Source organism: Schistocerca piceifrons, chromosome 4 (assembly GCF_021461385.2).
Source record: "Schistocerca piceifrons isolate TAMUIC-IGC-003096 chromosome 4, iqSchPice1.1, whole genome shotgun sequence".
NCBI classification, from domain to species: Eukaryota; Metazoa; Arthropoda; class Insecta; order Orthoptera; family Acrididae; genus Schistocerca; species Schistocerca piceifrons.
Genome location: NC_060141.1, coordinates 782,290,732 through 782,362,820, shown reverse-complemented (window position 1 = coordinate 782,362,820; position 72,089 = coordinate 782,290,732). Strand labels below are relative to the sequence as shown.

Here is a 72,089-nt window from a genome sequence, read left to right as displayed (position 1 = left end):
CAGTTGACGGACTTTGAGCGAGGGCGTATAGTGGGCATGCGGGAGGCCGGGTGGACGTACCGCCGAATTGCTCAACACGTGGGGCGTGAGGTCTCCACAGTACATCGATGTTGTCGCCTGTGGTCGGCGGAGGGTGCTCGTGCCCGTCGACCTGGGACCGGACCGCAGCGACGCACGGATGCACGTCAAGACCGTAGGATCCTACGCAGTGCCGTAGGGGACCGCACCGCCACTTCCCAGCAAATTAGGGACATTGTTGCTCCTGGGGTATCGGCGAGGACCATTCGCAACCGTCTCCATGAAGCTGGGCTACGGTCCCGCACACCGTTAGGCCGTCTTCCGCTCACGCCCCAACATCGTGCAGCCCGCCTCCAGTGGTGTCGCGACAGGCGTGAATGGAGGGACGAATGGAGACGTGTCGTCTTCAGCGATGAGAGTCGCTTCTGCCTTGGTGCCAATGATGGTCGTATGCGTGTTTGGCGCCATGCAGGTGAGCGCCACAATCAGGACTGCATACGACCGAGGCACACAGGGACAACACCCGGCATCATGGTGTGGGGAGCGATCTCCTACACTGGCCGTACACCACTGGTGATCGTCGAGGGTACACTGAATAGTGCACGGTACATCCAAACCGTCATCGAATCCATCGTTCTACCATTCCTAGACCGGCCAGGGAACTTGCTGTTCCAACAGGACAATGCACGTCCGCATGTATCCCGTGCCACCCAACGTGCTCTAGAAGGTGTAAGTCAACTACCCGGGCCAGCAAGATCTCCGGATCTGTCCCCCATTGAGCATGTTTGGGACTGGATGAAGCGTCGTCTCACGCGGTCTGCACGTCCAGCACGAACGCTGGTCCAACTGAGGCGCCAGGTGGAAATGGCATGGCAAGCCGTTCCACAGGACTACATCCAGCATCTCTACGAACGTCTCCATGGGAGAATAGCAGCCTGCATTGCTGCGAAAGGTGGATATACACTGTACTAATGCCGACATTGTGCATGCTCTGTTGCCTGTGTCTATGTGCCTGTGGTTCTGTCAGTGTGATCATGTGATGTATCTGACCCCAGGTATGTGTCAATAAAGTTTCCCCACCCTGGGACAATGAATTAACGGTGTTCTTATTTCAATTTCCAGGAGTGTATTTCACATGAGAAATGGCATACATGATCTTTTATCATCTGGAAAATGGAAGCTGTCGAGGACTCGTCTAGTATGCTAAAAAATATACAGAAAGCTGGGCAAACTTCTGCATAATTATTCATCCATCTTTTCCAGTGACAAGATGGCTCAGTATCTCTTATATCAGCGTATCGTCAAAGACGACACACTATTCGTGCTCTTGCTGTTGAGTGGGTGTTATAACGAGAGGAAGAAGATCCTGCAGCTATTGTAGGCAGAATTTCAGCATGTAGTGGGTTGTTAATCCTCTAAATTGTGTGAACAGTTACTATACCCATGTCATATACAGTGCGTCCTAACCCTTCGTCCACCAAATTAGCCTCACCAAATGAAGTTGTGCCAATGGCTGTTGCAAAAATATGGTGAAGATTCACTTTTCACAGTAGGGATAATGTTGACATACGAGGGTGATTTCATGAGAGATGGGATTATCGGTTTTCATAACCAAAATGTGTATTCTGATGCAGTTGCACACATAGTTGAAGAATCAGTGCATCAATGGCGATAGTCAATTAATGTATGGGCAGGAATTATTAATGATAGATGAATGGAACATTACACGCTATTGTACAGGTTGACTGGTGCTTGGTACTGTCAGTTCGTGTCAAACGACTTGCCTGTATCAGTAGATGAAGTATCATTCCCATATTGGCTGAGATGTGGTTCATCTACGATGGAGTACCAGTGTATTTTCTCTGAATTGTCGAGAATATTTTACACAGAATTTTAATGGGCATCGAATGGGCCTCCAGTACGTTGGCCATATGTTTCCACAGATCCAATGGACTGTGATAACACTTGAAAAGTTTGGTGCACACAAGCACCAGTAATGATGATCGAACACAACAGGAACGCATCGTCAGTGCCCAACAGCGCATCCTGACCACCCTGGGGTTTTTCAGAGTGTGATTCCCTATGAACTCTGACAGAAGCGTTCCTTGCTACGAATCGAGACCATGCTGAGCATCACCTTTACCAGCGCGCCTCTAATGCAGTCATATGTAATAACAAGCAGCTTACATTAGGAGATCTTCTGTTTCATAGTATCCGAAAAACGTGTTACTCATTAGTTCATTCTGCAGGTCGTTTGTAGCAGGAAAGAGCTTGCACCAGACAGGGTGTGTTACACGGTAGCGAAGACGATCAAGTGCTCGTGGCTCTTAAAAGATATGCACTATAGAGGCCATGATTACTGAACATCATTGTCCTTGTCTTCTCAAGTTCTCTTTTAAAAACTCTTTATACATACATATAAATGTTCATTGAGATACACATATATATTTATTCATATCTACTTATTCATGTGTCTATATACAGGGTAGTCCATTGATAGTGACCAGGCCAAAATCTCACGAAATAAGCATCAAACGAAAAAACTACAAAGAACTAAACTCGTCTAGCTTGAAGGGGGTAACCAGATGGCACTATGGTTGTCCCGCTAAATGGCGCTGCCATAGGTCAAACGGATGTCAACTGCATTTTTAAAATAGGAACCTCCATTTTTATTACATATTCGTGTAGTACGTAAATAAATATGAATGTTTTAGTTGGACCACTTTTTTTGCTTTGTGATAGATGGCGCTAGTCTAGTCTAGTAACCTATAAATTAGTCGTCGAAAGTTGTCCTAATGGCCGAGGCCTGGTGAAGAGAAGCACGATCCTGCTGCAGCATGATGCCGGATTCCAGTTCCTCGAATTGAGGAAATACAAATTGCTCTAAAGACTCCTGATAAACAGTCGGGCCTTCTGAAATGTCGAAAGATAAAAGCTGTCCCACCACATGTTGATGAAGCAGGTCACACCACACGTTTCCCTTTCAACTGTTCCATTCTAAAGTGGGCTTTCTCAAGTCCAGGATTCTCGTATCATGCAGGATTGCTTCCCAGGCCACATGCAAATAAGCCTCGCAAACATCACTTTTTTCAGATGTTCTGCATCATCATCGATGTGACCAAAAAAATCACTTGCAAATGGTCTGCAGTTTGAACTGTTGTCAGATTCCAGCGCTTACAGTAGCTGCACCTTGTAGGCACAAAGCTTCAGTGTCTTGTGTAACACTCACTGTCTGCACTGAGGCTGGTGGTAGCTGCAACTGTCGAGTCGGTTGAAAAACTGATTTGTTTGGGCTCCAAACGAGACGGTAAAAGTTGTCTTTATAAAACTGTATGCTTTGTGACTCAACAGAAACACCATATGCGACGTAAAAATTTTTATTCGCTGTCCATCTATATGACACTGAAAACTAGTAAGTGTACCAGAATGTAACATCACAGTTACAAAACTTCATAAACAAATGTCTCGGTCGCGTCAGCAATATCTGGTGGGCAGAAGAAGTAATTACGAGTTCTGGAGGGAAACTAACCTGGTTTTTATTGAAGACCACATACGATACAGAGAGGGGGGATAGATGAGACATACATTGACAAAACCAGATAGAGCAATCTAAAGGGAGGCACTGAACAGAAATCCCCACAAAACAAGGAGCGGAGGCAGGCCCAGATAAAATGGAGGATGACGGTGGCAAGAAAGCAAAAGGAGTTGGGACGAGCTGGTCGTGAAAGAGGGAAATGGCCAGAGACAGAGGCGAATGGCGAGTTCTCCCATATGCCTCATGCCACAACAGAAGCCAAAAGAATTAATCAAGTAAGTGAGACTATTAAGTTGAATAACAGACAGAAGTAATGCACTGTACACGATAAGCTTAATTTAAAGTTTATAATGGTGTAGTCACAACACATTGCATTTGAACACTGAATGGTCGATATTTACATTGCCAATTATCTGACAACGTGGCGTTGCCTAGGTACATATTTATCCATAACTTCTATTAGTCCATATCCCCCTTTCGCTCTCTCTCTCTCTCTCTCTCCATTTCCTTCCCCCCTCTATCTGTTTCCTCCCTTCCCTCTTTATCTCTACCCATCTCCTTTCCCCTTCTTTGTCCATTTTCTTCCCCTTCTGCTACTCGTATTTGTCGATCTCCTCCCACTCTCACTGTCAGTCTCTGGCCCCTTCTGTTCATCATCTACTCCCCTCTTTCTCTGTCCACATCCTCCTCAACCATCTTTCTATCCATATCCTCGTCATTCTTTCCTCTGTCTACCTCCTTCCCCTATATCCATCTCCTCCTCTCCCTCTCTGCCCATTTATTCCTCTCACCTCTCTCACTCCATCTCCTCTTTCCCCTTCTCTGAATATATCTCCTCCCCATTCCTCACTCTTTGTCAATATCCTCCCGCCCCACCCCCGTCACTGTTCATCTCCTCCTCTTCCTCCTCCTCTGTCTGTTTCCTCTTCATAATTCTCTTCTCTGTCCAACTCCTCCCACGCCGCCTTCTCACTCCATTCCCCCTTCCCTATCGTTATACATTTCCTCCCTGTCTCTCTGTGTCTGTCTTCCTCCTCTCTTCTTTCTTTGCCCATTTTCTTCTTTCCTCTCTCTCTCTCTCTATCCTTTACCCCTCCTATCTCTCTGTCCATTTCCTCATCTGACTCTACCTGTGTCCATTTCTTTCCTCCCCCTCTCAGCCTGTCCGGCACCTCCTACCCTATACTTTCTCCACGTTATCAACCATACCCCAACAGGTTACTGGTTCTTATCTTCACAGTATTTCTTTCCAGATAGTAAGTATCAAATGCAACAAGTTTGTTTGAAATCTATGTGGTGGTTTAAGAAGGAGCTATTTTACCCGCCATTTTGCCAGAATACGCATGTGCCATATTTCACACTTGTCTAATATATTTCACAGATATCTTACAAATAAATCAGCTGTACCTCCATCGAATGTCGTCCTCCAGTTTCCTTTTCACACATCTCCATAGTTATGACGTCACATCTCGTAAACTACGTGTTGCAGCGTTGTATAGCTTAGGAAGCGTATTCAGCTGCGTATGTGGTTACAATCTGCAAAGGGCGTTGCGAATAGAATTAGTATAAATGTAGTAAGTTATAAACTTCTTTTATTCCATAATTTTGTTGGCGTTGTCGGCCAGACAAAGTTTCGTAAACGTATATATTTTTGTGTAACGTTCGTTCCAAGTCACTAAGTGCTATCATTCTTAAACACTGGATGAATAAACTATAGGTACTCACGTGTCATGTACCACACTTCTTTCCGCTCTCACTCTCGCCCCTTCCGCCGGCCGCGGTGGTCTAGCGGTTCTAGGCGCGCAGTCCGGAACCGCGCGACTGCTACGGTCGCAGGTTCGAATCCTGCCTCGGGCATGGATGTGTGTGATGTCCTTAGGTTAGTTAGGTTTAAGTAGTTCTAAGTTCTAGGGGACTGATGACCACAGTAGTTAAGTCCCATAGTGCTCAGAGCCATTTTTTTCACCCCTTCCGTAGGAAGGGGGTTCCTACCCCGACAGCGATACCTTCCAGAGAATAAGTGATACGTATTTATGAAATCAGTTCACTGGTTTTGGATGAGATATGGAATATAGATACATATGTCCATTTTTACTATATGTCTTGATTTAGTTGTGACTACAGTAACAGTTTTATCCAAGAGCCATAATCTGCAGCTGGTAATCTGTTGAAGCCACATACATTCGACTTTTGTCATTTAACTATGCCGAAAGTTCAGCTTGTTTCTCAGAAACGTTTGTTTTCACACATGTACGCAAAATTCACTTGTTGGTCCGTCGGAGAACGATATTTCATTCCCAGTGTCTCGTAGAACACAAAACGGCTGCTGCACAGCGCAGAGCGCACGCACCAGCTGCGGCCAGTAATTGCTGTAATAAACTTTACTTTCCTCCGCCATAAATAATGAGTGAACTCTGCACCGCTCTGAAAATTTCACGAGATAGAAACTGCACCGTGGAACCGCCGCCCAGCGGCTGTATGGTGGCTGTTGATGATCTGTCCGGCGACCACTAGTCCGGCGACCACTGGTGGCAGCGTGACCCTCACAGCAAACTGTGAGGAAAAAAAAACTTTGGAAGCTCCTATCTCACACGCCACAGAAATGCATCACCAGTAAAGATTCTGCTCGTAACACACTTGAACGTCTACGCTGCTGCAGTCTAAGAAAAGGGTAATCATAAATCGCAGAATTAATGTGGCATGTGGCTTCAGGATACTGATGTGTCAACATTATGTTGGATCAAAGCCATTGAAATTCGCAGGGTGGTCTCAAGATGTTCATCTGAGATTTTGATTCTATTTCTTCTCTTTCTGTGCTTTAGTCTTGTTAGTAACCGTACACAAACGTAGATACTTCCAAAGAGATGACTTACATAACACGTGGCTGTGCAGCGAGGGATATTTGTCTTTTGACAGGTTTGATTTGTAAAAGTGAAGCATATACACATGATCAAATTTGTCTTTTAGGCGGATATCAGTTGCAGCTCTATGCAATCCAATTGAAAACGTTCTCGCAGCGTATGTATTTTGTTCGTGGAAGGTGTCGCATAATACAAACATTTTGATGAATTTTTGGAAATTCTTTAAATCGATTTTAAAGTTCGTGCAACATATCGAAAATTGTGGCTGCGTACCTCGTCCAGCCTTTAGGACTATACTTTTCGAACGTGTGGAAACGAAACAAAAATTGTCTGCATACACATGGACTGCCATAATTTATGTTTGATTTGGAAGGCGTTTGTTGTTTGAAATACTGTACTTGGCTCTGAGCACTATGGAACTCAACTGCTGAGGTCATTAGTCCCCTTGAACTTAGAACTAGTTAAACCTCACGAACCTAAAGACATCACAAACATCCATGCCCGAGGCAGGATTCGAACCTACGACCGTAGAGGTCTGGCGGTTCCAGACTGCAGCGCCTTTAAGAAATACGGTACTGAGAAGTAGGTTTCTACTTTGAAGTCGCCTGTTTAGGTAACCTATGTGAGAAGTCAAACATAGCGTAAATGTTGAATCACCCACGCAAATGGCATTATCAACTTCCGGCATAGATTTTGCGTTTGATATCATGAACGAATTGATTCCTTAATTATGCTACAAAATGTTTTTAACATTTGACCTCGACTGAGTCACCTTTTGCAAAATATGCGGTATCATCATACTCAGCATCCAAACTTCTGAGGAATTCCTTGAACTGCCGATTATTCAGTCCCACGATGTACAGAAATAACACGGGATATCCTTGTGTTTATATGCGTTAACTTCGTCAAACGTTTCTACATTTCTAGTTTCGCAGAGCATGTATTGCCGTCAGTAGCGATCACCGTGTCCCGCATTTTATAGTGGCCAGGAGACAATTATAAATATTGGTGAGTTGAGAGTAATTGTTGTATTTGACTAAAAGTGTCATTTTAGTTCGTTTAATTGCGTATTTATTTCAGTTTCCTCCTGCACTGCACTGTACTGCTCTGTTATGTACTGTGTAAGTAGGCTGTTTGGGTTTTCTTATTGGTAACGCCACGTAGCGCTCTGTATGAAAATCACTGGCTGTGCTGTGTGCAGTCTGTGGCTGCTTTGCATTGTTGTAATACTCGCCATTGTAGTGTTGGGCAGCTGGATGTTAACAGCGCGTAGCGTTGCGCAGTTGGAGGTGAACCGCCAGCAGTGGTGGATGTGGTGAGAGGGATGGCGGAGTTTTGAAATTTGTAAAACTGGGTGTCATGAACTGCTATATATATTATGACTCATAAGGTAAATAAATTGTTTGTTCTCTATTAAAATCTTTCATTAGCTAACTATGCCTATCAGTAGTTAGTGCCTTCTGTAGTTTGAATCTTTTATTTAGCTAGCAGTAGTGGCGCTCGCTGTATTGCAGTAGTTCGAGTAACGAAAATTTTTGTGAGGTAAGTGATTTGTGAAAGGTATAGGTTAATGTTAGTCAGGGCCATTCTTTTGTAGGGATTAATGAAAGTCAGACTGCGTTGTGCTAAAAAAAATATTGTGTGTCAGTTTAAGCACAGTCCTGTATAATTTTTCTAAGGGGACGTTTCAACTGTAGCAGTTGTTTCTCTGTATGGTCCTAACTTCACGGAGCCATGTTAGCTGGCAGCGACAAATCAAGTTAATGTTACTTTCGTCCTGAAGTTTTCCTCACCGGCGTAACGTCTTCAGTGAATATATTTTCAGTACGTACTTAAGTAGTTCATTGATGATATTAAGCAGTAGCCATTATTTATTAAATACAGAAACCTTTATACTCACAACTATATCAGACTGAGATTTAGAAATGTCATTGCCAGAGACCTGCGGGTAACTAGAAGTTGGCGAAGGAGATTCAGCAGTGCGGTACGTTTTTGATGGAATATTAACTGTAGCGGAACTCGCTGTTAACCGTCGTGCAACGTGTATTGGACAGATCTGCGCAGTAGGCATCTAGAATTGCTGCGTGAATTGAGGAAGAGGTCAAATCGGTTGACGGCATGGACTGCAACTTCAACACTGCAAACAGATTGAAGCACGTAAACTTTACGCGAAATCTCTCCAAGCATCCCCATAGTGAAAGCCTGAATGCCGCTACTGCCACAGAACTGAAAATAATCATAGCGTAGGACACAGAGGGGCACACGCACTCCAGTGTGTGCAGTTTACATCCTTGAAACCCTTCTGCACATACGCTCTCACAAATCACAGACTTTTACAGAAATGGTGAAAGTATAAGTGACTACTGTTCATAAAGTTAATATTGGTTTACAACCGCGTTTTACTGTGAGAAATTTTTAATGCTGGGGTATCCGAAGCTGGGTGCCAAGAAGAGGAAAACCTGTCCTCAGAAAGGGATGTTTTGCAACAAATTTGTCTGATCATTTTTTCGACGTCTGAGACACATAGTGATAACATCGTTAACATATCGAATTATTTTTGGGTTTTATAAGTCAAAGGATTTTCTTTGTATTCGAAGATAATGATATCCTTATCCAGAAAGCATTGTTTTTTAGGGTTTCAGTGATTTACATACAGAAACTGAAGAGTCTGGTGGCCACATTAAGTACGATCTTAGCGCTCTGAGGTCATATTGCCTTACTTCCTCCAGCAACATCAAGGTTACGTGAAATCCTATTAAGTGCTGTCACCCTCACGGGTCATGCTGAGTTACACACCATTCTAAATCTATCACTCTGTAGTTAAATCTGCACTGCCTTGTAACATCGAGACCTTTTAGTATGGTGAGCAGGAAAGCGTGGGCTACAGTCAGGTCAACTCAAAACAACATCCTTTCATACAACATGAATTCTAAACACCATCTTGTACCTTGTATCGTGCGCCCACAGGCGCTCGGTTACCATCAGTATCAGCCTTGTGTGTGTCTCTTCCCTGTTGCTGGGAAACTGTGGGACATTGGCCAGCATGGTGGTGCATTATCAGCCTCTGCCATGGATACAGTGTCGTGCCCGGCAAACAGAAGGGTAGGTAATCGATGTCAGCAGTATGGAGAGCTGGAGATCCGGCTTTACTTAGGACGTGTGAGCGCTCCGCTTGGCCGAACACAGCTGGAAGGCAGCGGCATTGTCTATAGATTGTTACTAGCGCCATGTCGGCCGTCGGAAATCAACAATTTGCTACCCAACCACAGGAGAAACCGGACCTGGGCGGGAAACCGTCGCGTGACTTTATTGTAGACTTCATGGTGAGCATTTTTTCTAGAACTGGTAATAATTTTGTTCTTAAGTGACGTGTGTCCCACTGTGTCCTTGTGTCTTTCAGATCGTGGTTGTTCCTCCGATATTCTGTTGTGGGCGAAGGCACACTTTTGTATTTTTATACCAGGATACTTTCTGGACACGTATCCGTGATTTATGACGAGCGTGGTTTTATAATTTGGATTTTGATTTTTAGTTACCATACACAGTCAACCAAGCCACGCTAGGCTTGGTTGACTGTGTATGCAAATCCATGCCTACCGTTAAAACTTCTCTGTAACTACTTGTCTGGCGTATTGCCTATTCACTGCTTGCCAGCCTTGTTTTATTTATTACTGCTCTTTATTTTACTACAATAGTGTTCAAATCTGTTGTGTGTGTGTGTGTGTGTGTGTGTGTGTGTGTGTGTGTGTGTGTATCACAGGATAGAATAATCATTATTCAATACGCTGTTTATTCAAGAGCGACCGTGGAAAGGAGCCTTCTCTGTTACTTATAGTTGGTCTAATGGCATTCATCAAATTATTTTCGGCAATGTAAAATCCTAGTACATCTGTGGGAAAGGTATCTAATTTGGTAAATCCGCATTGGTTTGCCGAACTAGCTACCGACGCAATAATTATAATGTGATTTGTTTGTTTGCCGAATCTGCATGCCTGACTTACCTAATTATTTCTGTATATTGGATCGGCTGCTGCCGTTGTTTGATTGCCTGTAAATCCATGCATCTAAAAATTGTATTTTTGATTAGTTGGGCCATGGGTTTACTAGTCGTTTGTGCTGCCTCTCTCATCTTTTCTAATTTACTAATTTTAAATTGTTGAATTGTTTTTTGTTATAAACTACTGTTTAATAAGATATAATTAAGTTGAACCTGTACCTTTTCACTCGCCCCCCCCCCCCGTTCTCCTGCCGGCCAAAGTGGCCGAGCGGTTCTAGTCGCTACAGTCTGGAACAGGCCGACCGCTACGGTCACAGGTTCGAATCCTGCCTCGATATGGATGTGTGTGATGTCCTTAGGTTAGTTAGGTTTAAGTAGTTCTAAGGTCTAGGGGACTGACGACCTCAGAAGAAAAGTCCCATAGTGCTCAGAGCCATTTGAACCATTTCAACCCCCTTCTCCCCCGTCCCTCACAGCCTTATAGCTCTACATAAATGCCCAATTGAATACAGCTTTTAAAATAATTTATGGACATATAACATTCAAGCAACTGTGCAAACGCAGTTTGGCTCAAACTACTTAGTGAAAACACTTAAACTTTCGTATGCGCAACGTAACCTTCTTTACTGTGTTTCCAAAAAAAAAAAAAAAAAAAAAAAAAAGGAAAAGAAAAGAACTCTGTCAGTGTTAACAAGGAGTTCTGTAGATTTACTCTGTGTAATGGGACCTATCTTACCTTTATCACCTGTACGATATAAACATAAATATCAATGGAAATCGCATTTGAGCTATATTGTTTACCGACAATATTCGCCTGTAGACTGACCTGAAGACGATACTGTCTGCGCAATTGTATTCAGACTCACTGCTCTAAACTAGTACTTACCGCGGAGCTGAAAATAGTAGGACAAACGTGTAATGCATGCCGCTACAACGAGAGTTATTTTAATTTTGGACTCACTTGTTAAATGTGACAAGATATCGTGAGAGACCCCACACTAATCGTAAATATACAAAGGAAAGAGGTATCATCCTCAAACAGAGGGAATTTTAAATACTATGCAAAGATGAATATAGCTTCTTTTTCAAAGAGGGTCCAAAATTTGAGACTTCAGTTACATGATAGGGAGCACCATAAAAACGATTCAAAACCGTTCCAGGCATTCCGTAACTGTCATCAAATCCCGAATTTTACAATAGCAGCAAAAATGCACGCGATCGTAGCATTTTATCTACTGACGATTAGAGACTGAGTTTGATTCCCGCGAATGCTCACTGAGCCGTGTGCAGCTCACGTTGGTGCCACTGGTAGGTTGGCATCGTGTAATAGGGATAGTGGCGTCTTGTTTTCTTCTTCAGTTTACTGGCGCCACGACGTTTGCTAGTGTTGTCTGTCTGCGAGTGGCAGCAGCAGCGTTTTTAGGTATCTAGTACCTATACTATATTGGGAAGGACGTGAAGTGTTTTACGGGTCGGGTGTGTAGGGAGTTCAATTGGGACGGGGCAGCAGAGAGGTCTGGCACTGTTTTCTTCTTCAGTTTACTGGCGCCACTACGTTTGCCAGTGTTGTCTGTCTGCGAGTGCAGCAGCAGCGTTTTTCGGTATCTAGTACCTGTACTATCTTTGGAAGGACGTGAAGTGTTTTACGGGTCGGGTGTGTAGGAAGTTTAGATGGGACGGAGCAGCAGAGAGGTCAGGCAGTGCGGGGACATGCTGGGACTGCTGGCGGCACATAGGCACTGCCATATCGCGGGGCTGTAGTTGCGAGGGCCACAACCTCGTTATCCACCGGGCCCAGCACCTCGAGTTGAGTGAACATTAATCCAGTAGTGAAACTTTAATTATTTTGTGATCACGTCATTTGTCCATGTGTTGCTGCTCGCAAGGTCGACGTGAGATGAACAGCAACAAGTGGAGCGGATCGAGTTGGTGGAATCTATTAGCTGCCTGTTGTTACTTTTTAAATTTTGTTTTATTATTTGGTGAAGTGCAACCAGCGGTATTTTTCAGCCTAGTGGCCGCTAACGTCCCAGTTACCTGCCCTGGCGGTTAGTGTATTTTTGCGGCAGTGTACTTTTCATCGTCTAGCCGATGCTGGCCGGAATGATGTGCAGTTCCACAGCCTACTTGACGTGTTGAGGATTGTGGTTTCTTTTGTCTACCTTGGTTCAAAATGGCTCTGAGCACTATGCGACTTAACTTCTGAGGTCATCGGTCGCCTAGAACTTAGAACTAATTAAACCTAACTAACCTAAGGACAGCACACACATCCATGCCCGAGGCAGGATTCGAACCTGCGACCGTAGCGGTCTCTCGGTTCCAGACTGTAGCTCCTAGAACCGCACGGCCGCTTCGGCCGGCGCCTATCTTCGTCGTAGTGGTTCCATCTATCTTTAGATGTTTTAAACACCTGATTCAGGAGATGTAGTTCTATCTGTCCTTTCGCCGTCACTTAAATTATTCCATCGTTGTACTGGTAATCATACGTGAGGTGGATTTGGTATGAGGATTGATCGACGTTTAAGCTGTCCCTAGTTTGAGTTGCCATCTTGTTAGTTGAGCATAACTCTTGGCTACCTGTCTCACCTGTGACGAAGCTGTAGGGACTTTTCTCAGGTCGATCCTGGGAGCACTGCCTGTGGATCACTCACTTTTTTATTTCGTCTGACTGTGTCAATTGTTGAAAAATTAAATTTTGTTTAAATTATTCCTATTACTGGTGGCCTTCAGCCGACAAATAATTTTGAATTCTTTCTTATTAAGGCCTTCTGCAGTGACTGTACCTTGTGTTACAGTTAACTTTTATAATAATTGTTTTAATAATTATTTTGGTATTTTTAATGTGTAATTTTCTTCCTCATTTGTAATTCAGGCCTTCAGCTGTTAGTTATTTTGAAGTATTGCTCGTGGCCTTCAGCCTACAAATGATTTGAATTCTTTCTCAGTAAGGCCTTCAGCCATCAGTGTAGCTTGTGTTATAGTAAATATTTTTGGATGATTATTTTTGAAAAATTATTTCCTTAAATTAAGTTTATGTGTTCACTGTGCAACAAACGGTAACTGATTAGGACAAGTCCACACCTTTTCCTGCCTTCCCTAAGTCCAGCGGTTCACTCACGGATGTGAGAAACACACGTGGGTCCATGTTTCCCAACCTAACACAAAGGAATGCTAAACAATCACACAACATGAGAATTTTCTGTGCAAGAACATGACACAATACGTCTGGAAAAAAATTGAAGTGAAAAATGAGCAGATGAGCATCCATAACGTATCCTAGACTAGGTGAGAACTAAACCTGACAGAATGTCTTTTCCGCTGCTCTTCCCTAACCAAAACACACAGCAAGGCCTCTTGTTGGCTCTTGCAAAGCAAAGTCGCTGCCCTGATCGATATATACAGCACGCTACTCCTCAGACAGTATGCAATAGCCGACCACTCTTGCCACATGACACAAGTTCATGGTTCCTTGGAGCAACAGCACTATGGCTGGTCGTACTCGTTGCACCCTTACGGAACAAGTCGACGGCAATAGCAGACATGTTTCAAGGATGGATAAACGAAGTGTGCAGGAAATTCCAGTGATCTTTCTGTAACATAGACGTATAAACAGAATGGAGGCTGTGAGCTATAATTGTTCAGACGGTAACAATTACTTCGTGGTAGCCGACTAGCGTGGATGTGTGGAGGCTCTTTCCTAACAACTGTTTGCTGCGGCTCATAGATTATTGGAATGTGTAAGCACCAACATAGATAATGCGTTCCTGTTTGATTATGAACAACCAAAGGTGAAAGAAACTGATAACTACATTTTTGATGTGATACTTGCAAGATAAGAAATAAGGAAGTTCTCCAGAAAATTAAGGATAGGACTGTTAATACGTTTTAAGATATCAGGGAGTAACTTATATGGTTCTGGAGGAATTTAACTGTACTTAGTTATTTTGAATTGAAGTAAACCAGCCGAATCTTCTGCCTTGTGGCCGTTTACTTTCCGGGTACCTACCCTGCCCATTGACTTACATTCAGTCAGTGTAGTTTCCTCATCATGTTGTTGCTGTTTATCATGGTGTGTAGTTTGACAGCTCAATGTATAATTATTTGTGGGCTTCATTATCTTCCACGTTGTTCCATTGAACTCCCTGTTGTGTACTGGTCAGGTGGAGCAGAAGTTATCTTGTCGGTGGTTCCGTTGACTGTCTGTCTGTTGGGTTGTCATCAGATCGAGAACGGTTGGTCTGACTGCCTGTCTCACCTAAGCGAGTGTTAGTGTTTGAATTCCAGGCCGACCCTCGGAAACTTCTATGCGCCGTTAGGTGTACTGCCTTTTTCTAATTGTTCCTGTTGTTTGTATTTGTATGGCTTCTAGCCGATTTTTAAATTGAGATTGTTTTGCCCTTAAGGCGTAAGATTGTCTGGGCATTCAGCCTAATTTAAAGAACTGTGTTAAGGTAAGGCACTTTGCCTTTATAAAAAAAAAAAATTATATTGTTTGAGTCTTAAGTGATGGGCTTTCAACTGATGTTAGATTAAAGTTTTTTGCTCTTAATGTCAGGTTGTTTGGGCTTTCAGGCTAGTTAAAGAACTCTTTTAAGGTAAGGCCTTTTCCCTTTTAAAAGTTTATTTTGGTTAGTGTCTTAAGTGATGGGTCTTCAGCCAATTTTTAAATTAACGTTATTTTGCTCTTAAGGTGTCACATTGTTAGGGCCTTCAGCCAAATTAAAGCACTATGTTAAGATAAGGGCTTTAGGCCTTTTAAAAATTTATTTTGGTTTGAGGCTTAAGTGATGGGCTTTCAGCTGAATTTAAATTACAGCTATTTTGCTCTTAAGGTGTCAGATTGATTGGGCCGTCAGCCTAACTGAAGGAACTGATTTATGATAAGGCCTTCAGCATTTTGAATTTCTGATTTTGGTTTGAGTCTTAAGTTACTGGCTTCCTGCAGATTTTAAATTAAAGTGGTCTTGCGCGATAAGGCACGAAATTGTATGGCGCGTTCACCTGGTAATTAAGTTCCAAAAATTAATGCTCTGCTTTTTTGGAAATTGTCTTAGCTCTTGTAATGTTTGGTCAAATAAATAAATAAATGCAGTCGTATGTTCGAGTGTAACTGCTCGCCGCTTACTTTGACCCCTTCCCAAATTTAAACTACCTGACCTGTCCGGCGAGTTTAGCAGGGCGTCTCAATTATTTCACATGAGATATGGCATACATGATCTTTTATCATCTGGAAAATGGAAGCTGTCGAGGACTCGTCCAGTATGCTAAAAAATATGCAGAACGCTGGACAAACATCTGCATAATTATTCATCCATCTTTTCCAGTGACAAGATGGCTCAGTATCTCTTAAAGCAGCGTATCGTCAAAGACGACACACTATTCGTGCTCTTGCTGTTGAGTGGGTGTTATAACGAGAGGAAGAAGATCCTGCAACTATTGTAGGCAGAATTTCAGCATGTAGTGGGTTGTTAATCCACTAAATTGTGTGAACAGTTACTATACCCATGTCATATACAGTGCGTCCTAACCCTTTGTCCACCAAATTAGCCTCACCAAATGAAGTTGTGCCAATGGCTGTTGCAAAAATATGGTGAAGATTCACTTTTCGCAGTAGGGATAATGTTGACATACCAGGGTGATTTCATGAGAGATGGGATTATCGGTTTTCATAACCAAAATGTGTATTCTGATGCAATTGCACACATAGTTGAGGAGGCAGTGCATCAATGGCGATAGTCAATTAATGTATGGGCAGGAATTATTAATGATAGATGAATGGAACATTACACGCTATTGTACAGGTTGACTGATGCTTGGTACTGTCAGTTCGTGTCAAACGACTTGCCTGTATCAGTAGATGAAGTATCATTCCCATATTGGCTGAGATGTGGTTCATCTACGATGGAGTACCAGTGTATTATCACTGAATTGTCGAGAATATTTTACACAGAATTTTAATGGGCATCCAATGGGCCTCCAGTACGTTGCCCATATCTTTCCTCAGATCCAATGGACTGTGATAACACTTGAAAAGTTTGGTGCACACAAGCACCAGTAATGATGATCGAACACAACAGGAACGCATCGTTAGTGCCCAGCAGCGCATCCTGACCACCCTGGGGTTTTTCAGAGTGTGAATCCCTATGAACTCTGACAGAAGCGTTCCTTGCTACGAATCGTGACCATGCTGAGCATCACCTTCACCAGTGCGCCTCTAATGCAGTCATATGTAATAGCAAGCAGCTTACATTAGGAGATCTACTGTTTCATAGTAACCAAGTAACGTGTTACTCATTAGTTCATTCTGCAGGTCGTTTGTAGCAGGAAAGAGCTTGCACCAGACAGGGTGTGTTACACGGTAGCGAAGACGATCAAGTGCTCGTGGCTCTTAAGATATGCACTATAGAGCCCATGATTACTGAACATCATTGTCTTTGTCTTCTCAAATTCTCTTTTAAAAACTCTTTATACATACATATAAACGTTCATTGAGATACACATATATATTTATTCATATCTACTTATTCATGTATCTATATACAGGGTGGTCCATTGATAGTGACAAGGCCAAATATCTCACGAAATAAGCATCAAACGAAAAAACTACAAAGAACTAAACTCGTCTAGCTTGAAGGGGGTAACCAGATGGCACTATGGTTGTCCCGCTAGATGGCGCTGCCATAGGTCAAACGGATGTCAACTGCATTTTTAAAATAGGAACCTCCATTTTTATTACATATTCGTGTAGTACGTAAATAAATATGAATGTTTTAGTTGGACCACTTTTTTTGCTTTGTGATAGATGGCGCTAGTCTAGTCTAGTAACCTATAAATTAGTCGTCGAAAGTTGTCCTAATGGCCGAGGCCTGGTGAAGAGAAGCACGATCCTGCTGCAGTATGATGCCGGATTCCAGTTCCTCGAATTGAGGAAATACAAATTGCTCTAAAGACTCCTGATAAACAGTCGGGCCTACTGAAATGTCGAAAGAGAAAAGCTGTCCCATCACATGTTGATGGAGCAGGTCACACCACACGTTTCCCTTTCAACTGTTCCATTCTAAAGTGGGCTTTCTCAAGTCCAGGATTCTCGTACCATGTAGGATTGCTTCCCAGGCCACATGAAAATAAGCGTCGCAAACATCATTTTTTTCAGATGTTCTGCATCATCATCGATGTGACCAAAAAAATCGCTTGCAAATGGTCTGCAGTTTGAACTGTTGTCAGATTCCAGCGCTTACAGTAGCTGCACCTTGTAGGCACAAAGCTTCAGCGTCTTGTGTAACACCCACTGTCTGCACTGCGCCTGGTGGTAGCTGCAACTGTCGAGTCGGTTGAAAAACTGATTTGTTTGGGCTCCAAACGAGACGGTAAAAGTTGTCTTTATGAAACTGTAAGCTTTGTGACTCAACAGAAACACCATATGCAACGTAAAAATTTTTATTCGCTGTCCATCTATATGACACTGAAAACTAGTAAGTGTACCAGAATGTAACATCACAGTTACAAAACTTCATAAACAGATGTCTCGGTCGCGTCAGCAATATCTGGTGGGCAGAACAAGTAATTACAAGTTCTGGAGGGTAACTAACCTGGTTTTTATTGAAGACCACATACGATACAGAGAGGGGGGATAGATGAGACATACATCGAGAAAACCAGATAGAGCAATCTAAACGGAGGCACTGAACAGAAATCCCCACAAAACAAGGACCGGAGGCAGGCGCAGATAAAATGGAGGATGACGGTGGCAAGAAAGCAAAAGGAGTTGGGACGAGCTGGTCGTGAAAGAGGGAAATGGCCAGAGACAGAGGTGAATGGCGAGTTCTCCCATATGCCTCATGCCACAACAGAAGCCAAAAGAATTAATCAAGTAAGTGAGACTATTAAGTTGAATAATAGACAGTAGTAATGCACTGTACACGATAAGCTTAATTTAAAGTTTATAATGGTGTAGTCACAACACATTGCATTTGAACACTGAGTGGTCGATATTTACATTGCCAATTATCTGACGACGTGGCGTTGCCTAGGTACTTATTTATCCATAACTTCTATTAGTCCATATCCCCCTTTCGCTCTCTCTCTCTCTCCATTTACTTCCCCCCTCTATCTGTTTCCTCCCTTCCCTCTTTATCTCTACCCATCGCCTTTCCCCTTCTTTGTCCATATCCTTCCCCTTCCCCTACTCGTATTTGTCGATCTCCTCCCACTCTCGCTGTCAGTCTCTGGCCCCTTCTGTTCATCATCTACTCCCGTCTTTCTCTGTCCACATCCTCCTCAACCATCTTTCTATCCATATCCTCGTCATTCTTTCCTCTGTCTACCTCCTCCCCCTATATCCATCTCCTCCTCTCCCTCTCTGCCCATTTATTCCTCTCACCGCTCTCACTCCATCTCCTCTTTCCCCTTCTCTGAATATATCTTCTCCCCAATCCTCACTCTTTGTCAATATCCTCCCCCCCCACCCCCCTCACTGTTCATCTCCTCCTCTTCCTCCTCCTCTGTCTGTTTCCTCTTCATATTTCTCTTCTCTGTCCAACTCCTTCTACACCGCCTTCTCACTCCATTCCCCCTTCCCTAACGTTATACATTTCCTCCCTTTCTCTCTGTGTCTGTCTTCCTCCTCTCTTCTTTCTTTGCCCATTTTCTTCTTTCCTCTCTCTCTCTATCCATTACCCCTCCTATCTCTCTTTCCATTTCCTCATCTGACTCTACCTGTGTCCATTTCCTTCCTCCCCCTCTCAGCCTGTCCGGCACCTCCTACCCTATACTTTCTCCACGTTATCAACCATACCCCAACAGGTTACTGGTTCTTATCTTCACAGTATTTCTTTCCAGATAGTAAGTACCAAATGCACCAAGTTTGTTTGAAATCTATGTGGTGGTTTAAGAAGGAGCTATTTTACCCGCCTTTTTGCCAGAATACGCATGTGCCATATTTCACACCTGTCTAATATATTTCACAGATATTTTACAAATAAATCAGCTGTACCTCCAGCGAATGTCGTCCTCCAGTTTCTTTTTCACACATCTTCATAATTATGACGTCACATCTCGTGAACTACGTGTTGCAGCGTGGTATAGCTTAGGAAGCGTATTCAGCTGCGTATGTGGTTACAATCTGCAAAGGGCGTTGCGAATAGAATTAGTATTAATGTAGTAAGTTATAAACTTCTTTTATTCCATAATTTTGTTGGCGTTGTCGGCCAGACAAAGTTTCGTAAACGTATATATTTTTGTGTAACGTTCGTTCCAAGTCACTAAGTGCTATCATTCTTAAACACTGGATGAATAAACTATAGGTACTCACGTGTCATGTACCACACTTCTTTCCGCTCTCACTCTCGCCCCTTCCGCCGGCCGCGGTGGTCTAGCGGTTCTAGGCGCGCAGTCCGGAACCGCGCGACTGCTACGGTCGCAGGTTCGAATCCTGCCTCGGGCATGGATGTGTGTGATGTCCTTAGGTTAGTTAGGTTTAAGTAGTTCTAAGTTCTAGGGGACTGATGACCACAGTAGTTAAGTCCCATAGTGCTCAGAGCCATTTTTTTCACCCCTTCCGTAGGAAGGGGGTTCCTACCCCGACAGCGATACCTTCCAGAGAATAAGTGATACGTATTTATGAAATCAGTTCACTGGTTTTGGATGAGATATGGAATATAGATACATATGTCCATTTTTACTATATGTCTTGATTTAGTTGTGACTACAGTAACAGTTTTATCCAAGAGCCATAATCTGCAGCTGGTAATCTGTTGAAGCCACATACATTCGACTTTTGTCATTTAACTATGCCGAAAGTTCAGCTTGTTTCTCAGAAACGTTTGTTTTCACACATGTACGCAAAATTCACTTCTTGGTCCGTCGGAGAACGATATTTCATTCCCAGTGTCTCGTAGAACACAAAACGGCTGCTGCACAGCGCAGAGCGCACGCACCAGCTGCGGCCAGTAATTGCTGTAATAAACTTTACTTTCCTCCGCCATAAATAATGAGTGAACTCTGCACCGCTCTGAAAATTTCACGAGATAGAAACTGCACCGTGGAACCGCCGCCCAGCGGCTGTATGGTGGCTGTTGAGGATCTGTCCGGCGACGTGATACCACTCGTGGCAGCGTGACCCTCACAGCAAACTGTGAGGAAAAAAAATTTTGGAAGCTCCTATCTCACACGCCACAGAAATGCATCGCCAGTAAAGACTCTGGTCGTAACACACTTGAACGTATACGCTGCTGCAGTCTAAGAAAAGGGTAATCATAAATCGCAGAATTAATGTGGCATTTGGCTTCAGGATACTGATGTATCAACATTATGTTGGATCAAAGCCATTGCAATTCGCAGGGTGGTCTCAAGATGTTCATCTGAGATTTTGATTCTATTTCTTCTCTTTCTGTGCTTTAGTCTTGTAAGTAACCGTTCACAAACGTAGAGACTTCCAAAGAGATAACTTACATAACACGTGGCTGTGCAGCGAGGGATATTTGTCTTTTGACAGGTTTGATTTGTAAAAGTGAAACATGTAAACGTGATCAAATTTGTCTTTTAGTCGGATATCAGTTGCAGCTCTATGCTATCCAATTGAAAACGTTCTCGCAGCGTATGTATATTGTTCGTGGAAGGTGTCGCATAATACAAACATTTTGATGAATTTTTGGAAATTCTTTAAATCGATTTTAAAGTTCGTGCAACATATCGAAAATTGTGGCTGCGTATCTCGTCCAGACTTTAGGACTATACTTTTCGAACGTGTTGAAACGAAACAAAAATTGTCTGCATACACATGGACTGCCATAATTTCTGTTTAATTGGGAAGGCGTTTGTTGTTTGAAATACTGTACTTGGCTCTGAGCACTATAGGACTCAACTGCTGAGGTCATTAGTCCCCTAGAACTTAGAACTAGTTAAACCTAACGAACCTAAGGACATCACAAACATCCATGCCCGAGGCAGGATTCGAACCTGCGACCGTAGCGGTCTGGCGGTTCCAGACTGCAGCGCCTTTAAGAAATACTGTACTAAGAAGTAGGTTTCTACGTTGAAGTCGCCTGTTTAAGTAACCTATGTGAGAAGTCAAACATAGCGTAAATGTTGAATCACCCACGCAAATGGCATAATCAACTTCTGGCATAGATTTTGCGTTTGATATCATGAACGAATTGATTCCTTAATTATGCTACAAAATGTTTTTAACATCTGACCTCGACTGAGTCACCGTTTGCAAAATATGCGGTATCATCATACTCAGCATCCAAGCTTCTGAGAAATTCCTTGAACTGCCGATTATTCAGTCCCACGATGTACAGAAATAACACGGGATATCCTTGTGTTTATATGCGTTAACTTCGTCAAACGTTTCTACATTTCTAGTTTCGCAGAGCATGTATTGCCGTCAGTAGCGATCACCGTGTCCCGCATTTTATAGTGTCCAGGACACAATTATAAATATTGGTGAGTTGAGTGTAATTGTTGTATTTGACTAAAAGTTTCATTTTAGTTCGTTTAATTGCGTATTTATTTCAGTTTCCTCCTGCACTACACTGTACTGTTCTGTTATGTACTGTGTAAGTAGGCTGTTTGGGTTTTCTTATTGGTAACGCCACGTAGCGCTCTGTATGAAAATCACTGGCTGCTTTGCATTGTTGTAATACTCGCCATTGTAGTGTTGGGCAGCTGGATGTTAACAGCGCGTAGCGTTGCGCAGTTGGAGGTGAACCGCCAGCAGTGGTGGATGTGGTGAGAGAGATGGCGGAGTTTTGAAATTTGTAAAACTGGATGTCATGAACTGCTATATATATTATGACTATTAAGGTAAATAAATTGTTTGTTCTCTATTAAAATCTTTCATTAGCTAACTATGCCTATCAGTAGTTAGTGCCTTCTGTAGTTTGAATCTTTTATTTAGCTAGCAGTAGTGGCGCTCGCTGTATTGCAGTAGTTCGAGTAACGAAGATTTTTGTGAGGTAAGTGATTTGTGAAAGGTATAGGTTAATGTTAGTCAGGGCCATTCTTTTGTAGGGATTATTGAAAGTCAGATTGCGTTGCGCTATAAAAATATTGTGTGTCAGTTTAAGCACAGTCCTGTATAATTTTTCTAAGGGGACGTTTCAACTGTAGCAGTTGTTTCTGTGGATGGTCCTAACTTCATGGTGCCATGTTAGCTGGCAGCGACAAATCAAGCTAATGTTACTTTTGTCCTGAAGTTTTCCTCACCGGCGTAACGTCTTCAGTGAATATATTTTCAGTACGTACTTAAGTAGTTCATTGATGATATTAAGCAGTAGCCATTATTTATTTAATACAGAAACCTTTATACTCACAACTATATCAGACTGAGATTTAGAAATGTCATTGCCAGAGACCTGCGGGTAACTAGAAGTTGGCGAAGGAGATTCAGCAGTGCGGTACGTTTTTGATGGAATATTAACTGTAGCGGAACTCGCTGTTAACCGTCGTGCAACGTGTATTGGACAGATCTGCGCAGTAGGCATCTAGAATTGCTGCGTGAATTGAGGAAGAGGTCAAATCGGTTGACGGCATGGACTGCAACTTCAACACTGCAAACAGATTGAAGCACGTAAACTTTACGCGAAATCTCTCCAAGCATCCCCATAGTGAAAGCCTGAATGCCGCTACTGCCACAGAACTGAAAATAATCATAGCGTAGGACACAGAGGGGCACACGCACTCCAGTGTGTGCAGTTTACATCCTTCAAAAGTTTCTGGACATAGGCTCTCACAAATCACAGACTTTTTACAGAAATGGTGAAAGTATAAGTGACTACCGTTCATAAAGTTAATATTGGTTTACAACCGCGTTTTACTGTGAGAAATTTTAAATGCTGGGGTATCTGAAGTTGGGTGCTCAGAATAGGAAAACCAGTCCTTAGAAAGGGATGTTTTGCAACAAATTTGTCTGATCATAGTTTCGACATATAAGACACATAGTGATAACATTGTTAACATATCGGATTATTTTTGGGTTTTATAACTCAAAGGATTTTCTTTGCATTCGAAGATAAAGATATCCTTATTCAGAAAGCATTGTCTTTCAGGGTTTCAGTGATTTACATACGGAAACTGAAGAGTCTGGTGGCCACATTAAGTACGATCTCAGCGCTCTAAGGTCATATTGCTTTACTTCCTGCAGCTACATCAAGGTTACGTGAAATCCTATTAAGTGCTGTCACCCACACGGGTCATGCTGAGTTACACACCATTCTAAATCTATCACTCTGTAGTTAAACCTGCACTGCTTTGTAACATCGAGACCGTTTAATATGGTGACAAGGAAAGCGTGGGCTACAGTCAGGTCAACTCAAAACAACATCCTTTCATACAACATAAATTCTAAACACCATCATGTACCTTGTGCCGTACGCCTGTGACATCCTTGGCGCTCGGTTACCATCAGTATCAGCCTTGTGCGTGTCTCTTCCCTGTTGCTGGGAAACTGTAGGACATTGGCCATCATGGTGGTGCATTATCAGCCGCTGCCATGGATACAGTGTCGTGCCCGGCAAACAGAAGGTAAGATAATTGATGTCAGCAGCAAAGTTCCAGTAATCTGATTTGTAACCATGGCCATTCATTTCGTATTTGAAAACTGATATCCTGCTGTTAACTGCAAAAAATAATACATATGTTCCTGTAAATTAATTTGGCATGGGCAAAATATACTTTCCCTGCCGTAATAGCGAACTTTTACTGTAAATGATATTTTAATCTTCAATCCGAACACTGGTCTGGCGCAGTTCTCCGTACCAGTCTGTCCCGTGCAAGCCTCCCCACCTTTGCACAACAACCACAACCCACATTCATTTGAATCTGCTTAGTGTATTCATATATTCACGCCGTGGTCTCCCTCAACCCCCCCCCCTCCCACCGCGCCCGTTCCCTTCAGTTGCGGAACTAACAGTCCTCCCTTGTCTCAGGATGTGTGCTATCACTCATCAACCGATTACCGAATCCCACTAGTAATCAGGCTGTGCCATAAAGTTAATTTTTCCCCTGTTCGATTCAGTACCTTCTCAATTATTATCTGAACCACCACTTAAGCTTCAGCATTCTTTTATCGCAGCAAACCTCGAACACTTCTGTTTTTCCTTGTCTACAGTGCTTGTACTCCACATTTCATTTCCACACAGTTAATTCCTCTTAGAAAAGATTTGCTGACAGTTAAATTGATGTTATATATTAACAAATTCCTGTTACTCAGAAACTGTCCTAATAGCACAACACATCTACTATTTGCAGTGTCTCATTTTCAACTCCATTTCCGTCGGCATCACCTGATTCCATCTGACTACATTGCGCCATCCTTGTTTTACTTTTGTTGACGTTCTTCTTACAAACTCTTTTCAAGACATTATCCATTCCGCTCAAACCCTCTTCCCATTACTTTGATACCTACGACGGAATTACATCGATGGTTTCTTTTTCTTCCCAATCTGCGATTTTATCTTTCATAATTTCGTCTCCTTGGTTTGCTTTATTTTTGCCTCAATGTTCACACTGAATAAAATCGAAGATAGAACACAATACCTTCTCACTCCCTTCTCGGTCACTGTTTCCCTTTCAAGTTCTTCAACTGCTATCTGTACAATCTGTAAAAAACGATTGCGTGGGGAAATGAGATCGAGTATTTTGCCGTTGTTCTGTTGCATAATGATGGTAGCTTCCACATTGTAGACACACCAACTATGGTGACCGCTTCCCAAAAAGACTTCTGCAGTACAATCAGTATAGTGATTTACGATCCATTTATAATTGTGTGCACAGTGCAGTAGTGCAATTGTTGTTGGCCAATGATTTCCATTTAGGTGATTTCGGTTATACTCTGTGCCGCGCGGGATTAGCCGAGCGGTCTTAGGCGCTGTAGTCATGGACTGTGCGGCTGGTCCTGGCGGAGGTTCGAGTCCTCCCTCGGGCATGGGTGTGTGTGTTTGTCCTTAGGATAATTTAGGATAAGTAGTATGTAATCTTACGGACTGATGACGTTAGCAGATACGTCCCGTGAGATTTCACACGTTTTTGGATATACTCTGTCAATCAGTCAATAAGAACAGGGCCTAACCGTTGGAGAATATTCATGTTTCTGACGCCGTTGTTAGAGCTGTTATTTGTGCTACAGTGGCAAGTTATTAGGATTTAAGTGAGTTTGAACGATGTGTTATAGCCGGCGCACGGGCTACGGGACACAGAATCTCCGAGTTAGAAATGAAGTGGGGATTTTCCAGTACGACCATTTCAAATGGTTCAAATGGCTCTATGCACTATGGAATTTAACATCGGAGTTTATCAGTCCCCTAGACTTAGACCTATTTAATCCTAACAAACCTAAGAACATCACATACATCGATGCCCGAGGCAGGATTCGAACCTGAGACCGTAGCAGCAGTACGGTTCCGGAATGAAGCGCCTAGAACCGCTCGGCCACAGTGGCCAGCAGTACCATTATTTCACGAGTGTACCGTGAATATCAGGAATCCGATAAAACATGAAATCGCCGACATCGCTGCGGTCGGGAGAAGATCCTGCAAGAACGGGACCAACGACGACGGAAGCGAATCGTTCAACATGACAGTAATGCAACTCTTCCGCAAATTGCTGCCGATTTCAATGCTGAGGCATCAAAAAGTGTCAGCGTGCGAACCATTCAACGAAACATCAATGATATGGGCTTTCGGAGCCGAAAGCCCACTCGTGTACCCTCTGTGACACAAAACTTTACGCCTAGCGTGGGTCAACCCTGACATTGGACTGGAAACATGTTACCTGGTCGGACAAGTCTCGTTTCAAAATGTATCAGGCAGATGGACATGTACGAGTATGACACAGACATCGGAAGTTCACTAAGGCTTTTAGCAGATGATGCTGTGGTGTATCGAGAGGTTGTAACAATGGAAAATTGTACTGAAATGCAGGAGGATCTGCAGCGAATTGACGCATGGTGCAGTGATTGGCAATTCAATCTCAATGTAGACAAGTGGAATGTGCTGCGAATACATAGAAAGATAGATCCCTTATCATTTAGCTACAAAATAGTAGGTCAGCAACTGGAAGCAGTTAATTCCATAAATTATCTGGGAGTACGCATTAAGAGTGATTTAAAATGGAATGATCATATAAATTTGATCGTCGGTAAAGCAGATGCCAGACTGAGTTTCATTGGAAGAATCCCAAGGAAATGCAGTCCGAAAACTAAGGAAGTAGGTTACAGTACACTTGTTCGCCCACTGCTTGAATACTGCTCAGCAGTGTGGGATCCATACCAGATAGGGTCGATAGAAGAGATAGAGAAGATCCAACGGAGAGCAGCGCGCTTCGTTACAGGATCATTTAGTAATCGCGAAAGCGTTACGGAGATGATAGATAAACTCCAGTGGAAGACTCTGCAGGAGAGCCGCTCAGTAGCTCGGTACGGGCTTTTTTTAAAGTTTCTAGAACGTACCTTCACCGAAGAGTCAAGCAATATATTGCTCCCTCCTACGTATATCTCGCGAAGAGACCATGAGCATAAAATCAGAGAGATTAGAGCCCACACAGAAGCATACCGACAATTCTTCTTTCCACGAACAATACGAGACTGGAATAGAAGGGAGAACCGATAGAGGTACTCAGGGTACCCTCCGCCACACACCGCCAGGTGGCTTGCGGAGTATGGATGTAGATGTAGATGTAGACGACAACCTCGTGATACGTGGACCATGAATTTTAGCAGGGCCTGCTCAAGTTGTCTGAGGCTCTGTAATGGTGTGGGATGTGTGAAGTTGGAGTGATATGGGCCCCTGATACTTCTAGTTGCGATTACAGGTGATACGTACGTGAGCATCCTGCATCAGTTAATGTCATCGGTCATTCCGACAAACTTGGGCTAATCTAGCAGGACAATGCGATACCCCACGCGTCCAGAATTGTTACAGAGTGGCTCCAGAAACACTCGCCTGAGCTTAAATGCTGCTTCTGGCCATCAAACTCCCCAGACATGGACATTATTGAGCATATCTGGGAAGCCTTCCTACGTGCTGTTCAGAATTGGTCGCCAACCCGTCGTATTCGTACATATTTATGGACACTGTGCAGGACTCAATGATGTCAGTCCCCTGCAGCACTATTTCAGGCAGGTACACCAATTTCTTTCGCTCTTCATTGTGTATATTCGGCAGCTAGTGCGTCTGAGTGTGAGAGCGCCGAGTGTTATACCGCCGCGCATGTATGCTGAAGTCAACGGCTCACTGTGTCAGCGCTGGCCGCCCACTAGAAGCCGACTGCACCGCATGGCACGGTCTTCGCCACCTCAACATCTACCGGCAACTGGCGTCTTCATACGCGCAGAGCAACGCTATATCACCTTTACTGTGTTCTTTTAGTTTGTACCGCTTACAGCAGTTGTTCTGTGAATCGATCAGGTTGCACCTTAGGTATGATTCTTTTATCTTGTTACGTGTGGAGACACGAAAGGCTTATTTCCGTTATCGTTCAGAGGTTCATGAGTGAAGTCAAACTTGTGATACTTGGATCGACTTCGTTTTTTACCATCGGGGAATATATACCGAAGAGCCAAAGAAACTGGTACACGTGCCTAATATCGTATAGGGCCCCACGACCCGCAGATGTGCCGCAACACCTCTTGGCATAGACTCGACTAATGTCTAAAGTAGTGCTGGATAGAATTGGCACCATCAATCCTGCAGGACTGTCCATAAAGGCGTTAGAGTACGAAGGGGTAGAGATATTTTCTGAACAGCACGTTGCAAGGCATCACAGATATGCTTCATAGTGTTCATGTCTGGAGAGTGTTGGTCAGCGGACGTGTTTAAACGAGTGTTCCTGGAGCCACTCTGTGGCAGTTCGGGACGCTTGGGGTGAGGCGTTGTCCCGCTGGAATTACCCAAGTCCGTTGGAATTCACAATTGACATGAATGGATGCAGGAGACCAGACATTATTATGTGAACGTCATCTGTCAGAGTCGTATATAGGCGTATCAGGAGTCCCATATCACTCCTAAACCACATGTCTCACAACATTACAGAGCCTACACCACATTGAACAGTCCCCTGAAAATATGCAGCGTCCATGTGTTCATGAGGTGGTCCTCATACCCGTACACGTAAATCCGCTCGATACAATTAAAACCGAGCCTCGTCCGGCCAGGCAACATGTTTCCAGTCATTAACGGCTGACACTTGTTGATGACCGAGCATTGAAATCTGCAGCAATTTGTGGAAGAGTTGCACCTCTGTCACACTGAACGATTCTCTTCAGTCGTCGTTGGTCCCGTCCCTGCATGATCTATTTCCAGTCGTAGTGACGTCGGAGATTTGATGTTTTATCGGGTTCGCAAAATTCATGTTACACTCGTGAAATGATCGCACGGGGAAGTCCCCACTTCATCGCTACCTCGCAGATGATACGAGGCGTGTTTTTTTAAGTAAGTACCGTTTTGAAAATAAAAAAGACGTACTAAGATATCTCAATAATTCTATTTTTACATGAAACCCTGTACCTTAATCTACGCACTGACGTCATTACAGTCTGATTGTTGCTTGTTTACGTTGTGTTCTGAGTGTTTAAGATGCCTCCGATAATCGTGACTGTGAAGTACGGGCTGTTATAAGATTTCTTAGTGCTAAAAGCCTGAAAGTGATCGATATTAATCGTAAGATATGTGCAGTTTGCGGAGAAAACATTATAAGTGATGGAATGGTAAGAAATTGGGTAAGAGCATTTAAAGATGGCCGCACAAACGTACATGATGAACAACGGAGTGGGCGTCCTTAGGTCGTTAATGAAAATTTGGTACCGGAAGTGGACAATAAGGTGGGAGAAAACAGACTCTTCACGATTTACTCCTTGCGGGATGACTTTCCTAATGATTCTCGTAGTGTTTTCTATGGCATTGTGACCGAGCACTTGAATTTCCGAAAATAGTGCGCACGTTGGATACCGAAAAGTTTGACGGATGTGCACAAAACCAAACGTTTAGACAGTTAATTGACTTTCCTTGAGCGGTACCACAACGACAGTAAAGATTTCCTAAGCCAAATTTTTAAGGGTGATGAAACATGGGTAGCCTACGTCACACCAGAATCAAAGCAACAGTCCATGGAAGTTGAGCAAGGGCATCGTTTTGCTGCAGGACAATGCCTGTCCGCATGTGGCGAATCAGACCAAAGATCTCATCACATCTATTCGATGGGAAACTCTAGATGTTCCTCCGTACAGCCCCGATCTTGCACCCAGTGACTATCATCTGTTCCTGCACTTGAAGAAACACCTCGGTGGTCAGCGTCTTCAAGACGATGACTAAGTCAAAACAGTGGTGATGCACTGGTTAACAAGTCAGGTGGCAGACTCCTATGAGGAGGGTATTCAAAAAATGATACAACGTTATGACAAGTGCCTCGATATTGACGGAAATTGTGTAGAAAAGTGGATTAAGGTACAGGCTTTCATGTAAAAATAAAATTATTGAGGTACCTTAGCACATCTTTTTTTAATTTCAAAACGTTACTTCCTTAAAAAAAACGCCTCGTATGTCCCATCGCTCGTGCGCCAACTATAACACCGCACTGGAACTCACTTAAATCTTGATAACCTGACATTGTAGCAGCAGTAAACGATCAAACAGCTGCGCCAGAGACTTGTTGTCTATAGGTGTTGCTGACCGCAGCGCCGTATTCTGTTTGTTTGCAGTCTCTGTATTTGAATACACATGCCTATAACAGTTTCTTTGGCTCTTCAGTGTTCTTACGGAACAACAGTGGAGTGAATGTTACTCATCGACAACAGTGGCGGGGAACAGTTTTGAGGAATATTGTTTCTATGGATGTTAAACTACTTACGATTTTGTTGCCTTTAACAACAACAGCTATTCCTGAAGCAGAAGGCGAAGTCCAAGTATCGTCTGTAAATGACACAGATATATTAACTGGCGATATAGCTCCTTCTAGTTCAAAATACAGTAGCACCGCATCTTACTACCCTTTTTTCTCGCTGGCAGTGATGAGAAATGGCAGAGAATAGAAGTTTGCTTGTGACGATCTGAGCATTGCTGTTGAGGCCTGTACTTAACCTTGCCTAAGAAACAATAAGAAATGTTTCATCTGCAGGCTTCTCTCGATATTACATCGTTAATTTGGAATGTCAGTAGGGGCCTACTTTGTGTAAGTGCTGGTGACTAATTGTATCCACAAACCTGTTATGTGAGAATATCCTAATTTTGTTCGTACAGTACTGGCTCCAATAACTACGTCGCAATTTTTCCAGCGTCAAATACGTCTGTCGTCGTTGTGTGCAGCCTGCAGATTTCAAAACGGTGTGAAACTGGTGCCTGCCTGTATGCTCGGGTACCAAACACTGACAGTCATAATATGAATCATTGAAACCTGTTGCTAATTGCATCTTGTCCTTTAAAGAGCAGCTCGGTCACTATTTTTGAAAGCGTTAGAGCGTACTTGTACCTCCACATGATTGCTCTGGTATTCAAAATCATGTGTCTGGCAGAGTGTTCATCGAACCTTCTTCAGGCTTTTCTGTATCTTGTCTCTCTCTAGCAACACTCGGGAACAACGAGCACTTAAATGTTTCCGTGGGAGCTCAGATTTCTCTGATTTAATTGTTAGGATCATTTCTTCCTATGGACCTGGGCACCAATATAAAGTATTCACACTTGGAGGAGAAAGATGGTTATTGAAATTTCATTAGTAAATGTTGATGAAACGAAAAACCCTTTGTTTTAATGATTGGCACCGCAGTTCGTGGTGCTCTCTGTCCTATACCCCAATAATACAAAAAGAGCTGCCCTTCTGTGAACTTCTTCGATGTTCTTCGTCAATCCTGGCGGATGCAGTTTCGACGTCACGCAGCAATACTCCAGTAGATGGCGTACAAGCGTGGTGTAGACAGTTTCTTCCGAGGACCTATTTCACTTTCTTAGTGTTATGCTAATAAATGACAGTCTTTGGTTCGCTTATCCTACACCATTATCTATCTGTCATTTCAGTTTAAGTTATTCGTAATTGTATTGCCTATGTATTTAGTTTAATTCACGGCCTTTAGATTTATCATGTAACTGGATTTCTTTTGGTACTCTCATGTATGATTTCACTCTCTTCATTATTATGAATCAATTGCCATTTTGCTTATCATACTTATATATATGATTCAAAATCAGGTGTCAGGCAGTGTGTTCATCGAACCATCTTCAGGCTTTACTCTACCGTTTCTTTCTCAAGCAACAGACGGGAAAAACGAGCACTTAAATTATTCAGTGGGAGCTCAGATTTCTCTTATTGTTATAATCATTTCTTCCTATGGACCAGTATGAAACTGGTTTTGAACATCTGATGACTTCAAAATACGCTAGATGACAGCGTCATCTGCAAGCAATCTAAGAGGGTTGCTTTGATTATCTTTCCAATCGTTTACGTAGATCAGGAATAGAGGAGGTCCTATTAAAGCGTCTTTGGAACGCCAGTCACTAGTTTTGTTTCACTTGATGACAGTCCTTCCGTTAGTAGGAACTGTGACCTTTCTGACAGGAAAACACGAATCCGGTCACACAACTGAGATCATAGTCCATAGGCAAGCAATTTCATTAGATCTCGGTTGAGACGAATGGCGTGAAAAGCCTCCCGGAAACCTAAAAATTTGGAATCAGTTATTCATTCCTTCGTGAGAATAGAAGGATAGTGTCGTTCTTCGAGGTAATTACCCTGTTTAAATCCTACTTCTAATCGACGTTTGTGAAATGGTTCTACAATTCAGCGGAATACTCCTGTTGACTTCCTTGGATACTGGTGTGCCCTGTGCAACATTCCATTGTTTATATACTGATTTTTCGATGAGTGAGCAGTTGTACATGACTGCTAAGTACGGAGCTATTGTGTCGGCATACTCTGAAAGGAATTAATTGGTGTCCAATATGATACTGAGGCCTTGGGTTAATTAAGTGATTGAAGATGCTTCGCTACACCGAGGATATTTACTTTCATTTTACTCAAGTTGACAGTTGATCTTCATACAAATTCTGAAATAGTTTATTTTGTCTTTATTGGTCAAGGAATTTCGGAAAAGCGTTTTTACTTTCTCAACGTTAGTGGGACTATCTCGCAGTGCAGGTATTGAATGCGTCTTGTCACTGGTGTTCTTTACGTATCACTGGAACGGCTTCGGGTTTTCGCTTAGATTTCGGGTTTCGGAGACAGTTTGTTTGAGGAAACTGTTAAAAGCATTTCGCAATGAAGTTTGCTCTAGAAGTAGAGCTTGTGGAAATCTTCTCCGTCCTTGGGGGTTTAGTGTTTTCTTTTAAAAAAAATTTACTTCATTTTCTCTTTTCTTCTACATGAGTTTAGTGGACCGATTTGTGTACTATGGGAATCAGTACTATTCCCTATTAATTTTATTAATTTATTTGTTATATATCTTTCAATCGCTATCGATACAATTTCTTTGAATTTTCATCGTAGCTTGTCTATGTTAGTGTAGGAGGGGAGACTGTTTGCTTGGAAGGCGATAAGTGAATTCTTATCTGCTTCTCTTATTAATAGAGAAATTCTACAGTCATTTTTGAAAATTTAGATTTACGGTATTCAGCCTTGCTACAATGACCTTGTGGTCACTAATTCCGCATCCGCCTTGATAATCCATATTTGGTAAGGACTGTTTGTTGGACAGAGGTGAAGTTAGTTTTCGCAACATCGAATGGGCTCCTGGACTAAATGTTTCAAAATAATTTTCTGAGAAAGTATTCTGTATGATTTCGCATGACATTTTATGTCTACCGCCGACTTCAAATACCCATTTTCGCCAACTTGTCTAGGGTAGATTGATAAGGAGCGTCAAGTTTCTTTGAACTGCTTATCAACTTATCATCTGAGTCACGTAATCGGTAAAAGTAACCAATTTTTTATTTGCAGTGGTTGTCAAGTATAACCTCCAGCGATACCAATTCACAGAAACTATCTAATTCAATTTAACTAAAGGGTAAACTATTTAAGATAGCAATAACTACTCAAACACTTACTGCATTTACTTTAGCCTTGCTGAATACGGTGACGTCCTTGGTTAAAATTTTGGCTGAGCTTATGCCTTAAACAATATGGCTTCAGTGTTTTCTATTTGAACTTGGAGCTCTAGTTCCTTCCCAACATCTACGACGATTTCCAGCTACCATAGCAGTTGTTGCTATGTCAACCCTCGTACTGTGGATTCTGTCGTTTCCCAGGACCCTCTAACCTCAAAAACCTCCATGGTCAATCCACATGGCCCCCGTTATGTAGCTGCTCCCTGTGTGTTGTGCAAACATGTCCTATTAACCAGAACCGAAAACCCACGACGCCATTGCATAAGTCGAGGAAGCTGCAGTCTGCCAGATCAGAGAACTTTCTGAGCCTCCTAATCGGTCAAATGGCTCAGAGCAATATGGGACTTAACATCTGAGGTCATCAGTCCCCTAGATCTTAGATTTACTTAATCCTAACTAACCTAAGGACATCACACACATCCATGCCCGAGGCAGGATTCGAACCGGCGGCCGTAGCACTCGTGCGGTTCCAAACTGAAGCGCCTACAACCGCTCGACAACCGCGGCTGGCTGAGCCTCTGATTCGGACCCTCCATTCGGCTCTGTACCAAAGGACCACAGTAGATTCTGTCGACAATGTTAAAGATAGTGAGCTTCCACCTTCATCTCGCAAACAAAACAGGCTGCCTTCATCACTTCCGCTAGCCACCGGAAACTAGAGGGAATCTCTTCCAGTCCAAAGGAACACACGAGGCACTTCTTGCAGTTCACTGCACCCTGGTCTTTTCATGGCATCTGGAAACACACATTCCATATACGGAATGACTCCTCCCAGTATGCACAGAGATTGCATACCGGATTCGTTCCCCTTTCTGGCAACCATATCTGTAAGGAGTCCCATTAGGTGACTAACGTTGGAGCTCCAAACTACCAGTAATCCCTTCCTCTGTGACTGCCCATACCTCTGGAGGCCCAGAGGCGTCCCCTGAAAGAGGGCAAGCAATTACGTCTGGCTCAGGCTGTTTAAAGGCACAGTCAACACCTGGTACCTGTTCGTCAGATGAACTGGGGAATATACCATGCAACCACTTCCCACTCGACCAAGAGCGATTGGTTAACCACAGTAGTGGACCGATGAGGGGATATGTGGAATGCTCGACATCCCTCGGATCCCCACGTTCCCTTCCGGTCACCCAAGTGATGCTCATTGGCAGTAGCATCAAGCCATTTGGCTGAAGCCGACATTACATGGGGCTGTGAGCGAAGGATCACCAACGCAGCTCACAATTAAAAACAGCAATCACAGCTCTTTTCCGTACTAAAGATGGCGGATATACAGGGCTATTACAAATGATTGAAGCGATTTCATAAATTCACTGTAGCTCCATTCATTGACATATGATCACGACACACTACAGATACGTAGAAAAACTCATAAAGTTTTGTTCGGCTGAAGCCGCACTTCAGGTTTCTGCCGCCAGAGCGCTCGAGAGCACAGTGAGACAAAATGGCGACAGCTGCGGAGAAAGCATATGTCGTGCTTGTAATGCACTCACATCAGTCAGTCATAACAGTGCAACGACACTTCAGGACGAAGTACAACAAAGATCCACCAACTGCTAACTCCATTCGGCGATGGTATGCGCAGTTTAAAGCTTCTGGATGCCTCTGTAAGGGGAAATCAACGGGTCGGCCTGCAGTGAGCGAAGAAACGGTTGAACGCGTGAGGGCAAGTTTCACGCGTAGCCCGCGGAAGTCGACGAATAAAGCAAGCAGGGAGCTAAACGTACCACAGCCGACGGTTTGGAAAATCTTACGGAAAAGGCTAAAGCAGAAGTGTTACCGTTTACAATTGCTACAAGCCCTGACATCCGATGACAAAGTCAAACGCTTCGAATTTTCGGCGCGGTTGCAACAGCTCATGGAAGAGGATGCGTTCAGTGCGAAACTTGTTTTCAGTGATGAAGCAACATTTTTTCTTAATGGTGAACTGAACAGACACAATATGCGAATTTGGGCGGTAGAGAATCCTCACGCATTCGTGCAGCAAATTCGCAATTCACCAAAAGTTAACGTGTTTTGTGCAATCTCACGGTTTAAAGTTTACGGCCCCTGTTTCTTCTGCGAAAAAAACGTTACAGGACACGTGTATCTGGACATGCTGGAAAATTGGCTCATGCCACAACTGGAGACCGACAGCGCCGACTTCATCTTTCAACAGGATGGTGCTCCACCGCACTTCCATCATGATGTTCGGCATTTCTTAAACAGGAGATTGGAAAACCGATGGATTGTTCGTGGTGGAGATCACGATCAGCAATTCATGTCATGGCCTCCACGCTCTCCCGACTTAACCCCATGCGATTTCTTTCTGTTGTGTTATGTGAAAGATTCAGTGTTTAAGCCTCCTCTACCAAAAAACGTGCCAGAACTGCGGGCTCTCACCAACGATGCTTTCGAACTCATTGATGGGGACATGCTGCGCCGAACGTGGGAGGAACTTGATTATCGGCTTGATGTCTGCCGAATCACTAAAGGGGCACATATCGAACATTTGTGAATGCTAAAAAAACTTTTTGAGTTTTTGTATGTGTGTGGAAAGCATTGTGAAAATATCTCAAATAATAAAGTTATTGTAGAGCGGTAAAATCGCTTCAATCACTTGTAATAACCCTGTATAGTTTGGCCCGTTATTAAAACGAGGAAATGCGCCTGATAAATGCAGAAACGTGCATGTTATTTTGGGGTTTAAACTGGAGGGCTTTGGGAAAGCACCTGTCATAGCTAAAGCAAAGAGGATATGTGGTATCAGTATCCACAGACCTAATCAGATAAAACAAATGCCAGTCGCCACATTGAATTGAACCCCATCGGTTTTCTCTCCAACCCCCAATCTTTGGTTCCATATGTACCTTGTTGGCTCTGGTAGCACATCAGTGTAATGACTCGGGCTGACTAGAAGAGCATCACCTCCCTCAAGCAAACAGATTGAAACACGTAAACTTTACGCGCAATCTCTCCAAGCATCCCCATAGTGAAAGCCTGAATGCCGCTACTGCCACAGAACTGAAAATAATTATAGCGTAGGACACAGAGAGGCACACGCACTCCAGTGTGTGCAGTTTACATCCTTTAAACCCTTCTGGACATACGCTCTCACAAATCACAGACTTTTACAGAAATGGTGAAAGTATAAGTGACTACCATTCATAAAGTTAATATTGGTTGACAACCGCGTTTTACTGTGAGAAATTTTAAATGCTGGGGTATCCGAAGCTGGGTGCCAAGAAGAGGAAAACCAGTTTTGCAACAAATTTGTCTGATCATATTTTCGACGTCTAAGACACATAGTGATAATATCGTTAACATATCGAATTATTGTTGGGTTTTATGAGTCAAAGGATTTTCTTTGTATTCGAAGATAATGATATCCTTGTCCAGAAAGCATTGTTTTTTAGGGTTTCAGTGATTTACATACAGAAACTGAAGAGTCTGTTGGCCACATTAAGTACGATCTCAGTGCTCTAAGGTCATATTGCCTTACTTCCTCCAGCTACATCAAGGTTACGTGAAATCCTCTTAAGCGCTGTCATCCTCACGGGTCAAGCTGAGTTACACACCATTCTAAATCTATCACTCTGTAGTTATATCTGCACTGCTTTGTAACATCGAGACCTTTTAGTATGGTGAGCAGGAAAGCGTGGGCTACAGTCAGGTCAGCTCAAAACAACATCCTTTCATGCAACATGAATTCTAAACACCATCTTGTACCTTGTGCCGTGCTCCCACAGGCGCTCGGTTACCAACAGTATCAGCCTTGTGTGTGTCTCTTCCCTGTTGCTGGGAAACTGTGGGACGTTGGCCAGAATGGTGGTGCATTATCAGCCGCTGCCATGGATACAGTGTCGTGCCCGGCAAACAGAAGGGAAGGTAATTGATGTCAGCAGTATGGAGAGCTGGAGATCCGGCTTTACTTAGGACGTGTGAGCGCTCCGCTTGGCCGAACACAGCTGGAAGGCCGCGGCATTGTCTATAGATTGTTACTATCGCCAAGTCGGCCGTCGGAAATCAACAATTTGCTACCCAACCACAGGAGAAACCGGACCTGGGCGGGAAACCGTCGCGTGACTTTATTGTAGACTTCATTGTGAGCATTTTTTCTAGAACTGGTAATAACTTTGTTCTTAAGTGGCGTGTGTCCCACTGTGTCCTGGTGTCTTTCAGATCGTGGTTGTTCCTCCGATATTCTGTTGTGGGCGAAGGCACACTTTTGTATTTTTATACCAGGATACTTTCTGGACACGTATCCGTGATTTATGACGAGCGTGGTTTTATAATTTGGATTTTGATTTTTAGTTACCATACACAGTCAACCAAGCCACGCTAGGCTTGGTTGACTGTGTATGCAAATCCATGCCTACCGTTAAAACTTCTCTGTAACTACTTGTCTGGCGTATTGCCTATTCACTGCTTGCCAGCCTTGTTTTATTTATTACTGCTCTTTATTTTACTACAATAGTGTTCAAATCTGTTTGTGTGTGTGTGTGTGTGTGTGTGTGTGTGTGTGTGTGTGTATCACAGGATAGAATAATCATTATTCAATACGCTGTTTATTCAAGAGCGACCGTGGAAAGGAGCCTTCTCTGTTACTTATAGTTGGTCTAATGGCATTCATCAAATTATTTTCGGCAATGTAAAATCCTAGTACATCTGTGGGAAAGGTATCTAATTTGGTAAATCCGCATTAGCTTGCCGAACTAGCTACCGACGTAATAATTATAATGTGATTTGTTTGTTTGCCGAATCTGCACGCCTGACTTACCTAATTCTTTCTGTATATTGGATCGGCTGCTGCGGTTGTTTGATTGCCTGTAAATCCATGCATCTAAAAATTGTATTTTTGATTAGTTGGGCCATGGGTTTACTTGTCGTTTATGCTGCCTCTCTCATCTTTTCTGTTTTACTAATTTTAAATTGTTGAATTGTTTTTTTGCTATAAACTACTGTTTAATAAGATATAATTTAGCTGAACCTGTACCTTATCACTCGCCCCCCCCCCCCCCCGTTCTCCTGCCGGCCAAAGTGGCCGAGCGGTTCTAGTCGCTACAGTCTGGAACCGGCCGACCGCTACGGTCACAGGTTCGAATCCTGCCTCGGACATGGATGTGTGTGATGTCCTTAGGTTGGTTAGGTTTAAGTAGTTCTAAGGTCTATGGGACTGACGACCTCAGATGTTAAGTCCAATAGTGCTCAGAGCCATTTGAACCATTTCAAACCCCTACTCCCCCGTCCCTCACAGCCTTATAATTCTACATAAATGTCCAATTGAATACAGCTTTTAAAATAATTTATGGACATATAACATTCAAGCAACTGTGTAAACGCAGTTTGGCTCAAACTACTTAGTGAAAACACTTAAACTTTCGTATGCGCAACGTGTAAGTAGGCTGTTTATGTTTTCTGTATGTAAGTAGGCTGTTTATGTTTTCTCTATGTAAGTAGGCTGTTTATGTTTTCTTATTGGCAACGTTACGTAGCGCTCAATATGAAAATCACTGGCTGTGCTGTGTGCAGTCTGTGGCTAGTTTGCATTGTTGTCTGCCATTGTAGTGTTGGGCAGCGGCAGCTGGCTGTGAACAGCGCGTAACGTTGCGCAGTTGGAGGTGAGCCGCCAGCAGTGGTGGATGTGGGGAGAGAGATGGCGGAGTTTTGTAATTTTTCATGAACTGATATATTTATATATGATGATATCAAGGTAAATACATTGTTTGTTCTCTATTAATATCTTTCATTTGCTAACTATCCCTATCAGTAGTTAGTGCCTTCAGTAGTTTGAATCTTTTATTTAGCTGGCAGTAGTGGCGCTCGCTGTATTGCAGTAGCTTGAGCAGCGAAGATTTTTGTGAGGTATGTGATTTGTGAAAGGTATAGTTTAATGTTTGTCAGGGCCATTCTTTAGTAGGAAATTTTGAAAGTCAGATTGCGTTGCGCTAAAAATATTGTGTGTCAGGTTAAGCACAGTCGTATATAATTGTTCAAAGGGGACGTTTCATATGTCGACCCTTAGCCGAGGATACCTCACTGGAATCTTCTGATTTTTTCTTGTAGTTTGTGTAATTAGTGTAGCTATTGTTTATTGCTAGCGCGTAATTGTAGAGAAAATCTCCTTTGTAGTTGCAGTCTTTCATTGTTGTACAGTAAAACAATTTTTGGCATGCATGTAGATTTGCACCAAGTATTTCGCAGCTGCAATTAACTAGATATTATTTTCAGTGCTATTTTAATGTGTTCTCTTATTTTTGATCTTCAAATTGTGCTTTTCTTTGTTATCGTGTGAAATACTGTGACAATAATGGCGTGTGAAAAACGTAACCACTGTGGCAATCGTGAATGACCGATCGTATTCTTACAGCTGGTTCATTCTCCAAGTAGCCACACATAAATTCTAATGTAGTACAACTACATGTTCGGGCGTTTCGTGAGCTCAGGGACGTCCGCGGCGCTTCCGCCGTGCTATGGATTCAACGAAGATGACAGACCGACGAGTTCGTGAGTTACGTAGTCGTTGTAAACACAAGGGATGTAATCTCAGTCGGCAGTTCACAAACTGCTGTGCACCAGTGTGTGTGAGCAGTTTGAAATCGTGTACAAATAACATAATCAGATTACACTTTAGCATTATCTGAGAGCGCTTGTTTTATTCATATCGGTCATTGATTTTGTTCGTCGATGGCCAGTGGTCATATCTGAAGCTATCATTCTCTTTTAGAGGAGAACGCAAACATTAATCATACCACATGAGCGGCAGCTCTGCTGTTAGAACTTAATAAGTGGTCTCGTGCATTTAGTAGGAAGTGACAACTTTAAAAATTACTGTAGTAGACAATGTGCTCGACTGATAGTGCGTCTCTCATAAGTTGTCAGTCTAATAATTCGGCGGAATTGTGGTATGCCTATAAGGACATGGTTTCTGATTTAATTCCGAGTTCACTTTTGCTTGCCATATCTTCAGGCATTTCAGGATTTGAGTATCATCCATGGGTTTTCTCACTGATCGGATCAACATTTATTGGACTTAGTGGAATATTTCCTCTTCTTGTGATCCCCATCGAAGAAGGAGCCAACATAAAATCAGAAGAGGGGGGCTCGCGGACGCTCAAGGTGCTGCTGAGCTTCGCAGTGGGCTGTCTGCTGGGCGATGTGTTCCTGCACCTGCTGCCAGACATCTGGAGCCGGGAAGCGCTTCGACTCGGTGAGTGGCTACCTGAATCTGCTGGCTAATGCATTCGACAACTTCACTCATGGCTTAGCAGTTGGTGGTAGTTTCATGGTGTCCTTACCTCATGGTGCACTTACAACATTTGCAATATTGCTCCATGAAATCCCTCGTTTACACCACATTTCTCATGTAAAACCATTTATTGACAGATAATCTGCCTTTTAACTTTGTCTTTGCCATAAAACGTTTCACTTCACGTTACTAGTATGCTTTAGAAACTGTTACCATGCAACAATGTTTGAAGTTCAATATCCAGCCAAGAACCAAGAGAAATTATTTAAACAGAAATTACGAATGCATTGTTATTGCGAACAGACGACACAGTGTAATTGTGTGTGTACATTCTTGCTTGTTAGTTGTACGATTAGAACATTTACCAGTACTGCTAATGAGATTTTCATGCAACATTTTGCTTTACTTGAAAATACATTTGGGATTTAAAGTACTTTCTGAGAGATACCAGATGACACAGAGGTTAGTTTATGTGACAGCTACACGATTTTTATCACGACGCTACTAATGAGTGACAATTTACAATGTTGCTTTTGCAGTGTATCTGTTTTATATCTGCACAGTTTTCTGAATTCTTCTAGGAAGAAAAACATGTTTTAGTAGTAACTTTTGTGGTATAGCAACAATGAGACAGCCTTTTTCGTGGCATAACAATACGTTACTGTACAGTACTTTCCTCATCACGGCAATAAGCGTAATAACTAAGATATCTATACGCAAAGCATTTCACTTTTGTGTATCATGAGGTAAGTACATTGACTTTAGCAGAACTTTGCTTACAGAGGACGATAACTACGACAGTTCCACAGAATTATCTTACAGCAAGACGCGCATTTAGCGCTACAGGACACGCATTTGAGTGATTAATCTTATACTTAAAACACTTATTTTCAAAGATTTTTTAATTACAAAGAAAGTTTTCCGTGATACATTTCATTCCATTGCTGTAATTTGTAACACCTGAGGGTATAATTACATTTATCCTCAGGGGGGTACACGCTTACTTTGTGTACCATGTGTTTGGCAAGCACAAGGAGCCCTAGCTAATATGGTATTTGCTTATACAACTTTACACATCGGTACCATATTTCTCTAACACACAAATTACACAGCTATCTGATCATTTAACTGAGAGATAAACATGTTTTTTACTACATCAGTGACAGATGTTTACGCAATTACACCGTTGGATAACTTCACACTTATGAAACTGTATTTTGTCTGTACTTTGTAAACTGTTCATATTTTTTCGGAATCATTGTGATACTATGAGAGCTTTGAATGATGTATTTGGTATGAGATCATGATTTTTAAAGTACGTTTGAGGCAGCTGACACTTTTGACATGAGCAGAGAATTTTTTTAATTATTGGAGGAAGTTACGACGATTTTGAGATTTGACTGAAGTGTTATGATGTTATTATTACGACGACGATGTGTATTATGTTGTTGAGGAATGTTTATTATGCTACGTATTTCTCATGATGAAATATTGAAGAAGTGTCGACGAATATGTATATGTATAATGAGGTAAGGAATAATGAGTAGTGTTTAGGGACTCTGATTTATGAAAAGGATGTTGGAAACCAAGAAACGTACTTTAAGAGTTATGAAATGTGTGACTGTATCACAATGCTGACCAATATTTTTTTTGGACACTTATATTTATAGGATTTTGTTTCTACAGATTTGCAACGCTAATTCTTGACCTGTGAAATATTTTTATGTGAGGCTGCCACTGTAGCGGTAAATATTTCCGTAAGAAAGTTAAGTGACCACCTGCACGTAATGCGTCGCGGGCACCCAGCTGTGTCAGACGCCTGGAGAAAAAGCCATTATTGCGAGCCCTTTTCAGCGGCACAGGTAGAAAAAAAAGGGGACGTGGGACGTGTCAAACACCTGGAGAACAAGCCATTAGGGTGTGCCTTTCATCGCTAATGCGACACCCTCGTTACTTGAAAACATATGATTACACTAGCTCTTAATTTACGATATTTACTGAAATGCCTAATAAAATGACAAGAAATATTTTTACATCTGCACACCTGATTATGACAAGCGTCTTTCTATGAGAGTTGAGAGAATTTCTACTAACTTACGAAATGTCACATGACTACTGAATGATATTTTTATGCTTTGCTTTTCATAGTTGCTTATTTCATTTGACATCTGTTTTCCAGCTGTGTTGCAGCATTGCTTTTATAAAATAAAATGCATTTGCTAATGTGAACACTTTCTGTCAACAGATCTATTAAATAATTATTTTATGATCCACATTCTTTAAAAAAGGGGCACTTGGAAAGGAAAGAACAATAAGAAGGGACTAATACCAGTAACTGCATCTATAATTTTCTTTTCAAGTACATGGTAATATTTCTTTTTACAATCAGTTGTTGTGGTGCAAAACTTTAATTACTTAGACATTAAGATGTGATCATACATTTCCCTTATCTGCATTGTTGTTTTTACTGTAATATTTTTTCTGCTTGAGCTATGTCATGTTTAGATATAAGTTATTGCATTTGCTATTGCTGTTTGCCAGGCATAGTTCTACTAAATTTCACATTACATTACTCTGCTAAGCCAATTTTACTACTCATTGATTTTTCATGTTGCTGCACATTGGCTCATATTAGTTGTAATTTTGCATTTTATCTGTAAATTAGATTTACTGCTGCTTGCTTTGCACTCTGCATTTTTTTGGTCATTGCTGTTTGTGTTACATGTTTTGTGCTGCTGCATTGCCTCGTCCCTTAGTTTAGCATCTGAGCTCAGTAGATTTAAGTTAGCTTAAGAGGGGGTAGCCTCTAAGAGAATGAGTTGCGATGAATTGGAAGAAATGCATTGAGAAAACAGGTTTAGGTAGGATTTTCTTGGAAATAAATGTTGAGGTAAGAAATGTGTGAACATATAAATACAGAAAGCATGCTTAGATAGAATTTTTTTGGTGGAAACAAAGGATGAAATAAGAGGAAAGATATATGAAGTTTTGGGTTGGACTGCAGTACCAAATGTTACACTAAAAACGAACCCTGTCCTTTCCTATTGGTGTTATCCCACTATGTGTTTGTGTACCCTTGAGTATTTGTTTTCTTCCTGTCTCTGTGTACTGTTTCATAGAATTTTTTTCTCTTCTAATACTAAGCTATATTCACTATGAGGAGGAATACTGTTATCCTCAAATATAAGTTGCATTAATAATATGTTATTTTCTTTGTAAAGTTGTTTACAATTCTGTTCTGTTTCAATGTTCATGTGTGAAATTAATGTTTCGAAAACTATTCTCATTATTTTATGTATGTACTTATGTCATTATTTTTGTAACACTGATGTATATGTTTATTTCTATTCTTTTGTAACGCCTGTTTTACTACAAATGTTACCTGTATTGTTATGTTTTTAATGATGTATTTTGTACCTTTGTAATTCTATTCTTATGTTATAAAATTGTAATTGTCACCAGTTCATGACATTATTAACTTGTTAGTTACATTTCACTGCACACGTTTCTGTTGGTCATAGTATGTGGACAATATGTGAGAAGTAGGGACTGTTAGTGTTTGCACGTGTGTTAATAACTCAGCAAGGGACTGGATAACAGCATTGCTGGATCTAAGGACAATTCCAGAAACTTTGTGAGTGCACAAGTGGTGGTTTATGGACTTGCTATATTCTCCGCAAGACTCTTCGATGGTGAATGTGCACCTGCACAATCGCAACAGATGGCTGCTGGCCATTTCTACAAGGACTGCAGTGGGTCTGCACCTCTGGTGGCCCACCAATACCATTATCTCTACAAGGACTACAGTGGGTCTGCATCTATGATGACCTACCAACGCCATTATTTCTACAAGAACTGCAGTGGGTCTGCACCTCTGGTGGCCCACCAATACCACAATCTCTACCAGGACTCCAGTGGGTCTGCTCTGTGATGACCTACCTAACAATATTCTTCAAAACGTCGAATGAACTCTGTTGTGGGTTTGCTCTGTTGTGGCCCATTACCTGTCAGCATGTCAAGAGTCAGCACTGTCTTTCCGTTGGAAGGACAACACTACTTCTTCAAGACTGCATGGAAATCCACTACTTCTGTGTGCATTGTCTTTTACTGCTCAGACTTTGAGAAAAGAAACGGCAGTTTCACTGTGATGAATGATCAAGACTGTCTTTATAGACTGTGAGAAAATTTTAGCTTTTGACCAACATTGTATCAATAAGTGTGTGCATTTTATATCTTTGTTACTGTAATTGTGAAAAATTTTTGTCAAATCTGTATTGGCCAGTGCCCAACACCATTTGTAAAAATTTTTTGTAGGGAGCATGGGGGCTATGTAAGTAGGCTGTTTATGTTTTCTGTATGTAAGTAGGCTGTTTATGTTTTCTCTATGTAAGTAGGCTGTTTATGTTTTCTTATTGGCAACGTTACGTAGCGCTCAATATGAAAATCACTGGCTGTGCTGTGTGCAGCCTGTGGCTAGTTTGCATTGTTGTCTGCCATTGTAGTGTTGGGCAGCGGCAGCTGGCTGTGAACAGCGCGTAACGTTGCGCAGTTGGAGGTGAGCCGCCAGCAGTGGTGGATGTGGGGAGAGAGATGGCGGAGTTTTGTAATTTTTCATGAACTGATATATTTATATATGATGATATCAAGGTAAATACATTGTTTGTTCTCTATTAATATCTTTCATTTGCTAACTATCCCTATCAGTAGTTAGTGCCTTCAGTAGTTTGAATCTTTTATTTAGCTGGCAGTAGTGGCGCTCGCTGTATTGCAGTAGCTTGAGCAGCGAAGATTTTTGTGAGGTATGTGATTTGTGAAAGGTATAGTTTAATGTTTGTCAGGGCCATTCTTTAGTAGGAAATTTTGAAAGTCAGATTGCGTTGCGCTAAAAATATTGTGTGTCAGGTTAAGCACAGTCGTATATAATTGTTCAAAGGGGACGTTTCAAACGTAACCATCTTTACTGTGTTTCAAAAAAAAAAAAAAAAAAAAAAGAAAAGAACTCTGTCAGTGTTAACAAGGAGTTCTGTAGATTTACTCTGTGTAATGGGACCTATCTTACCTTTATCACCTGTACGATATAAACATAAATATCAATGGAAATCGCATTTGAGCTATATTGTTTACCGACAATATTCGCCTGTAGACTGACCTGAAGACGATACTGTCTGCGCAATTGTATTCAGACTCACTGCTCTAAACTAGTACTTACCGCGGAGCTGAAAATAGTAGGACAAACGAGTAATGCATGCCGCTACAACGAGAGTTATTTTAATTTTGGTCTCACTTGTTAAATGTGACAAGATATCGTGAGAGACCCCACACTAATCGTAAATATACAAAGGAAAGAGGTATCATCCTCAAACAGAGGGAATTTTAAATACTATGCAAAGATGAATATAGCTTCTTTTTCAAAGAGGGTCCAAAATTTGAGACTTCAGCTACATTATAGGGAGCACCATAAAAACGATTCTAAACCGTTCCAGGCAATCCATAACTGTCATCAAATCCCGAATTTTACAACACCAGCAAAAATGCATGCGATCGTAGCATTTTATCTACTGACGATTAGAGACTGAGTTTGATTCCCGCGAATGCTCACTGAGCCGTGTGCAGCTCACGTTGGTGCCACTGGTAGGTTGGCATCGTGTAATAGGGATAGTGGCGTCTTGTTTTCTTCTTCAGTTTACTGGCGCCACGACGTTTGCTAGTGTTGTCTGTCTGCGAGTGGCAGCAGCAGCGTTTTTAGGTATCTAGTACCTATACTATATTTGGAAGGACGTGAAGTGTTTTACGGGTCGGGTGTGTAGGGAGTTCAATTGGGACGGGGCAGCAGAGAGGTCTGGCACTGTTTTCTTCTTCAGTTTACTGGCGCCACTACGTTTGCCAGTGTTGTCTGTCTGCGAGTGCAGCAGTAGCGTTTTTCGGTATCTAGTACCTGTACTATCTTTGGAAGGACGTGAAGTGTTTTACGGGTCGGGTGTGTAGGAAGTTTAGATGGGACGGAGCAGTAGAGAGGTCAGGCAGTGCGGGGACATGCTGGGACTGCTGGCGGCACATAGGCACTGCCATATCGCGGGGCTGTAGTTGCAAGGGCCACAACCTCGTTATCCACCGGGCCCAGCACCTCCAGTTGAGTGAACATTAATCCAGTAGTGAAACGTTAATTATTTTGTGATCACGTCATTTGTCCATGTGTTGCTGCTCGCAAGGTCGACGTGAGATGAACAGCAACAAGTGGAGCGGATCGAGTTGGTGGAATCTATTAGCTGCCTGTTGTTACTTTTTAAATTTTGTTTCATTATTTGGTGAAGTGCAACCAGCGGTATTTTTCAGCCCTGTGGCCGCTAACGTCCCAGTTACCTGCCCTGGCGGTTAGTGTATTTTTGCGGCAGTGTACTTTTCATCGTCTTGCCGATGCTGTCCGGAACGATGTGCAGTTCCACAGCCTACTTGACGTGTTGAGGATTGTGGTTTCTTTTGCCTAACTTGGTTCAAAATGGCTCTGAGCACTATGCGACTTAACTTCTGAGGTCATCGGTCGCCTAGAACTTAGAACTAATTAAACCTAACTAACCTAAGGACAGCACACACATCCATGCCCGAGGCAGGATTCGAACCTGCGACCGTAGCGGTCTCTCGGTTCCAGACTGTAGCTCCTAGAACCGCACGGCCGCTCCGGCCGGCGCCTATCTTCGTCGTAGTGGTTCCATCTATCTTTAGATGTTTTAAACACCTGATTCAGGAGATGTAGTTCTATCTGTCCTTTCGCCGTCACTTAAATTATTCCATCGTTGTACTGGTTATCACACGTGAGGTGGATTCGGTAAGAGGATTGATCGACGTTTAAGCTGTCCCTAGTTTGAGTTGCCATCTTGTTAGTTGAGCATAACTCTTGGCTACCTGTCTAACCTGTGACGAAGCTGTAGGGACTTTTCTCAGGTCGATCCTGGGAGCACTGCCTGTGTATCACTCACTTTTTTATTTCGTCTGACAGTGTCAATTGTTGAAAAATAAAATTTTGTTTAAATTATTCCTATTACTGGTGGCCTTCAGCCGACAAATAATTTTGAATTCTTTCTTATTAAGGCCTTCTGCAGTGACTGTACCTTGTGTTACAGTTGACTTTTATAATGATTGTTTTAAAAAATTATTTTGGTATTTTTAATGTGTAATTTTCTTCCTCATTTGTAATTCAGGCCTTCAGCTGTTAGTTGTTTTGAAGTATTGCTCGTGGCCTTCAGCCTACAAATAATTTGAATTCTTTCTTAGTAAGGCCTTCAGGCATCAGTGTAGCTTGTGTTACAGTAAATTTTTTTGGATGATTATTTTTGAAAAACTATTTCCTTAAATTAAGTATTAAGTTTATGTGTTTACTGTGCAACAAACGGTAACTGATTAGGCCAAGTCCACACCTTTTCCTGCCTTCCCTAAGTCCAGCGGTTCACTCACGGATGTGAGAAACACACGTGGGTCCCTGTTCCCCAACCTAACACAAAGGAATGCTAAACAATCACACAACATGAGAATTTTCTGTGGAAGAACATGACACAATATGTCTGGCAAAAAATTGAAGTGAAAAATGCGCAGATGAGCATCCATAACGTATCCTTGACTAGGTGAGAACTAAACCTGACAGAATGTCTTTTCCGCTGCTCTTCCCTAACCAAAACACACAGGAAGGCCTCTTGTTGGCTCTTGCAAAGCAAAGTCCCTGCCCTGATCGATATATACAGCACGCTACTTCTCAGACACTCTTGCCACATGACACAAGTTCATGGTTCCTTGGAGAAACAGCAGTATGGCTGGTCATACTCGTTGCACCCTTACGGAACAAGTCGACGGTAATAGCAGACATGTTTCAAGGATGGATAAACGAGGTGTGCAGGAAATTCCAGTGATCTTACTGTAACATAGACGTATAAACAGAATGGCGGCTGTGAGCTATAATTGTTCAGACGGTAACAATTACTTCGTGGTAGCCGATTAGCGTGGATGTGTAGAGGCTCTTTCCTAACAACTGTTTGCTGCGGCTCATAGATTATTGGAATGTGTAAGCACCAACATAGATAATGCGTTCCTGTTTGATTATGAACAACCAAAGGTGAAAGAAACTGATAACTAGCTTTTTGATGTGATACTTGTAAGATAAGAAATAAGGAATTGCTCCACAGAATTAAGGATAGGATTGTTAATACGTTTTAAGATATCAGGGAGTAACTTATATGGTTCTAGAGGAATCTGTAGAGAGTAAAAACAGTAGGAGGAGACAGAGATCTGAATACATCCAAAAATAATTGAGAACGCGGAATGCTGCTTCCGCTCTGTGAAAAAGAGGCTAGCACGTGGGAGGACGTAGTAGCGAGTCGCATTTAGAGATGGAGAAGATCAAAGTTTTTAGTGCGCTTTCTTAGCATATGGTATGGTATGGTCGGTATTTTATGTGGAGAGGTGACAAAGTGTGTAACAAGATTGTGATAAAAGCAGAAGATTTTTCATATGAAGCTGACTAGGGAATGGACACTTCACCATTGGCAATGGCCGTTGGCATTACTTTCGTCGTTTATAAAAGTCAACCGAAGCTAACGTTAAAGGTTTCTTTCTTGAGCATTTAAATGCTGGATGTCCACGGGTGAAACTTTAACGTAGAGACCTTCGCACCCTGAATACCCCGAAAAGCAGCGACACAGCAGAAGGAGCAAAAAATAGCATTGTTGGCTTGGAAAGCCCAGCATTCAGCCACCTAGTCGCAAAGGCTTTTCTTTTGCCGCCGCAGAACCACATTTCTATACAGGTATGTGAGTGTTGGGTCTTACGTGCATCTTTGCAGTGAATGAGAGTGTAATAAAAGCTTGGAGTTATGTTTGTTGGATGATGATGATGAGAGCAAGGATATGGTGAAACCTGTTGCTCTTTCTCTCAGATAGCATTAAGGTGGCCGCTGCGCTTAATGTAATTATTCCACTGAGGGATCACATCAACTCTGTCACATGCCCTCATATGTGGAAAGGTTAGGAATATAATCCTGAACATCAGCTCAAAGACTGGTGACAGGAAATACATTCCACCACTTTTTTTTCCGTTGCCTGCATAATACTAGACCATCACCGCCTTAACTCTGAGACGAGTGTCGTGGCACAGGTGTGCTTTAGCGATCATGGCTATCTTTTTTTCCGAACCACGTGTTGTTTGTCACTTCGCTGAGAGTTAAAAGCTAGGTTTCAACAAAGAGTGAAGAATCAGTAGGTTCACCGAGATTCGATCCCACAATGCCGGTTCACAGCCACGCTCTTTACTGCTTTTCCCGTATATAATTTGTTTTTCAATTCCCTCTTAGAAGAATCTGAATATTCGTGCCAACAGGAAATATATTTTACGAAAAGTATGCAACCCAGCCAGCTTCAGGCTGTTGGAGACATGTTGGGCAGGTATCACGAATAGCGCAAAAGGAAAAAATTCAGAGGAAATACAGGGACGTGAAAACAAAAGCACAGTTAAAGCAGTAGATGCTGCCAGAACTATCGGAAACCCTCTCTTTGAAAGGTAAGATTCAGCATCCTGGCAAAGACTCCTCGAAATCGGTGCAATTGCAAGCAGGACCATTAAACCGCAGACGTAGACTGGCGAAATAGCCAACGCTCATCGTAACCCTCATCAGTAACGACAAAATGTACAAAGCGACTAACCAACCATGTGATGATTTTAGTCTTTGTCCTCAGGAAAAAAGAAGTAGCCGCTGCAGAATTTTATCAGTTGACTGAGGAAAGCCAATTGCTTCCTGAGCCAGGACTAGTTTGCTACATGAGCAGGAAAAGTAAACCGGCGCTGCTGCATATCTAGGGACGCACACCTTCCTCGTTTATCTGTGCTACTAGTCCCAGTACGATACAGACGCTCGTTAGCGGAAATCAAATTGTTGACTAGTCTGTACCAGCTGGAGGTCACTGCAGCTCCAGAAGGCTTTTGTTGGTCCACACAATTTTCCACGATATTCGAAGTGATAATTGTTCAACGGGATCGGGGCAGGGAGTCCCTTCCCAGCGCGTCAACAAAAACTTGGTCATGAACTTCGGCCGCAGCAATATGTCCGCTCTCAAAGACGTCACGCCTACGTAGAACTCTCGAATGTGTCTCAGCTTAAAATTCAGAAGACCAACGTCAACACGGCGACGAAGAGTCACTGGACCGATTAACATGTATAGCAGCGACGTCAAGTTATATAAGTTCTGAGTGATCACCAAAATGGTGCGCCACACATGTAAGATAGACCCGCCGAGACAACATGGCTTCAAAAAATGATTCAAATGGCTCTGAGCACAGTGGGACTTAACATCTGAGGTCATCAGTCCCCTGGAACTTAAAACTACTTAAACTTAACTAACCTAAGGACATTGCACACATCCACGCCCGAGGCATGATTCGAACCTGCGACCGTAGCGGTCGCGCGTTTTCAGATTGAAGCGCCTAGAACCGCTCGGCTATACCGGCCGGCTCAACATGGCTTCGTCACAGTCTCATATAGCAACAAGAATGCATGACGTGTCCATAAAAATCGACCAAAATAAAAAGCGACCGGACTACTGCTTCAGTTTCCTACTCATCACTGAGAGAAGGGGAAAAAGTTGTGCGATGTAATATTCCTTCCACAACACATGCGTATCCAAAATTCATACCTTAAGAAGAAGAATTTGGTATAGGAGGGCAAAAATTGTGCAGGGAGACCAAGAGATGAATACACTAAACAGACTCAGAAGGATGTAGGTTGCAGTAAGTACTGGAAAATGAAGAAGCTTGCACAGGGTAGAGTAGCATGGAGAGCTGCATCAAACCAGTCTCTGGACTGAAGACCAAATAAGAAGAAGGGTAAGAAAATGTTATTCAATTTCCAGCATTACCCTCAGAACCGCTCAGTAACCGCTTCCAAATGACAGTCGCCATTTGGAGCGGACAACGACCAATAACAGCTCCCAGTGACGTATGTCGGTACACAGCAGTGCCCCACGTGGTAAATGCTCCATCGAAACCCCACTAATCAAGAAGTTAACTTTTGCCGTCGTTAAGTAGCAGTCTCGAGACACGGCAATAATCATCAATGATAGTCTTGAGCAGAGGTATCTATGCACGTGGACGGAGTAAAACCATCACCTCACCAGTGTACGCGCAAACAGCGAGGCTCCCTCGATAAAGTGTCCGACTCTGAAGCTGGGAAGCAGACTTCCAACGCAGGAAAATGGGAAATTTGTGGTAAGATTCTATGGGACTAAACTTTTGAGGTCATCGGTCGCCCCACTACATAATATAACTTACGCTAAGGACAACGTACACACCCATGCCTGAGGTAGTACTCGAACCTCCGACGGGGGGAGCCGCTTCCAAAGCAGCGGTTCCATAGGTAAGACAAACAAAGACATCGGGAGCGGGGTCCCGACGGATCGTAATCGGGGGCGTCAGTTGCCCATTGACAACCGAAGCTGCAATGCCCGTGAACAAGTACGATAACACGAGCCTCGGAGTAAATCTGATCATCTCCAAAATCCGAATCAGAAATGTATGAGTTACACGGTTACTAGGAAGATTACGTTTCCACAGCATTTCATACGCGCACTATTAATGAGCCGCGACATGAGCGTCGACAACGGCGGTAGTGCTTGAAAGCAGCTCCTGTTGCGGATTGGCAAGACAGCCAACCCACTATGAGAGGAAGCCGAAAGGCACGTGTTTTAGCTCACGCAGGCTGGCGTGAGGTCTGGAACAGGTCAAGGAAATAAGACTAACAAAAGACGTACGTAGCTGCTGGAATACTTAACTTTCATCCATTTGGTGAACATCGCTCTTGACGGTACACGTTTTACAGCATCAATAGTAACTGGTAATGGCGCCTTGCTAGGTCGTAGCAAATGACGTAGCTGAAGGCTATGCTAACTATCGTCTCGGCAAATGAGAGCGTATTTTGTTAGTGAACCATCGCTAGCAAAGTCGGCTGTACAACTGGGGCGAGTGCTAGGAGGTGTCTCTAGATCTGCCGTGTGGCGGCGCTCGGTCTGCAATCACTGATAGTGGCGACACGCGGGTCCGACGTATACTAACGGACTGCGGCCGATTTAAAGGCTACCACCTATCAAGTGTGGTGTCTGGCGGTGACACCACAGCTCCCTTCTAAACAACAGCGCGAAACATCCGACAACCTCCACTGAAGAAACGATAAGCAGGCAAACGAACTGGCTAACGACGACCATTAGTATTAGAATATGCCAGACGGGACAAATAAAATCTACGTGCAGTTCTGATATCAGGACAAAGCTGACCTCCTGTGCACCCAATTCCAATCGAAGATTTTTGTGTTCCGCTACCACAAAGGAAACACCTTCGCAAACAAGTCCAGCCGCCAGTATGGAGAAAATCGGCAACTAGAGAAAAAATTACAGATTATTAGACGAATCAAGCACCATTTTACATGTCATTTGAGGCAGACCACCTCGAGAGGGGGAGGGCAAAGGCCTAAAGATGCCGTTTTTTACATAAATTACTTGATCAGGTTTTAGATGTGTCATGCCACAAGAATTACGGTTTCTACGTGACACTCCCACGCCCGGGTTCCCGGGTTCGATTCCCGGCGGGGTCAGGGATTTTCTCTGCCTCGTGATGGCTGGGTGTTGTGTGCTGTCCTTAGGTTAGTTAAGTTTAAGTAGTTCTAAGTTCGATGGGACTGATGACCATAGATGTTAAGTCCCATAGTGCTTAGAGCCATTTGAACCTACGTGACACAAAACATTGCCGTTCCAGAGAATTCATGGTTATCTATTCAATAATACTATGCTACTTAATACCGAAGCAGTACTCATGACAACCTTCAAAGTAAATCTTTTTGTGTTATTCAAATGATTATTGATGTGACACGTTTTTGTAGTTGACGATAAAATGGTAACGTTTTAAGTTTATATGTGGTATGTTTCAAACTAAATGATCAGTAAGGTAGCAAATGAAAAAGCTAAATATTTAGAAAATATATTTTTAATCATATTCCAAAGATGTTTGTTGATACTTAATGTGAAAAGTCTGAAATAGGTGAGTCTGAAATAAGTGAGAATACTGTTAATTATAAATAGAAATAATCACCTATAAAGAGCCTTCTTACTCTGATTAAAACGACTATGACTGACGTTGCAGAGAGCTGCCTCGTAGGGACCAGTCGCCATGCAATCGTAGTTCTTTCTCGAGCACCATATGCCGTCAGTGTTGTCTGTGCTGTAACCACTTGTAGCACCCTTGGTACACCGGCACCACTGCTCCACCTCATCGCATTTTGCTAATCACAAAGTAGTTTTAACTGTAGTCTAATCATCCCTGAAAGAGATAATGCAGAGAATATACTCCATTGAGCAGTGGAGTGCACAAGGTACCGCACATGGCATTCTGTGAAACCAAACGATGCTCCAGGAAGGGCTGTGTTTAGCTATTGTTGATTACGTTGAGGTAACAGGAGACTGTGACGGGGAATTTGAATTCACAACGGTTCGGATACATCTCGTAGTCAATTTGACGACAATACTTCTAAGAACGCACTAAAAGAAGTTGGTACAGCTCACAATAGTGCCTTTCTTTCCACCTGTTTTTGATACGTGGAACAACAGCGAGTTTATCTCCTTCATATACAGGAACCATATCTATCAACCAAATAAGCAGTTGCTCTAAGGAGAATTAGGAGGAAGGAACCATTCAGGAAAGTACAGCATGACTGTACCCTGACGAACCCAACAACCAAAGATGGATACTTTCTCCTGGTCTAGAATTAGCTCCATTCACACACTGTGAAAAGAAGATTTTCAAATTCTACCTTTTGCACGACGGCCCCTACCGAGTGAAAAACGGCCAAGGCGACCATTCCTATGTAGCAGTAGATACAACACTTGCGTTTAGAAGTGTATACAGATCATTTAGAACATAAAGATATTCATCACTAGATTTATACAAACTGCGTGCCCGATGTTGTCTTGGTGTGTATTTATTCCAGTCTTCACCTAATCTATCACCTCCTTCCCCCTCACCCTATCTTCTCATTCCCTCACCCTCTTGGTTCTTACACCCACAGCATTTCAATATCACGTGTCTCATATTTAGTTGAAATCGTTCCAGGGGATGAAGATGAGTTTTTTACCCTTGTATTTGCCCACGTACACATGTCAAATGTGTTTCACATATGTTTAATATATTTCTCATCTATTTTGAAACGTATATCTCCTATATCTCCAGCGAATTTCACCCTGCTGTTCCATCCAAAGCAGGTCAACGTTTATGACGTCGTTTCTCTTGGATCCCATGCCATACAATCATACAATGACACAGATACATCCAGCGGCATACGTGTCTACTGTCTGTGATATGTGTTGTGAATACAGTCAGTAGTAAATAGAAATAAATTAAAATGTCATATTTGATGTTGCAGTTTTTCCCACAGTTCAGTGTCTACGATGTCATATGTCCTGAAATATGTGTCGTAGAATGATATATTTCACTCGCTACATTCAGTGGCATATGTGGATACTGTCCACGGAATGCGTTGCGAATAGAGTTAGTAGTAAAGAAGTAAGGTCGTGTATAGTGCGGTAGATTTTCACTTATCTCAGTATTTGACACCATATGTCATGAACAATGATTCGTAAAAGATAGAATTTTGCTGGTACTTGCATTGGTATATGTGAATACTGCCTGAAAAATATTTTACTTGTACAGTTATTAGTAACAAAGGAATAAATTAAAACTTCATTAATCAAGTGAAACTTTCACGGCATGAACAACGATAATGTAGCAAGCAATTAAATTTTATCACTCTGTGAAGCGAGAATTTTCATGAAGTTTGGAAATCATGTGAAAAGTAAGTTACAAGTCACTAGGTACTCTAATTCTCAAATACCGGGTGAATGAACTAAGCATATTTTGGTGTCATGGGCTACACCGCCTTTCCACCCTCGCTCTCACTCCTTTTAGGTAGTTCTTAACAGACAGCGATCCTTTACAAACAGTGTGGGATACCCGTTCTACGTTTTATTGAAATCGGTCCAGTGGTTTAGGAACAGATGTGGAACATACATACATACAGGTAAATGTATGTACGTACATCCATTTCTATAGTATGGATGGATCAATGGCCACGAGTTATTGCTAAGTAAATTGTAAAGGCCACTTACTTTTCTTCAAGATGTCCGGGGATTGGAACTTAAATAGTGGCAATTATTTATTTACGGCTCGTATAAAATAGATACATGTTTCAAAGTATTACTGACCTTCAAAGTAGTCACTAGCATTGTTCATAACCCGTTACCAGCAATGTGGAAGTCGTAGGACACTCTCAGCAGTGCCAGTTGTGTTGACAGTTCGAGCGGCGCGGTCTATTGCCCGACGAATTTGTAGCAGTTCTGAAACGAATACCGTGAAGTGCTTCCTTCACTTTAGATATAGCGTTGAACTCACGAGGGCTTATGTCATGGGAATGCAGTAAGTGGTATAGCACTTAGCAGCCCCATCAGTGAAACAAATCAGTACGAGCTTGCACTGTACGTGCTTGAGCATTGTCCTGCAAAATGATGGTCAGGTCCTGCAGAAACTGTCATCACTTCTGTGTCTAGGCTGGTCGTATGTTGTGTTCCAAAAATTAACGTCTCATACCAGACGAGAATAACCTCAAGTGTTTGCGTGGTAGAGTAATTATGGTGTACGCGTACGTGGAAACGGTGTTGGCGCAACAATCTCCGACACAGTGTAACTGAGGCGGAATAAGGGGAACCAGCCGTCATTCACTGAGGTAGATGGAAAACCGCCTTAAAAACCATCACCAGGCTGACCGGGACACCGGACCTCGACACTAATCCGCCGGGCGGATTCGTACCGGGGACCGGCACGCCTTCCAGCTCGGGAAGCAGCACGTTAGACGGCGCGGGTAGCCGAGCGGGCTATATTTACAGTTGCTAAAAAATGGTTGAAATGGCTCTGAGCACTATCGGACTTAAAATCTGTGGTCATCAGTCCCCTAGAACTTAGAACTACTTAAACCTAACCCACCTAAGGACATCGCACACATCCATGTCCGAGGCAGGATTCGAACCTGCGACTGTAGCAGTCTCGCGTTTCCGGACTGAAGCGCCTAGAACCGCTCGGCCACCGTGACCAACCGAATACTTTTTCTCTCAATGGAGAAGTACAGCAAAATATGATGCCATATGAAAGCTGTGAATGAAAATAGGCGTAGTCGGCTAATTTACTGATATGTTTATCGACAAATTTTTCAGTGACCTTATCAGCACATGTAGCTGAACATAACCGCTTCAGCAGAACATCACTGGTTCTCCCAATTCAATTTCTCATCAATGCACACAGCCAGATATTTAGGATATTCTGCTTCAGCAACAGATTTCTGTTCAGAGTCTATATGTATAAATGGCATTATGGTTCAAATGGCTCTGAGCACTATGGGACTCAACTGCTGTGGTCATCAGTCCCCTAGAACTTAGAACTACTTAAACCTAACTAACCTAAGGACATCACACACATCCATGCCCGAGGCAGGATTCGAACCTGCGACCGTAGCAGTCGCACGGTTAAATGAGGTTATGCCATTTAGTGTACATAATTGTATATACCATGTTTTAGGAAAATTCTGTGAGAATCCATCTACAGAGAACCACTCAATAATTTTCTGAGGGACACTGTTTCCAGTTTTCTCAGCTAACTCTTGTTTGTTGGGTGTGATTTACTATCCTTCTACCACCAGCGAATAGAACTAGCTTAGCATATTCATAAATATAGAGTACCGAGTCAATAATATATACAGATAAGAACAATATGGTACCCAAGACTGAACTCTGCGAGGCACCGTTCTTGATACTTCCCCAATCATAGGACTATGTTCATTTCTGTAAACTATTCGTACTGTTAATTTCAATCTTCTGCATTCTTACAGATAACTACGAATTACGGGATTTGTGCACTGTTCCACTCATACCACAGTAATTAAGCTTATCTACCAGAACTTCATGATTCACAAAATGAAAAGCCTTTGAGAGATCATAGAATATCTTAGAAGGGTGATGTTAGGTCACTCTGAGCATTCAATATCTGATCAGTGAATGCATATACAGCATTATCTGTTGAAAAGCCTTCCTGAAAACGAAATTGACTTCTTGGGTAGTACTTCATTTATATGTTGTTCACTAGGGATGTCGTATTCGATCACCACAAAGGCCATTTGTGGATACCAGAAAACCCCGACGGTGTGCGGCATCACGCTACACCACATTTCACTGTTAATGTGTGGGTCGGTTTCGTCGGCGACTGCTTATCGTGCGTACCTTTCATCATCCCCTTTGACAGCCGTGAAATTTCGGATGTTTCTGGTCCAGGCTCTTCCCGCCTTGCTTGAAGATGTTGCAGCATATACGAGGCGCAGTTTGTGGTTCCAGCATAAAGGGGCGCCTGCTCAGTTTCGACTGTCTGTGTGCAGGCATCTGAACTGGTCACGCCGCTGTCGAAGGATTGGGTGTGGTGGACCGGTTCCCTGGCCCTCACGCTCGCCGGATTCGTCGAGCCGTGAAATCTCTTACGTATCGCGATCCAGCGGGATCTGAAATTGACCTAGCCGCAAGAATCGTCTGCGCAGCAGCCACAACAGAAGAATCTCCCTGTTCGTTCGAGGATGTCCGGCTGTCAACACACCGTCGGTGTGAAGCATGCGTGCCGTCCGATGCTGCAAACGTCGAGCATCTGTTGTAGCAGTAGGCCTGCGTTCATGTCGTACACCATGCGTACTCATAATGTCCAATAAACGTCTCTAATGAATCACTCTTTTGTTAAATTTCCGATCTTCGTTCTCTGCTATTACTTACGCCTTACGTCTACGGACATGGGTTGCAATGCAAATCTCAGTCTTTATTATGTGCCCCATCTCCCCTGGAAGCTTTATGGAACACCCTGTGTAGTTACCATTGTGGAAATTTGTTATTAACATGAAAGATCCCTCCTTGAAATTTTTTTGCGAAATGAAGATTACAAGCATATCATATTTAATTTCTCATTTATTCCAATGTTATAAAGTATGTTTTATTACGAAAGTAACAATGTGTAAATAAATCTTTTGACTGTGGTTTAATCCACTAAAAGAAACACCATCCCAGCTCATTAATTACGATAGTGTGACGAACGAAGTATTGTATCGCTGGTGCAAATCCATATCCAGGCGCTTGTTTTGAATTCATTTATCAGCCATCTAGATGATCTAGAGGGAGCTTCTAATTCCGATATTGCTATAGTATGACACTGAACAATATTGATACGGACAAATTGAAGATTCCATGTATTTCGACCGAACCACGTGGTTTTTAAATGCGGGTCCGGCCGGTGTGGCCGAGCGGTTCTAGGCGCTTCAGTCTGGAACCGCGAGACCGCTACGGTCGCACATTCGAATCCTGCCTCGGGCATGGATGTGTGTGATGTCCTAAGATTCGATAGGTTTAAGTAGTTCTAAGTTATAGGGGACTGATGACCTCAGATGATAGGTCCCATAGTGCTCAGAGCCATTTGAACCATTTTTAAATGCCACACAAGATGAGTTACGTAAGCGCCCATTGCAAGTTGCGATCTTTGTGAGGAGCTGTGTCTTTTTACTTCGTCATTCGCAAAAAACTGAGGCCACTTTCTCTCAAATACCAACTTAATTATGTTCATGAATAAGTGTATCGATAGCACCCCGCTTTACTCTGGTGTTAGCCGGTTCAGTGGATTCGACAAATGACACAACATTTAGCCATATAAAGGCTATATAAAACACTGTCTTATATTCTGTATTTTCCTTCTGTGGATCTGAGTCGTATTAAATAGCTTTAGGAAGGGATACAATAGTGACTCGTGTGTTATTCACTAAATGTTCTGCATGGGGGCTTAATTATATATTATGCAAATATTTTTAATTTTAGTCGCTGTTTGTCCGGTTACGCAGTCTCGTAACCGGTTGGCCCTGACTAGTATTTGTACGCAATCTGACTGCATAGAACAACAACAGAGAATGAAAGGAAATTTACTTTAACATAATTAATTAATTAAGTCCCCAGCAACTATAAAACCTACGAAACAACAAGGCACAATAGTCGCTGTTCTGTGTGTGGAAGTGTGATTCAACGTACACATCTGGCACGGTTCTTCCTCAATACGACAAGATATTTTAAATACCATTTATACTGAAGTAATAAAAAAAAATAAACAGAAATACTATAACTGCACATAGAAACCAGAAATACAGTCTAATACAAGAACACGAGCCAGATGCTTTGTTGACTGAACCTGTGACCAGGAGGCATTATTGTTTAAGACATTGAAATAATAAAAGAAAAGGAATTTTTTACCTTCATATATATTGACGAAAAGCACACTCTGATCATTACAGCATCCCCAATCCAACTACATCTGGTGTGTAGCCCGTCAAAACAATACTACAAGTTCTGAACAAGCACTCACTACCGCAACTTCTCAACTACGACTCGCTACTGCAACATCTCAATAAGCACTGCCTACTGCTACTTCTCAACAAGCACTCTCCACCACGACTTCTCGACAAGCACTGCCAGTGGAGGCGGCTGAATAATGCCCTTTGGCGCAATCTCTGGCGCTGTGGCTCAGTGTAGCCACCTTTTAGTTCATTCTACAAACTCTCTAGTTTCTGTGTTAAAAAGAGTGCAAACTACACAAATCGTTCGATGCAAGAGTTCTATGACTTAGTTTTTATTGACAACGCGGACCAGCCGGGGTGGCCTAGCGGTTCTAGGCGCTACTGTCTGGAACCGCGCGACCGCTACGGTCGCAGGCTCGAATTCTGCCTCGGGCATGGATGTGTGTGATATCCTTAAGATAGTTAGGTTTAAGTAGTTTTAAGTCCTAGGGGACTGGTGACCTCAGAAGTTAAGTCTCATAGTGCTCAGAGCCACTTGAACCACTTGACAACGAGAGATTATTGCTCGATCGATCATTGTTTCTACAGAACAACTGAACTTTAGTGTAGTTAACAAAATTTTCATTACCACCGCATCTACGATATATCAAAGAAATTTGAATAACTTACATGTAACAGTTATAGCTGTCAGTTAACAGTTAATACTGCTCTAACAGTATCTCACTGGTAAGGAGTATAGTTACAGCGCATTTGGCCTACGTGACTCCAGGATATGTTAATGCATGTGCTGCAGCGTCAAAACTTCGATGCAGATTACATTGCTGTAATGGTAGCTGAGTGCAGAAATAAATTAATTTGGAAGCAGCTATTGCCATATTGTGTCGATATTTAGCGACAATTGCTGCTGACAAGGATCTGCAGTGGCGATGAATAGCTCTCTAAATGACGACACACGCTAGTGTTGGGTGAGTTAAAACGCGCAATTACTTTAGCGGTAGTCCACAAATTAATCTTTTGATACACGGAGTACTCCTGGTAACTGCCAAATAATAGGGCTAATGGCAGCGAAGTTGTGGCACAGTGCTCATGGGAGATTTACAATGCTAGTAAAACTTAGCAGAAATGTGAACAGTCACAGAACAAATGGTAATTGTACATTTACGACTGAATTTCGGTGGACGCTACGGGTAATGGTGAATGTGATTCAGTCAGTTACTTTTGGGACATCGAATTAATCAAATTAAATTATTTCAACACTAGACTATTTATTCAGTAGATATTGCGTACGTGACGACCATGTTAGCGTTTTTTAAGTACGAATTGATGATATCTCCAGAATAAAAGCAATGCCTGTTCGGAAGCGCACACACTGTTATGATGATGTTTTGTTGTTCCTGTCGATGTCGAGAGATAGGCACGAATCAGTCTACAGCAATTAATTTTGGAAGGCTACGATATAGAGTATTTAATAATTAGGATTCTCGACTTTGGTAACAATTTAAGATACTGAAACACAGTCGTTAACTTTTTTACTGCAGCTTGGCTAATAGTACAGCATTCCTTTCACCAAAATGATCGAAAACTTTCGTGCAGATTAGAGCGAAGAAAAATAGAAGTCTAAATATTGTAACCCGTGATACACATTTCTTGCCAGTTTTATAACTATGAACGTTTTCTTCTTTGTATCAAAATGTCACTCATTAATTCTGAGTACGTAGAGGAAGTATTTTCAAGAAAGAAGTATGTACAACATTCACGTAGTCCGGGTACAGGTTTTCCTTTCTGCAGAAGAAGTTTAATTCATCCCGGTATTAAGTATGCAGGTCAATTTAATGTAAAATTGTTAAGGATTCTTGAATACAGAGAACCCGAACATGCAGATGGTAACATTTCATATTGAAATGTACTGATAGATCGCAGTGGTGTGCTATATACTCCTGGATGCTTCAGTAGCGGAAATCCATTGAACTGTATACAAAGAGAGTTAATCATCACATCTTGCAAGCGTCGTTTTTTATGGAAGAAGTCACTGTTGGGATTGCTGAAGTTTTGCAAGACTAGCGAACATTCCAAGAGCTTTCGAAATTGCAGGAGATTCATGTAGACAACTTGCCAGGATATTTTCTCTGAAAACCATCCAGTCATCTCAGGTGAGTGCTTCAACGTACCTCATGATGGCTAAAGCTCATGGAATAAGGTGTCAGAATTTTTACATATGAATGCTAGAAACTTTACCCCTCCTTACAAGAACTGTCAAATGGTGTTACAAAAGTAAATTTTCAGTTAATAAGCTATGTAGCTATGTGAGCCAACAATAAAGCAGCGCACTCATGAATTAGTGTGCTGTATCGGTCCCAATTGTGAACAAATTTCTAGAGTATTTAATGGTTCCCTGGCAGCGCAGAGCGTTTTGTATAATAGATACATTTTTACCGCTTCGGATTCCCCATGAAATTTAGGGGCAGCTATTTGCAGTTACGATTTGTTAATGTTCCTATGTTATGAAAGGCAACAAAGTAATTTTTACTTAATCTTGACAATACCTTCTGCTCCCAAATTTATGATAGGCAATTATTTGTAGGGTACGTAGTATCAGAGATGTTACATCGTCACGACAGCGTTAGATGTCGCAGGCGATGGTGATTGAAAACTATTTTTTTTTCGGCCATTGCCATTGTTACACACAAGACTACCTTTACCTCAGTTGATATCTGTGTTTGCTTCACACCGTGTGTCTCAAGACTTTCTAAATAACCTCAGGAATATCGCTTCACGCAGCAGCTGGAAACAAAGCCACAAGCGACATTTTATCCGTCAGTTGCCAAGAGCCTTAGGCAACGAGCGCAAATTTGTCTGTTTCTGATTCCCTGACGCATACATATCTTAAAATTTTGTTGACTTATTTCATTTTACTAAAATCTACAGTTATGTTGATGGAGACATGTTATTTCATGTCATTAGGGACAATTGCATGCAGATAGATGTGTGATGAGACTTGCTCTCTTAGATATTATTAGTTCTGAAAAATAAGGAGGAAAGGATAACCCGTGCAATGAGTTGTGAGCTGTTCTCTTCAATTTACAAACCTAACAATGGTTACAGCACAAATTAACAAAAATACCAGTAGCAGAAATTCACATGCTTTGTTCCCACATGTGAAATTCCCTGGAAGACAACAGTGGCTGTTGTGTTAGAAGAGTAATCAGTATTGAATCAGCGAAACTTACGCTAAACTAATGAAAATTTTGACTCTGTATACTCTTGGTCCACTTTGGATGGAGTATTAGTAGGAGAACAGGAATGCGCTGATAAAGATGAAACAAGAAGGAGGCAAGCCTTGAATAAATATATGGATGCATGAATGGTGTTGACCATTTTGCTATATGCAATTCTTACATTTTTTCATTCAACTAATATTTTTAGTTACTGCGTTTGGAAACTAACTGCCTACTTTTCTACTGAATTTATGTAAATAAAGCGAACTCTCTTCATGGGTTTCCAATAGATGTCTAGAACACTTCTGGATGCATTATTTCTTAGTTCTATAGTTCTAATAAAATTATTCTGATTCTGAGTGAGAATCATACTGCAAAACATCCTGTAATTTTTCAGGTATTAAAGATAGGTTTAGTCAGGTGATGATGTACATTAGTTATAGTGCTTATTGCTACAGTTTGTCTTCTACCTTCACAGATATCTACACATAGTTCTGTCGATACAGTACAAAATTCATCTCCATCTGACGAGATTACAGCTTCGCCGCCTTCACAGATAGCTTCATTTTCTTCCTCCGATACAAAATCATCTACTTTACAACCAGATACAATACTATAATTGTCTTGTTACAAGTAGTCACACATTTCATCCCCAACAAAATGAGATCTACCTCTGCCTCTTTTTTGATCACAGAATCTTTCAGCAAACATGCACTACTCCACCTCTCACTTCGCTTTCACAAAATGAATTCTGAACCCCCCATATCATCATTATCGAATCACTCAACACATTTTACCATATTTCGTGTGTCCAGCTTATGGTTGCGCTGCTTAAAATTATTCCCCATTCCATTTTTGGATCTTACAACGTCCAATATATGTGGTTTATTTGCCGAATATCCGACACCTATAGAATTTTTTAAATATCCTGTCATTTTCAACAACGGATTTGTGGTATAACCGCTTCTAACAAACACCGAACAACGCGCTCCAGTACGCGGCCGCCAAATACATCGCTGGCCGCACTTCTCCGGGCGGCTCGCGGCTACCATCGCTGGCCGCCTTCGCGCGCGCGCGTTTGTCATCACACAGCAATTGGCTACGCCAGGAAACATTGCGATTGGTTTTCCCTGGAAAACAGCGACCCCAGCCGACGGCTCCATTAACTAGCAAGCCGTATATAAACACAGCCGCCGCCGCAAACGACAGTTCTCATCGTGAAGTGCAGTACGTCGTGTTCCAGCTGCTTGTGGATGACTCGCCGCACCACTCGAGGTTACCTGGCTGCTCGGCGGGAAAATCTTGCGACTTCACTTGGAGAGAGTGAACTTCACTGGACTTGGGAATAATTACGGGACGTGCACCCCACTATCCACATTTGGACATTGGGATAACCAAACTTTAATTATGCATTACCTCTGAGTGTGAGCCTGGGTAGACGCTTGGTTAACATAATTGTTAAAAAGTGATTTGTGATTTAATAAACCAGACTGACGAGGTTATTGTGTTATTCCTGGTTATAACAGGTTTATTACACCTCCTCCGGTCCTGAGACTCGACGACCACTAATTTCCTGATTTCGTATTCTACGTTGCATTTCGTGAGGCTACTGTCCGTCAGATCTTCGTTCCTGGATTTCATTTTCCTTGTTAATATTCCCATTTCCGTTTCGCTTTAAAAATGATTGTTACCGCTGTGGTAATAATTACTCTGGTGATAATTGTGAATTTTGGGGATACTATTATTGTTTCGATTCTGTTACCCATTTTCCAGTCTGCCTGTATTTCAATGCCTGTTCAGGTTTCGCAGTAAAATCCAAAAACTCATCAGTGGAATTTGTCTGACTGCGCACTTATTTCCATTGTAAAAATTCAGATAACCATCTTCTGAGCGTCTCAATCTACATCAACACCCCCAGAAGACTTTTTATATGCGTCGACGTAACCATTTCACGCACACAAAAATCCCGTATTGACCCACTTCCACGTTTGAAACTTGGTCACTTTATGGACACATTGTGAAGTTGTGTTTGTTTTGCTTAGCACCAGGATTTGTTCAGGAAACTACTCTCAGACGCTTCTTAGGAAGTAAATTAATCACACATAACTTTTACCCGTGATTCTGCATTGGCCTCCGGGTGTCTTTTAGCGAATTTAATTTTTGCCTCCTCCGACCCTCCTCTCACAAAACCATCTCCACATTCCACAAGAAAATCGGCTGGATGGTGTCTTCCATTGTTCGTAGAAAATTTTTAGTTCCTGTATTAACCCGTAAAACACCACTCACAGTAGTTGCCTGATTTGCTGCTAAAGATTTTAATTCTGCCTTCATGTCTTTAAACTGCTGTTCATGGTGCACTGCGGAGAGGGTCGTTCAGTAAGTAATGCCCCACATATTTTTCCCAGAACGTATTTGTTGTTCAGAGTCAGGATTTGGTGACACTATACATCAACATGTCCTATTTTTCTACGTAGTCTCCATCACACTCTATGTCCAAAGCCAAAGTTGTGGAAGAGCATGTACAGGGTTTTTATAAATGATTGAAGCGATTTCACAACTCTACAATAACTTTATTATTTGAGATATTTTCACAATGCTTTGTACACACATACAGAAACTCAAAAAGTTTTTTTAGGCATTCACAAATGTTCGATATGTGCCCCTTTAGTGATTCGGCAGACATCAAGCCGATAATCAAGTTCCTCCCACACTCGGCGCAGCATGTCCCCATCAATGAGTTCGAAAGCATCGTTGATGCGAGCTCGCAGTTCTGGCACGTTTCTTGGTAGAGGAGGTTTAAACACTGAATCTTTCACATAACCCCACAGAAAGAAATCGCATGGGGTTAAGTCGGGAGAGCGTGGAGGCCATGATATGAATTGCTGATCATGATCTCCACCACGACCGATCCATCGGTTTTCCAATCTCCTGTTTAAGAAATGCCGAACATCATGATGGAAGTGCAGTGGAGCACCATCCTGTTGAAAGATGAAGTCGGCGCTGTCGGTCTCCAGTTGTGGCATGAGCCAATTTTCCAGCATGTTCAGATACAAGTGTCCTGTAACGTTTTTTTCGCAGAAGAAAAAGGGGCCGTAAACTTTAAACCGTGAGACAGCACAAAACACGTTAACTTTTGGTGAATTGCGAATTTGCTGCACGATTGCATGAGGATTCTCTACCGCCCAGATTCGCACATTGTGTCTGTTCACTTCAACATTAAGAAAAAATGTTGCTTCATCACTGAAAACAAGTTTCGCACTGAACGCATCCTCTTCCATGAGCTGTTGCAACCGCGCCGAAAATTCAAAGCGTTGCTTGTAGCAATTGTAAACGGTAAGGCATTTGCTTTAGCCTTTTCCGTAAGATTTTCCAAACCGCCGGCTGTCGTACGTTTAGCTCCCTGCTTGCTTTATTCGTCGACTTCCGCGGGCTACGCGTGAAACTTGCCCGCACGCGTTCAACCGTTTCTTCGCTCACTGCAGGCCGACCCGTCGATTTCTCCTTACAGAGGCATCCAGAAGCTTTAACCTGCGCATACCATCGCCGAATGGAGTTAGCAGATGGTGAATCTTTGTTGATCTTCGTCCTGAAGTGTCGTTGCACTGTTATGACTGACTGATGTGAGTGCATTTCAAGCACGACATACGCTTTCTCGGCTCCTGTCGCCATTTTGTCTCACTGCGCTCTCGAGCGCTCTGGCGGCAGAAACCTGAAGTGCGGCTTCAGCCGAACAAAACTTTATGAGTTTTTCTACGTATCTGTAGTGTCTCGTGACCATATGTCAATGAATGGAGCTACAGTGAATTTATGAAATCGCTTCAATCATTTCTAATAGCCCTGTATTCCCTGCTGGTAAAAGCGCAAAGTGGTGCACCCAGCCTTTTTCCCACGTAACAATCCGTGACAGAAAGGCCTCTCCGTCGGTCTCAATACGTTGCAACAATTCAGATGAAATGGCCCTTCTGTGGATCTTGTGGCCCACTGTGAACATTCGTGGAACCCATTGCGAGCACCTCTTTGACTATCCGAGAGTGTCGATCACTGCAGACGCACTTCCAATGCTGACCGACAACTGTAGAGACAATTGTCGAGTTGTAATGCGCGCGTCGGCACGATTAATGGCATCCGCACGATTCAGCGTGTCTGGAGCAGTGGCTGTGACAGAAAATCCCGATCATGGCTGATGATGGAGCACTGTTTCTGCATTTCCTGAGTCTGTAGCGTTCTTTACCCATCGCACAACTGTACTATCAACTGCGCCATAGCCATTCGCTACACACAAACGTTTATGGATGTTCAGCACCGTTCCTTTTTCTGCACACAAGAACTGAATAGCAGCACGTTACTTGTAACGTTAGTCGTATTTAGACGCCATTTTGACGCTGCACTTCGGTTCTGCCATCTGCGAGAACGGTTCGAAACTTCATCGGCGCACAGAACAAATATCAAATGTTAAGCACCAACAAAGACGTTTGTCTGTGTACTGTATATTAATGGTTTTTAAAAGAAATTGGCATTACTTATAGAACGAGCCTCGTATTTTAATGAATACAGCTTCATAATATACTCTATACTCAAGCACCTCTTTCTAACGTTCTACTACGCTATCTGACAAATTATTAACCGATTTAGAGGCCACTTCTTCGAGCGCATATTGCCCCAGCGTGCAATTTTTGATATCGCTACCCGGCTTGGCGCTACCTAATTTTGCATTTAATATTTTGTAATGTATCAACTCTGGTGTTAACCACGCCATCCCACTCAGAAATTTGGTCCCTTATCTGGACTTACAACTTCTAACTTTGTGTCAATAAATCTTGTAATATCTGATTTCATATCCTTCGCATCAGCTTTTACGCATTCGGTATTTAAACTAAGACTGGAATTTACTTGTTTCATTATTTTAGTCAATACCACTATATTAGATTGCATGTACAGCAAAATTAGCATTAATTGCGACAATGTATTGTTTGAAAACTTATTTCCCCTCTCTGGTGCTGTATTATGTGCCTCATCAGTATGTTACATATCACTTGTACGTTATGACTAACTGGCCCGCTAGCATTATATAAACCACTCAGACTGGTGGTTCTGAATTCGTTGTAGGCTCTGCTACTGACGATGACGCTGCAGGTTCACACATATCTATACTGTCGGTACATGTACTTTACTTTTCGCGATGCTGCCTACTTCTGCTGTACTGCTGCCGCTGGATGTATACAAACTGCTGGCGCCGACTCATGAATGAAGTCGCCACTGATGGCCCGCGCTCCTACTGCCACCGTCAGCCTCCACTGGCCGCTGCAGACTCGAATTCTTCTCCTTCTGTCTTAAAGTTCCACACCTAACTTCCCCACACCTAACTTTTCCTACCAATTCTCATGCACTCAACTGCCGTAAAATCTTACTCCTGCAGGCCCAACGCAAACTGCCTATCATGCAATTATGGATTTGGACCTGGATCACAGAACATTGTAAAGTGTTAGAACTACAGTAGTAATGGATTTAATTCATACCTCGTACGAGGAAACCCCAGTTGCGACGGTACCTAACGCTTATGCGTCCCATACGAGTTATCCAGTTACGTCTTTACGAGTGGTTACTCGTATTTTAGGTACCTGGGCTATGCACAGCCGATTTTGGAAAGAGCAGCTCGATGTAGTCATAGGTTTGAGGCGCGAATGTATGCTTTGGTGCCCCACAGCTAATAATAACCTGTAGCTGCGATTCTGCAGTTGAATAGTGAACGCATTGGCCAGGATGGTGAGTTAATAAAATACACAGAAATAAAAAAAATGGTTCAAATGGTTCTGAGAACTATGGGACTTAACATCTGTGGTCATCAGTTCCCTAGAACTTAGAACTACTTAAACCTAACCAACCTATGGACGCGCAATCCGGAACCGTGTGACTGCTACGGTCGCAGGTTCGAATCCTGCCTCGGGCATGGATGTGTGTGATGTCCTTAGGTTAGTTAGGTTTAAGTAGTTCTAAGTTCTAGGGGACTAATGACCACAGCTGTTAAGTCCCATAGTGCTCAGAGCCATTAACCTAAGGACATGACACACGTCCATGCCCGAGGCAGGATTCGAACCTGCAAACGTAGCAGTCCCGAGGTTCCGGACTGAGCGTCTAGAACCGCTAGACCACCGCGGCCGGCAAATTCAAAATAACAGTCTGTAATTCATGTAGACGACAGAGAAATATGCTGAATAATGTTTATTCAAGAAGAGACATCGCAAATAAAGGGAATGTGGTCCTACGATAATTAAGTATGACACAATCATAAATGCTCTTCTAAAATGCATTAAAGTTACTTTGAGAGCGTAACGAGAATGATATCAAAATACACAAATTAAATAGTAATCAAAGATACGCGGACACTAAGTCCATTTCGTAATCACATCACATGAAATATTCACCAGCTCGAAACAGTTCACATTTCAACATGTTAATTCACAAATTAACACGTGCAGTGGGAAGAAAAGTAACTCTTACTATGTCTGTTCTCAATTCCGTAAATCAAGCGCAAAGAGTCCTGCACTGTAGCACATTCAGACATCTATAAATATAAAGACCCTTGAGAAATTACAGCAGCGACCGGTATTCCATCACTTACTCCACCAAAACCATACGATATCGGAAGCAGGTCTGACTACTTCCAGAACGAACATCTAAGTCTCCTAAGTCGCCACAGCGCACTTCATTCGGAAAAGTACCAGTCTCCACATGACTCCTGTAGCTTTTGGCTCCTGTTTGCTTCTCCATTAGCTACAGGCGATCTGCACCAAAAATACACAGTTTTTAACCTCTTCAGATACGACCTTACTCAACATGACCATTTCCCAGATTAAATTAATACATTACAATAATATTTAACTAAAGGAATGTTACGAATATTTGGCCACACATCATTCACAATAATTACAAATAAAGGTATTTTCATAAGTAAATAAGCTCAAGAGCTCTCACGTTAAAAGACAACGATCTGTCGTTAAATACTATTAAGGAATTATTTTTGCCTTCTTTACAGAATTGTCTTTTGGCACTGTTTACAATCGTGACGTCTGCTAAAATATGCAGCTGACCACTTTGAAACTAGCACAGTTTTCCTTAATAAAATGGTTCCAATGGCTCTAAGCACTATGGGACTTAACATCTAAGGTCATCAGTCCCATAGACTTAGAACTACGTAAACCTAACTAACGTAAGGACATCACTCATGGCCGAAGCGGGATTCGAACCTGCGTCCATAGCAGCCGCGTGGTTTCGGACTGAAGCGCCTAGAACCGCCCGGCTACAGTTATTTTAATACCACTTTCAGTTACTGGCAGAATAGTAAACTGTTCACTAAATAAGTACTGAAATATGGCAAAACTCGAATTATTCATGCTGTATTGATTTGCTGTGTAACTGTGGAGAATACGACGATCTGACAAACATTTGCGTGATAAAAAACGTCGTATGTTAATATGCAGGGTGGTCCATTGATAGTGACCGGGCCAAATATCTCACGAAATAAGCATCAAACGAAAAAATTACATAGAACGAAAGTCGTTTAGCTTGAAGGGGGAAAAAACCACATGGCGCAATAGTTGGCCCGCTAGATGGCGCTGCCATACGTCAAACGGATATCAACTGCGTTTTTCTAAATAGGAACCTACATTTTTATTACATATTCGTGTAGTACGTAAAGAAATATGAATGTTTTAGTTGGACGACTTTTTTTGCTTTGTGATAGATGGCGCTGTAATAGTCACAAACATATGGCACGCAATTTTAGACGAACAGTTGGTACAGCTAGGTTTTTTAAATTAAAATACAGAACGTAGCCACATTTGAACATTATGTTTCGTTTGTTCCAATGTGATACATGTACCTTTGTGAACGTATAATTTCGGAGAACGGATGCTGTTACAGCGCGATTTCCTGTAAATACAACACTAATGCAATAAATGTTCAAAATGATGTAAGTCAACCTCAATGCATTTGGCAATACGTGTAACGACATTCCTCTCAACAGCGAGTGGACAGAATTTCAGTTCATACCAGCTGAATAAGTCATTGAAAAGCCTAATTGTGTAAATACGCCGTGCGGTTAAAGCCGCTGCAGTCTGGAACCGCAAGACCGCTACGGTCGCAGGTTCGAATCCTGCCTCGGGCATGGATGTTTGTGATGTCCTTAGGTTAGTTAGGTTTAACTAGTTCTAAGTTCTAGGGGACTAATGACCTCAGCAGTTGAGTCCCATAGTGCTCAGAGCCATTTTTTTGTGTAAATACGACTAATCTCGATTTATTCCTGCATTTGTTGAATTAATGACAAAACAATTACTGGAAAATTCATATTATATAACTTCATGATGATCGCCATACGTTCTTCCTTTTCTGACTACTTTTTATATATCTGGTGAAGCTAATATGACTACCTGACACGCCCGCTAAACCCGCTGGGCAGAACAGGTGATCAGGGTTGTGGAAAGGGCCGAATAAGGTGTCGATCAGGTTCACTCAAAATTGTAATTTAATAATACCTTTAAACCTAAACGGCACATAGCGGAACTTTTAGAACTACGAGTATCACAAAGGCAACTATTTCACAGCTTACGTCCTCCAAACAAGAAATCTTAAAGCAACAATATATATATATATATATATATATATATATATATATATATATATATATATAGAGAGAGAGAGAGAGAGAGAGAGAGAGAGAGAG

At 42.3% G+C, this 72,089-nt stretch overlaps 1 protein-coding gene across 1 annotated transcript; it reads left to right on the top strand.

Annotated features, from left to right (window-relative positions):
- The first annotated feature begins 39,999 nt into the window (after positions 1-39,999).
- LOC124796167 (zinc transporter ZIP13-like) lies at positions 40,000-64,697 on the top strand. Its single transcript, XM_047260258.1, is given in 3 exon segments — positions 40,000-40,686; positions 40,688-40,843; positions 64,365-64,697. Coding segments are annotated over 3 exon segments (777 nt in total). The 5' UTR covers positions 40,000-40,398.
- Positions 64,698-72,089: the final 7,392 nt, after the last annotated feature.